The following is a 72,089-nucleotide window of genomic DNA, read 5'->3' on the forward strand; positions in this document are numbered from 1 at the left end:
TAAAAAACAAAAAGTTTAAGGATAGGCGCCAATTTTTAGTTTTTAAACGCTAAATGTACTCCAACCCTAAACACACATTTGTCTCAAAACAGTGATTCATTTCGTTTATAAGATAAACAAATGAAATTCTAATTTTGAATTTAGAATTTTCGCTTATTACTGTAATGGCCAAACTGCCAGCTATACATTTATGTATTTTTTTTCATCGTATGAATTCTTTTTTGTGTTAAATTCGGACAGAAACAATGAAAACGGAAGTGTTTCGATTTTTTTGATGAGAAGTGTATATATAAATAAATATAACACATGACTTGGCTGTATGGGCTATGATCCCTTTGCCTGTCCTACGGACAAAATAATCAAAAAAAAAAAGTAACTCATATAAAAAAAATCTAATAAGTTCGGAGTAGTGTTGCCGAAAAATCGATAGTTTTACTATCGATAGTAAACAGCCAAAATCATCTACCCAATCGATAGGCCTATCGATAGTATCGATAGCTCTTTTTTGGCGATACTATTGATAAGCACCGATAGTATCGATACTATCTATGCTTTTGACTGAAATGTACCTACTTAACTTCTAATGTTCTGGGTGATAAAAAACCCGAATGTACTAAGTAGGTAACATTCTTACATATCTGAATTTATAGAACCATGCCGATCTAGGTTTCAAGCAAGTTCCATTTGTCCACATTTCGGCCATAAAGTCATTAATTATGTTGACTAAACACTGGTGCTAATTTCTGTAAATACCTTTCCTTTTCGACGGATATGAAAATGACGGATATAACTTAAAATAAAATTAGGCGGTGTCTGCAGGAATCAGGGCCACTGAACACTTAAATAAAACTAAACATAAATATAGAAAATTGAAAATTTAATGAAAAATAATGTAGATTCTCAATTGACAAGTCAATGTGTTTATGTAAAATTACACTCTGTATATAAATCAATTTATATGCATATAAATAATATCATGTCATGATTATAATTATAACATACAGCAGTTAGGCAGTTTATGTTTATGTTATGATTATAATTATATTTTTATATAATTATCACTAACAAAGGCAGTATGTTATCTAGATTATCCACTCATTATTCTATTCTAAAGACTAAATATTTTTTAATAAAATTGGACGGAAGGTGACTACTATCTGGATTAGGTGGCTCATACAACTTGATAAAGTGATCATAGATCTTGATCAAGATTTATGTGTATGTTCCACCCAAGTGTCGTAAAAAATCATGAATAATCTAGTAATGTGCAATAGCAGTTATTATTTACACCTAAACATAAGTATTCTTACGATAAGCAAGCAAATGTTAAAGTTCACTAGATAAAATATAAGTACAATATTCTCTACAAAAATAATAGTATACATTAAATCAAATCCAAAAATAATATAAAGAGAAAATTGATACAAGGAAAATAACCCATTATCAAAAAGGTACCTGATATGTAAGGTCCTATTAGATATCTTAAAAATAATCAGAGCATACTTTAGCTCTAAAGGATGGATGGATGTTTGCTTGTGATTTTAATTCTTCACATAAAGTGCCATCAACAACTTTCTGTAGGTATGTTGTATAAGACATGTTTGTTATACCATTCTATTATAAGATTTGTGACTTGTGTTGTTATGCTCTATACACTAAAGATAAGAGTACTGTTGATCCTATTAACAAACTCACTGAAGACTGCACTGTTATGCTGCCACTCTGAAAATAAGAAATTAATGTTTTTAACTATTATAATTATAATATTGCTTATAGGTAATTTTATAAGATATCTATTAATCTAACCAAAAGGCAAATAAATCTACCCTAACACCACACTACAACTCAAATAAAAAGAAATCTAAAAAACACTCAACAAAGATGAATGAATACATTCTTCTTTTTATTGTGTGGGTTGTGAGGTGGAATAGCAGCCTCATCAACCCTGGTGTCAGGGTTATGATTGAGCCTGCAAAAGCCCCTGACATGGCCCATGTAACAATTACTCACTTACATCAGTAAATAGTAACCAGGACCAACAAATAAATACATTAGAAAGCAACCATAATTCAAATATATGCTACAAAAATAATAATACTTCAACTTCATGATTTATGGCAACTGGGGGGCTAAAAAGGAAACATCGAAGCAATTCAGTTAAAAAAGCAATATTGCAATTTGACATTCGCGCATGTAAAAGTAAGTGCGCAATGCAAACAAATGTCAAATAGCAATATTGCTTTCTTAGATGAATTGCTTTGATGCGGCCATTTTAACCCCCCTTCTTCTTATTGTGTTGATGGCAAACTAAATAGCCCAAAACATGGCAACAAGTATAGCGCTATCTGCAGCGCTCATCAGATCCTCTTGCACCATTACTGCCAAAGTCAAGTATAAAAAAGACACTTGTCCATAGAAAAGCAATAATACTTACAATAATATAATAGTTGCAACGGTCTCCTTGGCAACAGTCTGAGCACACCCAGTCCTGATACCAGATGTGGGTGCACAAAGGCATGTTACGCTGTCTCGTTAGTGCACATTCAGTCTTGTTGGAACACCGCTTGGATACATAGTACTGTTTCTGAGCCCCTTGCGACCAGTAGGGCGTGCTACCCCATTTGATTTCAGTCAGACAAACATCTTGATTGTACTCGCAAGTCTTTATGGTCTTCACACATTTTTCATTGTTGTCTTCTTGATTCTCACACACATAGCACTCTAATGCAATTACTGTAACAAATAAACATTATTCATACATAAAAACAAGCACTAAAATAAAATCACTACAGTAAGGAATTATAGTTCTACTACCTTCTGCAAGAGTTAAAAGAAGTATAACTGACACAGTTCCTACAATATAATATTGTTTCATGTTGTTTAATTCAAAACGCTGTGGATAAAGGTATGGTTAATATGTATTTACTACTTTTTGTATGTTATTTACAAGTACAATACCACACCCGCTAGAACAACGCAAGGAATGAATGATTCCGATTTTTTTTATTTGTTTTCCCCGAAGGGTAAGGCAAAGGGAACTGCCCATACAGCCATGTCTGACGTATTTTTTTTCTTGATGATTAATGAAATGATGAAAGGTGATGATGATGAAACCTAAGCCCCCACCCTCGGAGTAGACTCCTACTCCGAACCCCAAACGAATTAACTCAAAAGTCCGCATAAACTTTTGAGTTATGAAGCGGCTTCCCGGCACGAAGCGAAAATAGGCAGATACACTTTGTTCATTGAATATACTCCAATATAATAACACTCGCGAATGTCTTCCGACTAACTTAATGCGATCATTAACCACAAAACACCACTTCGTATTAATTATTTAGATTACTCAATGAAGAAAGCAACTGTCCCGTTCCCGTTTCCCTCTTTACCCTACATCCCCCCGGTAAAACAGTGCTTCAGATGTTTAAGATATGGTCATTTGGGAAAATTCTGTAAAAATTCTGAAAGATGTTAAATTTGTGGTGATCAGCACAATTTTAAATCGTGCACCTCTTCATCAGACAAAGCTATCTGTGTCCACTGTCAGGGAAATCACTTGTCTATTTCGGGACAATGTCCTATAAAGAAACAAAAAATAATTGAAAATAAAAATAAAGTTATGCCGACACCTTTTTCAGATTTATTCAGCAATAAAAATAAACACTTTCCATCACTCAGCAAAACAGAAAATAGTCGGGAATTAATAAATTTAATTCTATCTAATAAAAACGCATTAACTTTGCTCACAGAATCTATAATAAAAGTTATTACATTAAACAAAGTAAACAACACAAGTATTAGCTCTCAAATGATAACAGATACAATAAAAGAAACTATTCAGCATAAAAATAAAAATCCTTCAAATTCTCAGCCCAAACAATAAATATAATGCAGTGGAACGCACAGAGTTTGTTAAGTAATAGACATGAATTTGAAAAATTTGTCTTTGATAATAACATACATATATCTATTATTAGTGAAACTTGGTTTAAATCTTGTACAATTTTTAATATTAAAGGGTACTCCACTGTCCGTAATGATTGCGGCAATGACCACAATGGAGTAGCCATTCTAATACATAAAAGTCTAGTATTTCGTAAATTAGACACTTTATTTGATGACTCACTACAAAACGTTGTAGTTCAGGTTCAAATTGATCAAAAATACATATCTATCGCTAGTTTTTACAGTCCAGGTAATTGTAATCCTACCTTTAATAAAGGTAGATTTGACAATTTGATTCGGAGTATTCCAAAACCGTTGATTATTGCAGGCGATTTCAATGCACATCACACCATTTGGGGGTGTGGTAGTATTGATACACGAGGCAGAAGCGTCTTGGACTCCATGGATGAGAATGAATTGGTTCTCTTGAATGACGGACGTGCAACGACAACAGGTACCCTTAGTTGGCGGCCAAATGGCCTTGATTTAACATTGGTTTCCTCATCACTGGCCTTGTCATGTGAATGGCAGGTCATGTCAGATCCCTTAGGTGGTAGCTATCATCTACCCACTTTGACGAAGTATTATTTTACATCTTCTCCTTCAGTTGCTACAGACTCTTCGGCGAACATCCCGCCTCACGCCAACCTGAAAATGGTAGATTGGGAGCTATATGAGAAACGTGTAAATGAGTTGTTATCCGAATTTCGAATTGATGTTTGTAATTTAATTGAGAGCTGTAACAATTTCTGCAATATCATCATTTCTACTATAAATGAATGTGTAGTATGTTCAAGGTCTGGCAGTACTAGCAAAGTTATTTCACCCTCAACTTCTCATAATAATAAACATAGAACTAAAAATCTAATCCCTCTAATCTGGTGGAACGAAAAATGTACTAAAAGTGTAAATAATTGTAAACATGCATATTTAGAATTTAAATTAAATCCTTGTGTCGATACTTTTATCAACTTCAAGCGAGCGCAAGCCCTTAAAAAACGCACATTAAAGCAGGAACGTAAATCGTCATGGGAAAATTTTTGTATATCTATTTCCAGACTAACACCAATGAAACTAATTTGGTCTAAAACTAGGAAATTTAATAAAACCTTTTCAACACGCAGTGAGTTTTCTAGTCAAGCCTGGGTATTTCAGTTTTTGCGCAAGTATACTCCTGACACAGCTGAAAAATTGTCTGACAATAATCACTTTAATATATTATTAAGTTCCACGAATTCTTTTCTAGCAACAGTCTTTTCTATTGAAGAATTAAAATCAGCCTTAAGATCTCGTAAGGATACAGCATGTGGCCTGGATTGGGTGTCATACAAAATGCCTAAATTACAAAATCCATCCAGTATGTTATTATTCTTGAATTTACTAAATTATCTGTGGCAAAACGGCTTAATCCCTGAACAATGGAAGACAGATTGTATAGTGCCTATTTTAAAACCTGGCAAGGATAGTAGCCATGCTGATTCATATCGTCCTATAACACTAAGTTCTTGTGTTGGTAAAATAGCTGAACAACTGATTAAACAGCGTTTGGAATTCTTCATTGAAAGCAATAGTATCTTACCAGCTAATCAATTTGGCTTTCGTCGAGGACGGTCGGCGCGGGAAAGCCTGAGTCACTTTTGTCTGGATGTCCGTGATGCTCTGTCTCGTGATCAGAGTTTGGGTTGTATTTTCTTCGATGTTGTTGGCGCTTTTAATAATGTTAATTTGGATATTTTAACAACTGTTCTGTCTTCATTGCAGTTGTCTGGAAAAATAATTAATTGGATATTTAATTTCTTGCATGGTCGAAAAATCTTTATTAAACATGATAATCAGTTAATTGGTCCTAGAAATTCCTTCAAAGGAGTATCTCAAGGTGGGATTTTAAGCCCATTGTTGTTCATACTGTATATTCATAAATTAAATTTAGTTTTAGGCAGTGAAACTCAAAATTTACAATTTGCTGATGACTTGGCTGTGTATTGTTCTGGTACTGAGTTGCCTGATATTCTAGGGAAACTTAATGCTGCTCTCTTAAACTTGCAGACTTATTTTGAAAGTCTTGGTTTAGAGATCAGCACTGACAAAAGTAAAGTAGTTATCTTTTCTAAAAAAATGGTTAAAACGTCAAGTGTTAAACTTTATTATAATAATAGATTGCTGCCTGTTGATAATACAGTTAAGTTTTTGGGTGTTTTATTTCAGCATAATTTTAAGTTTGAAAAATATCTCGATTGCTTAACAACTCGTGCATCCAAATCCTGTAATATATTAAAATCTTTAACTGGTACCTATTGGGGTGCAGATCCCAAAATTTTATTGATTCTTTATAAATCTATTGTAAGAAGTCATTTTGAATATGCTTTTTTTTGCTTTTCTAGTGTAAGTAAATTTGTTGAAAAATTAGAAAAGATTCAGATGCATTTATTCTTGGTGCAATGTGCTCCACCCCCATCATATCGATGCAGGTGGAATGTAATGTACCTCCTTTGTTAAGCAGGTTCAAATATCTCATCTTTAAGTTTCTATTGAAAATTTCTTCTATTAAAAATCATCCTTTGCTTCTGAAGTTGCAGTCTTCTTCCTCAAGAATTAGTAGTTCATATTTTGGTTCCCTTGGGCAGCTTCTGCCTGAAATTATAAATTTACAAAAAGATTTTAATTTGTATTCAAGTTCTTTATGGCCTTGCTATGAGAACTCTTTTGATTCTAAATTCTTTCCAATGAAAATTGATATAAATTCATCTTTGAAATGTAAGGAAGATGTATATTCTTTTTCGAATGGTTGGTCTGATCATCATCAGGTTTATACTGACGGTGCCAAAAATAGCAAATCTGTTTCTGCTGCAATTTATGATGCCCATGCTAAGGGGGGACATGGGTATAAACTGCCTTCATTTGTCAGTAGCTATACAGCTGAATGTTTGGCTATTCTAATAGCTTTAGATTATATTGAGTCTCAGGATGGCAACAAGTGGCTAATAGTTTCAGATTGTATGAGTGTTCTTCAAGCTCTTAATAATTCCAACCTTACTAGTCATACCAACTACATAATCTATGACATAAGGGAAAAATATAAAAATCTGTCAATAAACAATAAAAATATAATATTGACTTGGACACCGTCACACATTGGTGTGGTTGGTAATGAGCAGGCAGACTTTTTTGCCAGATCCATAACAAATAGTTCCCAGTCTCACCCCATTTAAAAATGTCTTAGTTCCTGATTCTGACATCGTAGCTATTGTCAGGTCAAAGTTGAAAAATGAATTTAATGAAACATGGCAGGAAATTATTCAAACTAAAGGCAAATGGTATGCCGAAATTAATAATAGTTTATCAACACCATGGTTTACTAAAGGTACTCTGTACCCCGGTAGAAAATTTTATTCAATTATATGTCGTCTTAGACTAGGACATTGCCGTTTTAATGCCCACTTAAATAGAATCAAAATTCTCACATCACCTACTTGTAATTTCTGTAACTCTGCTGATCAGACTTTGCAACATCTTTTCTTTGATTGCAGTAGTTTCACTCTTCCCAGATTGCTTCTCATAGACCGCCTCCTGAACATATATCGTACAGCTGAAGAAATCCCGCTCTCCCTTCAGCAACTTCTCAAAAACAGGGACTGTTATAAGCCCCTCTATGAATTTGTTTTAGCAACTTTTGGAGATATTTGATTGTCTAAACATTCTTTCTTTCTTTTTGATTATTGCTTTGAAATACCTTGAATTTGAATATATTTATGTTCTTTTTTACGTTTTGACTTTCTTTTCTTTTGTGTATCTTTTGTTTTTGTTTCAATTCAATGTTGTGTTGACAGATGTCAACCGACAATACCGACATACGTTTTGTTGTTTTGTTTTAGTGTTTTAGTCTTGGATTTTACCCTTCGCCTTTCTTGATTAGGTACTTGTAGTTGTTATGTTATTGACTTATGGCTTTGTGACTTGGCTTCGGCCTTAATTTTGAAAACAATATAAGACATGGTTTCGGCCTTAATTTTGAAATCAAACTAAGACATGGCTTCGGCCTTAATTTTGAAAACAAACTAAGACTTGGCTTTGGCCTTAATTTTGAAAACAAACTAAGACTTGGCTTCGGCCTTAATTTGGAAAACAATATAAGACATGGCTTCGGCCTTAATTTTGAAAACAAAGTAAGACTTGGCTTCGGCCTTAATTTTGAAAACAAACTAACACCCGTATTCTCAGATGTCACTCAAGATTTCCTCCACTCGACTCAACCTCGGTTGAGGATTTTTGGTATTCATAGTTGACATTTACGTCCTCGACTTATGGTTCTTCCTCACTGGAGGTGAGTAAAAATTGAGGAATGAACTGTCAAATGTAAGGTACCTCGTGATCTACCTTAAGGACTACTCAACGCTTGAAATCCGTGCGAACGCTTGTTGTGACGATACTTTTTATATTACAAACTTCGATTTTTGTTATTAAAATGAGTGATAGTGACTTATATAGTGACTTTGAAGAGTTTATGGATTATGTTTATGATAATCCTTACGATTATCCGGCGCGGAAATATATCAGAGACGCTCAAAACCCTTTGGAATGTTACGACGAAGAACAATTTCAAAAACGCTTTCGATTTAGGAAAGATACTGTTGTTCATATGATATTGCCGCTGATTGGATTGCAATCAAATGTAACCAACAAAGGGTTACCTTTACCACCCATATTGCAACTACTCATAGCGTTAAGATTTTATGCTACAGGAAACTTCCAGGTAAGTTAGCCATTCAAGCATTTATATAATAACTTATCTACAGTTATAAAAAATATTTACAAAACTATTTCTGTTTCAACAGATTGTTTGCGGAGATCTGCATAAGATCAGCCAGCCAGTTGTATCAAAAATCGTGGCTAAGCTATCGAAAATATTAGCAATGAAAGTAGTTGAGTTTATCAAGTTCCCTGGAGCACACGAGAGAGCCAACGTGAAGAGAGCATTTTACCAACGTGCTCAATTCCCAGGGGTAATCGGGTGCATTGACTGCACACGTACCAATTAAAAATCCGAGTCGGGAAAATGGAGAACTTTTCAGAAATAGAAAAGGTGAGTTCTCTATAAATGTACAACTAATATGCGGGCCACAAATGTTGATTTACGACATTGTGGCGAGGTGGCCAGAATCTGCCCATGATTCCCGCATATTCAGCAACAGCCGTCGTAGTATGCGCTTTGAAGAAGGGGATTTAGCAGGAGCTGGTTTTAGGGGACAGTGGATATGCACAGTCGTCTTACACGTATACTCAGGAGCGCTTCAACAGATCCCATATCAGTACTAGAAATATTATAGAAAGGTTGAATGGGATCCTGAAAAGAAGATTTGCTTGTTTAAGCAGAAAGCTTCAGAACAAAATAAAAAATGTCCCTAACATCATCGTGGCATGTGCTGTATTGCACAATATCAGTGTTAACACTAACCAAGAAATGCCAGAACCCTTGAGGGCAAGGATAGACCCACTAACACCTGTTCCAGACAATGAACGAGGTAGTATTATAAGAGCTAGTTTTATCGCAAGACATTTTAGTTAAGTATAATTTTGTAATGTTAGTTATGTTTCCTCAGCAAAAAGAACGCCTTTTGTACCACTTGCTTCTTGTATTTAAATAATAAAGAGTTACTGTATTGTATTATGTACTAGTTTAGTTTCTATCTAGTTGTTAGATATGTATTAAATACCTATAATATTATGTTATAATTCATATAGAAAAAGTTCTTAGAAATATTCTTTAAGATTCCATTACTTGTATCATAGTTAAAATTAGTTATTGCTCCAAATACAAAGGATATGCTCAATAAAAAAAATGTAATAAAAACTATCAATTTATTTCTTTCTTTCTCTAGAAAGATGCAGCTCTGCTAGCTCTCGCTTAGCCCGGCTGCATAGCAGCAACGCCTGCGCACTTTCCTTTTCAAGGCGAGCTTTATGATATGTCTCCTCAGCTGCCTTCACGAGCCACTCCCGCTCTGCTATCCTCAATTTGTGTAGCTCCTCCTCCCTGTCCACTATCACCTGATATCTATCCTTTCGCAAGGTGAACTCCTGGTTAATTACGAGCCCGAATGTTCTTTGAAGCTGAAACGTAACAAGAAGATAATATGTTAAAACGCACGAAAGTTCACAGGCTTAATAAACACAGTTACTTATAATAAAAATATTTTTTAACCGACCCTTTTTACTCCGAAGTGAATACGTTTAACTGGCTAATATAAAAAAAGGTCACCACAAGTGCTGACAGATGGCCATCACATTCACAGATGTGAATGTAAACAAAAGATAAGAAAGCTCTAAAAACTTTTGTGGACGGTGTTGGGTCGCGCAAGATGAGCATGGGGTTTCTAGGAATTTGTTACCAATAATACATTAGAAATTATTTTAGTTACTTATAAAGCAGATTTTGTTCAACAATATTGCTATAATAAGAATACCTTGAGTTTGGGAAGGTGCTCCATAGTCATGTTCTCTCAATCCAGTTGATGGTCGACGAGGTAGCTCTACTTGTGGCTCAGGAACAGGCTCTACAAATAAACAATTCCAAATATGTTACTTAAATAAGGTTACATAAGTGTTCATTAAACACACCTCTTTCTTAAAATCTTTAAAATCTTCACACTGGTTTAAATTACTTGTAATAATAATCAAGCCTATAGTTTTGTTTAAATGTACTAGATAATCAACTTAAGAAAATATGTAAGAAAATACCTTGAATTAGAGAAGGTGGTTCATAATCGGAGAGACGAGACCCGACTGATGGACGATATGGAATATCCATTATTTCAATATCAACTTCCACAGGAATAGCTCCTGCAAAAAAGGCAAAACATAATGTATTCTGCAAAAAATATGTTGTTTATTGTGTTAGAAATAGCAAAAAATATAGCTTAGCTATTATACTTTGTATTTGGGATGGTCCTTCGCCAGGTGAGGTATTAGCGGGTGCTGCAGGGGCTGGATCTGCAGGGGCTGCAGGTGCAAATAAACAAAGCCGGTACCGCGAAATCAACTGTCAAAGTCGATTTGACAATTTGTTTGACGTTTAAATGTTCCCATAAACTACAAACGTGACCACAGCCAACAGAATTCTATCATGCTGCCAACAAAATAATACGAAAACAATGACGTCATACCTCCACTCTTCCTCACTGGAGGAAACCTCAGCTAAGGTTGAGGTGCCAACTAAGAATACCGATTTCAAGGAGATTTCGAGAATCCCTTAAGGTGGCCTTGGCTGAGGACCGAGTGAAGGCAGTTTTGAGTAAACATCTTAGAATACGGGTGTAAGACTTGGCTTCGGCCTTAATTTTGTAAACAATATAAGACTTGGCTTCGGCCTTAATTTGAAAATAATATAAGACTTGGCTTCGGCCTTAATTTTGAAAACAAACTAAGACATGGTTTCGGCCCTAATTCTGAAATCAAACAAAGAATTGGCTTATGCCTTAATTGTGTAAAAATACGCCAGACTTGATTTAGGCCTTCTATGAATTTTATAACTAAAAAAAATACTCTTCTCATCAAAAAAATCGAAACACCTTGCAAGTTTACGTTTTGTCAGGATTATCAGAAAAATGTGTACATTTAGGAATAAATGTTAAATGTCGTTTAATAGTGAGTAATATGAGCTTATCAAATCTTAATGTTAATGTTCTAAATTTAAATGAATTTTTCATAGGTTTCGTATTTTGTTAAATGAGTCATTTTTATTCCGTATGGAGTATAAAGGAAATGGATAAAACAACACAAGTAAATGAAAAAAAAAGCTAAAAAACGTTTATTTAATAACTTGTATTCCCTCCCCGAGCTCTAATTACTGCTTCCATACGGTTCTTCATCGATCGGATGAGAGTCACGATCACATGCTGTGGTATATTGTCCCATTCCTCTTGGATTGCATCTTGCAGCTGGCTAAGTGTTTCTGGGGCAGGATCTCTTGCTCGAATTCGTCTCTTTAATTCATCCCACAGATGTTCAATGGGATTCATGTCCGGGCTTCTTGCTGGCCATTCCATAATAGAGATATCGACTTCGTTAAAATAATCTCGTACGACGCCCGCGGTGTGAGCCCTAGCATTGTCGTGCATAAATATGAAGCCGTTGCCAATAAAATGTGCATAGGGCATCACATGAGGCTCGAGACACTCTTCGACGTACCGATGACAGTTTAGTGCAGGCAGACGTGGCCCAGACACGAAAGCAAGCTCTGTCTTACCGTCGGCGCTGATTCCTCCCCAAACCGTCCACGAACCGCCACCATAGCTGACCTTTTCTTCAATGCAGCATTGTGCATAGCGTTCTCCGTCTCTTCTGTAGACCTTGTTCCTTCCGTCGTTACCATACAGCATAATTTTACACTCATCAGAAAAGAGAACTTTGCTCCACTGTAGATATGACCAATTTAGGTGCTCACGTGCAAAGTTAAGGCGCGCTCTTCGATGGTCTGCAGTTAATTTCGGCCCATTTGCTGGCTTATGCGGTACCAGTCCACGATCCTTCAACCTTCTTCTAATTGTAGAGTCACTTACAGCCACCCTTCGTACAACACGAAGCCGCTGCTGCAGTTGAAAAGCGTTAAGGCGTCGATTTCTTAAAGAAGTTGTTACAATAAATCGATCATCTCGCTCAGAAGTGACCCGATTCCTGCCAGATCCTGAACGGCGCGTGAACAAACCAGTCTCCCGATAACGTTTATAGACTCTATGAACAGATGACAGGCTTAGATGCAGTCTTGCAGCCACAACACGCTGACTAAGGCCAGAATCCAGCAATGCCACAACTTGGGCGGCTTCTGTGGGCGAAGTATCCATACGTTTTAGAAAAAAAAACCTTTTTTCAGACGTCCCAAAGTCACAGTATTGAAATAAAAAACAAAAAGTTTAAGGATAGGCGCCAATTTTTAGTTTTTAAACGCTAAATGTACTCCAACCCTAAACACACATTTGTCTCAAAACAGTGATTCATTTCGTTTATAAGATAAACAAATGAAATTCTAATTTTGAATTTAGAATTTTCGCTTATTACTGTAATGGCCAAACTGCCAGCTATACATTTATGTATTTTTTTTCATCGTATGAATTCTTTTTTGTGTTAAATTCGGACAGAAACAATGAAAACGGAAGTGTTTCGATTTTTTTGATGAGAAGTGTATATATAAATAAATATAACACATGACTTGGCTGTATGGGCTATGATCCCTTTGCCTGTCCTACGGACAAAATAATCAAAAAAAAAAAAGTAACTCATATAAAAAAAATCTAATAAGTTCGGAGTAGTGTTGCCGAAAAATCGATAGTTTTACTATCGATAGTAAACAGCCAAAATCATCTACCCAATCGATAGGCCTATCGATAGTATCGATAGCTCTTTTTTGGCGATACTATTGATAAGCACCGATAGTATCGATACTATCTATGCTTTTGACTGAAATGTACCTACTTAACTTCTAATGTTCTGGGTGATAAAAAACCCGAATGTACTAAGTAGGTAACATTCTTACATATCTGAATTTATAGAACCATGCCGATCTAGGTTTCAAGCAAGTTCCATTTGTCCACATTTCGGCCATAAAGTCATTAATTATGTTGACTAAACACTGGTGCTAATTTCTGTAAATACCTTTCCTTTTCGACGGATATGAAAATGACGGATATAACTTAAAATAAAATTAGGCGGTGTCTGCAGGAATCAGGGCCACTGAACACTTAAATAAAACTAAACATAAATATAGAAAATTGAAAATTTAATGAAAAATAATGTAGATTCTCAATTGACAAGTCAATGTGTTTATGTAAAATTACACTCTGTATATAAATCAATTTATATGCATATAAATAATATCATGTCATGATTATAATTATAACATACAGCAGTTAGGCAGTTTATGTTTATGTTATGATTATAATTATATTTTTATATAATTATCACTAACAAAGGCAGTATGTTATCTAGATTATCCACTCATTATTCTATTCTAAAGACTAAATATTTTTTAATAAAATTGGACGGAAGGTGACTACTATCTGGATTAGGTGGCTCATACAACTTGATAAAGTGATCATAGATCTTGATCAAGATTTATGTGTATGTTCCACCCAAGTGTCGTAAAAAATCATGAATAATCTAGTAATGTGCAATAGCAGTTATTATTTACACCTAAACATAAGTATTCTTACGATAAGCAAGCAAATGTTAAAGTTCACTAGATAAAATATAAGTACAATATTCTCTACAAAAATAATAGTATACATTAAATCAAATCCAAAAATAATATAAAGAGAAAATTGATACAAGGAAAATAACCCATTATCAAAAAGGTACCTGATATGTAAGGTCCTATTAGATATCTTAAAAATAATCAGAGCATACTTTAGCTCTAAAGGATGGATGGATGTTTGCTTGTGATTTTAATTCTTCACATAAAGTGCCATCAACAACTTTCTGTAGGTATGTTGTATAAGACATGTTTGTTATACCATTCTATTATAAGATTTGTGACTTGTGTTGTTATGCTCTATACACTAAAGATAAGAGTAATGTTGATCCTATTAACAAACTCACTGAAGACTGCACTGTTATGCTGCCACTCTGAAAATAAGAAATTAATGTTTTTAACTATTATAATTATAATATTGCTTATAGGTAATTTTATAAGATATCTATTAATCTAACCAAAAGGCAAATAAATCTACCCTAACACCACACTACAACTCAAATAAAAAGAAATCTAAAAAACACTCAACAAAGATGAATGAATACATTCTTCTTTTTATTGTGTGGGTTGTGAGGTGGAATAGCAGCCTCATCAACCCTGGTGTCAGGGTTATGATTGAGCCTGCAAAAGCCCCTGACATGGCCCATGTAACAATTACTCACTTACATCAGTAAATAGTAACCAGGACCAACAAATAAATACATTAGAAAGCAACCATAATTCAAATATATGCTACAAAAATAATAATACTTCAACTTCATGATTTATGGCAACTGGGGGGCTAAAAAGGAAACATCGAAGCAATTCAGTTAAAAAAGCAATATTGCAATTTGACATTCGCGCATGTAAAAGTAAGTGCGCAATGCAAACAAATGTCAAATAGCAATATTGCTTTCTTAGATGAATTGCTTTGATGCGGCCATTTTAACCCCCCTTCTTCTTATTGTGTTGATGGCAAACTAAATAGCCCAAAACATGGCAACAAGTATAGCGCTATCTGCAGCGCTCATCAGATCCTCTTGCACCATTACTGCCAAAGTCAAGTATAAAAAAGACACTTGTCCATAGAAAAGCAATAATACTTACAATAATATAATAGTTGCAACGGTCTCCTTGGCAACAGTCTGAGCACACCCAGTCCTGATACCAGATGTGGGTGCACAAAGGCATGTTACGCTGTCTCGTTAGTGCACATTCAGTCTTGTTGGAACACCGCTTGGATACATAGTACTGTTTCTGAGCCCCTTGCGACCAGTAGGGCGTGCTACCCCATTTGATTTCAGTCAGACAAACATCTTGATTGTACTCGCAAGTCTTTATGGTCTTCACACATTTTTCATTGTTGTCTTCTTGATTCTCACACACATAGCACTCTAATGCAATTACTGTAACAAATAAACATTATTCATACATAAAAACAAGCACTAAAATAAAATCACTACAGTAAGGAATTATAGTTCTACTACCTTCTGCAAGAGTTAAAAGAAGTATAACTGACACAGTTCCTACAATATAATATTGTTTCATGTTGTTTAATTCAAAACGCTGTGGATAAAGGTATGGTTAATATGTATTTACTACTTTTTGTATGTTATTTACAAGTACAATACCACACCCGCTAGAACAACGCAAGGAATGAATGATTCCGATTTTTTTTATTTGTTTTCCCCGAAGGGTAAGGCAAAGGGAACTGCCCATACAGCCATGTCTGACGTATTTTTTTTCTTGATGATTAATGAAATGATGAAAGGTGATGATGATGAAACCTAAGCCCCCACCCTCGGAGTAGACTCCTACTCCGAACCCCAAACGAATTAACTCAAAAGTCCGCATAAACTTTTGAGTTATGAAGCGGCTTCCCGGCACGAAGCGAAAATAGGCAGATACACTTTGTTCATTGAATATACTCCAATATAATAACACTCGCGAATGTCTTCCGACTAACTTAATGCGATCATTAACCACAAAACACCACTTCGTATTAATTATTTAGATTACTCAATGAAGAAAGCAACTGTCCCGTTCCCGTTTCCCTCTTTACCCTACATCCCCCCGGTAAAACAGTGCTTCAGATGTTTAAGATATGGTCATTTGGGAAAATTCTGTAAAAATTCTGAAAGATGTTAAATTTGTGGTGATCAGCACAATTTTAAATCGTGCACCTCTTCATCAGACAAAGCTATCTGTGTCCACTGTCAGGGAAATCACTTGTCTATTTCGGGACAATGTCCTATAAAGAAACAAAAAATAATTGAAAATAAAAATAAAGTTATGCCGACACCTTTTTCAGATTTATTCAGCAATAAAAATAAACACTTTCCATCACTCAGCAAAACAGAAAATAGTCGGGAATTAATAAATTTAATTCTATCTAATAAAAACGCATTAACTTTGCTCACAGAATCTATAATAAAAGTTATTACATTAAACAAAGTAAACAACACAAGTATTAGCTCTCAAATGATAACAGATACAATAAAAGAAACTATTCAGCATAAAAATAAAAATCCTTCAAATTCTCAGCCCAAACAATAAATATAATGCAGTGGAACGCACAGAGTTTGTTAAGTAATAGACATGAATTTGAAAAATTTGTCTTTGATAATAACATACATATATCTATTATTAGTGAAACTTGGTTTAAATCTTGTACAATTTTTAATATTAAAGGGTACTCCACTGTCCGTAATGATTGCGGCAATGACCACAATGGAGTAGCCATTCTAATACATAAAAGTCTAGTATTTCGTAAATTAGACACTTTATTTGATGACTCACTACAAAACGTTGTAGTTCAGGTTCAAATTGATCAAAAATACATATCTATCGCTAGTTTTTACAGTCCAGGTAATTGTAATCCTACCTTTAATAAAGGTAGATTTGACAATTTGATTCGGAGTATTCCAAAACCGTTGATTATTGCAGGCGATTTCAATGCACATCACACCATTTGGGGGTGTGGTAGTATTGATACACGAGGCAGAAGCGTCTTGGACTCCATGGATGAGAATGAATTGGTTCTCTTGAATGACGGACGTGCAACGACAACAGGTACCCTTAGTTGGCGGCCAAATGGCCTTGATTTAACATTGGTTTCCTCATCACTGGCCTTGTCATGTGAATGGCAGGTCATGTCAGATCCCTTAGGTGGTAGCTATCATCTACCCACTTTGACGAAGTATTATTTTACATCTTCTCCTTCAGTTGCTACAGACTCTTCGGCGAACATCCCGCCTCACGCCAACCTGAAAATGGTAGATTGGGAGCTATATGAGAAACGTGTAAATGAGTTGTTATCCGAATTTCGAATTGATGTTTGTAATTTAATTGAGAGCTGTAACAATTTCTGCAATATCATCATTTCTACTATAAATGAATGTGTAGTATGTTCAAGGTCTGGCAGTACTAGCAAAGTTATTTCACCCTCAACTTCTCATAATAATAAACATAGAACTAAAAATCTAATCCCTCTAATCTGGTGGAACGAAAAATGTACTAAAAGTGTAAATAATTGTAAACATGCATATTTAGAATTTAAATTAAATCCTTGTGTCGATACTTTTATCAACTTCAAGCGAGCGCAAGCCCTTAAAAAACGCACATTAAAGCAGGAACGTAAATCGTCATGGGAAAATTTTTGTATATCTATTTCCAGACTAACACCAATGAAACTAATTTGGTCTAAAACTAGGAAATTTAATAAAACCTTTTCAACACGCAGTGAGTTTTCTAGTCAAGCCTGGGTATTTCAGTTTTTGCGCAAGTATACTCCTGACACAGCTGAAAAATTGTCTGACAATAATCACTTTAATATATTATTAAGTTCCACGAATTCTTTTCTAGCAACAGTCTTTTCTATTGAAGAATTAAAATCAGCCTTAAGATCTCGTAAGGATACAGCATGTGGCCTGGATTGGGTGTCATACAAAATGCCTAAATTACAAAATCCATCCAGTATGTTATTATTCTTGAATTTACTAAATTATCTGTGGCAAAACGGCTTAATCCCTGAACAATGGAAGACAGATTGTATAGTGCCTATTTTAAAACCTGGCAAGGATAGTAGCCATGCTGATTCATATCGTCCTATAACACTAAGTTCTTGTGTTGGTAAAATAGCTGAACAACTGATTAAACAGCGTTTGGAATTCTTCATTGAAAGCAATAGTATCTTACCAGCTAATCAATTTGGCTTTCGTCGAGGACGGTCGGCGCGGGAAAGCCTGAGTCACTTTTGTCTGGATGTCCGTGATGCTCTGTCTCGTGATCAGAGTTTGGGTTGTATTTTCTTCGATGTTGTTGGCGCTTTTAATAATGTTAATTTGGATATTTTAACAACTGTTCTGTCTTCATTGCAGTTGTCTGGAAAAATAATTAATTGGATATTTAATTTCTTGCATGGTCGAAAAATCTTTATTAAACATGATAATCAGTTAATTGGTCCTAGAAATTCCTTCAAAGGAGTATCTCAAGGTGGGATTTTAAGCCCATTGTTGTTCATACTGTATATTCATAAATTAAATTTAGTTTTAGGCAGTGAAACTCAAAATTTACAATTTGCTGATGACTTGGCTGTGTATTGTTCTGGTACTGAGTTGCCTGATATTCTAGGGAAACTTAATGCTGCTCTCTTAAACTTGCAGACTTATTTTGAAAGTCTTGGTTTAGAGATCAGCACTGACAAAAGTAAAGTAGTTATCTTTTCTAAAAAAATGGTTAAAACGTCAAGTGTTAAACTTTATTATAATAATAGATTGCTGCCTGTTGATAATACAGTTAAGTTTTTGGGTGTTTTATTTCAGCATAATTTTAAGTTTGAAAAATATCTCGATTGCTTAACAACTCGTGCATCCAAATCCTGTAATATATTAAAATCTTTAACTGGTACCTATTGGGGTGCAGATCCCAAAATTTTATTGATTCTTTATAAATCTATTGTAAGAAGTCATTTTGAATATGCTTTTTTTTGCTTTTCTAGTGTAAGTAAATTTGTTGAAAAATTAGAAAAGATTCAGATGCATTTATTCTTGGTGCAATGTGCTCCACCCCCATCATATCGATGCAGGTGGAATGTAATGTACCTCCTTTGTTAAGCAGGTTCAAATATCTCATCTTTAAGTTTCTATTGAAAATTTCTTCTATTAAAAATCATCCTTTGCTTCTGAAGTTGCAGTCTTCTTCCTCAAGAATTAGTAGTTCATATTTTGGTTCCCTTGGGCAGCTTCTGCCTGAAATTATAAATTTACAAAAAGATTTTAATTTGTATTCAAGTTCTTTATGGCCTTGCTATGAGAACTCTTTTGATTCTAAATTCTTTCCAATGAAAATTGATATAAATTCATCTTTGAAATGTAAGGAAGATGTATATTCTTTTTCGAATGGTTGGTCTGATCATCATCAGGTTTATACTGACGGTGCCAAAAATAGCAAATCTGTTTCTGCTGCAATTTATGATGCCCATGCTAAGGGGGGACATGGGTATAAACTGCCTTCATTTGTCAGTAGCTATACAGCTGAATGTTTGGCTATTCTAATAGCTTTAGATTATATTGAGTCTCAGGATGGCAACAAGTGGCTAATAGTTTCAGATTGTATGAGTGTTCTTCAAGCTCTTAATAATTCCAACCTTACTAGTCATACCAACTACATAATCTATGACATAAGGGAAAAATATAAAAATCTGTCAATAAACAATAAAAATATAATATTGACTTGGACACCGTCACACATTGGTGTGGTTGGTAATGAGCAGGCAGACTTTTTTGCCAGATCCATAACAAATAGTTCCCAGTCTCACCCCATTTAAAAATGTCTTAGTTCCTGATTCTGACATCGTAGCTATTGTCAGGTCAAAGTTGAAAAATGAATTTAATGAAACATGGCAGGAAATTATTCAAACTAAAGGCAAATGGTATGCCGAAATTAATAATAGTTTATCAACACCATGGTTTACTAAAGGTACTCTGTACCCCGGTAGAAAATTTTATTCAATTATATGTCGTCTTAGACTAGGACATTGCCGTTTTAATGCCCACTTAAATAGAATCAAAATTCTCACATCACCTACTTGTAATTTCTGTAACTCTGCTGATCAGACTTTGCAACATCTTTTCTTTGATTGCAGTAGTTTCACTCTTCCCAGATTGCTTCTCATAGACCGCCTCCTGAACATATATCGTACAGCTGAAGAAATCCCGCTCTCCCTTCAGCAACTTCTCAAAAACAGGGACTGTTATAAGCCCCTCTATGAATTTGTTTTAGCAACTTTTGGAGATATTTGATTGTCTAAACATTCTTTCTTTCTTTTTGATTATTGCTTTGAAATACCTTGAATTTGAATATATTTATGTTCTTTTTTACGTTTTGACTTTCTTTTCTTTTGTGTATCTTTTGTTTTTGTTTCAATTCAATGTTGTGTTGACAGATGTCAACCGACAATACCGACATACGTTTTGTTGTTTTGTTTTAGTGTTTTAGTCTTGGATTTTACCCTTCGCCTTTCTTGATTAGGTACTTGTAGTTGTTATGTTATTGACTTATGGCTTTGTGACTTGGCTTCGGCCTTAATTTTGAAAACAATATAAGACATGGTTTCGGCCTTAATTTTGAAATCAAACTAAGACATGGCTTCGGCCTTAATTTTGAAAACAAACTAAGACTTGGCTTTGGCCTTAATTTTGAAAACAAACTAAGACTTGGCTTCGGCCTTAATTTGGAAAACAATATAAGACATGGCTTCGGCCTTAATTTTGAAAACAAAGTAAGACTTGGCTTCGGCCTTAATTTTGAAAACAAACTAAGACTTGGCTTCGGCCTTAATTTTGTAAACAATATAAGACTTGGCTTCGGCCTTAATTTGAAAATAATATAAGACTTGGCTTCGGCCTTAATTTTGAAAACAAACTAAGACATGGTTTCGGCCCTAATTCTGAAATCAAACAAAGAATTGGCTTATGCCTTAATTGTGTAAAAATACGCCAGACTTGATTTAGGCCTTCTATGAATTTTATAACTAAAAAAAATACTCTTCTCATCAAAAAAATCGAAACACCTTGCAAGTTTACGTTTTGTCAGGATTATCAGAAAAATGTGTACATTTAGGAATAAATGTTAAATGCCGTTTAATAGTGAGTAATATGAGCTTATCAAATCTTAATGTTAATGTTCTAAATTTAAATGAATTTTTCATAGGTTTCGTATTTTGTTAAATGAGTCATTTTTATTCCGTATGGAGTATAAAGGAAATGGATAAAACAACACAAGTAAATGAAAAAAAAAGCTAAAAAACGTTTATTTAATAACTTGTATTCCCTCCCCGAGCTCTAATTACTGCTTCCATACGGTTCTTCATCGATCGGATGAGAGTCACGATCACATGCTGTGGTATATTGTCCCATTCCTCTTGGATTGCATCTTGCAGCTGGCTAAGTGTTTCTGGGGCAGGATCTCTTGCTCGAATTCGTCTCTTTAATTCATCCCACAGATGTTCAATGGGATTCATGTCCGGGCTTCTTGCTGGCCATTCCATAATAGAGATATCGACTTCGTTAAAATAATCTCGTACGACGCCCGCGGTGTGAGCCCTAGCATTGTCGTGCATAAATATGAAGCCGTTGCCAATAAAATGTGCATAGGGCATCACATGAGGCTCGAGACACTCTTCGACGTACCGATGACAGTTTAGTGCAGGCAGACGTGGCCCAGACACGAAAGCAAGCTCTGTCTTACCGTCGGCGCTGATTCCTCCCCAAACCGTCCACGAACCGCCACCATAGCTGACCTTTTCTTCAATGCAGCATTGTGCATAGCGTTCTCCGTCTCTTCTGTAGACCTTGTTCCTTCCGTCGTTACCATACAGCATAATTTTACACTCATCAGAAAAGAGAACTTTGCTCCACTGTAGATATGACCAATTTAGGTGCTCACGTGCAAAGTTAAGGCGCGCTCTTCGATGGTCTGCAGTTAATTTCGGCCCATTTGCTGGCTTATGCGGTACCAGTCCACGATCCTTCAACCTTCTTCTAATTGTAGAGTCACTTACAGCCACCCTTCGTACAACACGAAGCCGCTGCTGCAGTTGAAAAGCGTTAAGGCGTCGATTTCTTAAAGAAGTTGTTACAATAAATCGATCATCTCGCTCAGAAGTGACCCGATTCCTGCCAGATCCTGAACGGCGCGTGAACAAACCAGTCTCCCGATAACGTTTATAGACTCTATGAACAGATGACAGGCTTAGATGCAGTCTTGCAGCCACAACACGCTGACTAAGGCCAGAATCCAGCAATGCCACAACTTGGGCGGCTTCTGTGGGCGAAGTATCCATACGTTTTAGAAAAAAAAACCTTTTTTCAGACGTCCCAAAGTCACAGTATTGAAATAAAAAACAAAAAGTTTAAGGATAGGCGCCAATTTTTAGTTTTTAAACGCTAAATGTACTCCAACCCTAAACACACATTTGTCTCAAAACAGTGATTCATTTCGTTTATAAGATAAACAAATGAAATTCTAATTTTGAATTTAGAATTTTCGCTTATTACTGTAATGGCCAAACTGCCAGCTATACATTTATGTATTTTTTTTCATCGTATGAATTCTTTTTTGTGTTAAATTCGGACAGAAACAATGAAAACGGAAGTGTTTCGATTTTTTTGATGAGAAGTGTATATATAAATAAATATAACACATGACTTGGCTGTATGGGCTATGATCCCTTTGCCTGTCCTACGGACAAAATAATCAAAAAAAAAAAAGTAACTCATATAAAAAAAATCTAATAAGTTCGGAGTAGTGTTGCCGAAAAATCGATAGTTTTACTATCGATAGTAAACAGCCAAAATCATCTACCCAATCGATAGGCCTATCGATAGTATCGATAGCTCTTTTTTGGCGATACTATTGATAAGCACCGATAGTATCGATACTATCTATGCTTTTGACTGAAATGTACCTACTTAACTTCTAATGTTCTGGGTGATAAAAAACCCGAATGTACTAAGTAGGTAACATTCTTACATATCTGAATTTATAGAACCATGCCGATCTAGGTTTCAAGCAAGTTCCATTTGTCCACATTTCGGCCATAAAGTCATTAATTATGTTGACTAAACACTGGTGCTAATTTCTGTAAATACCTTTCCTTTTCGACGGATATGAAAATGACGGATATAACTTAAAATAAAATTAGGCGGTGTCTGCAGGAATCAGGGCCACTGAACACTTAAATAAAACTAAACATAAATATAGAAAATTGAAAATTTAATGAAAAATAATGTAGATTCTCAATTGACAAGTCAATGTGTTTATGTAAAATTACACTCTGTATATAAATCAATTTATATGCATATAAATAATATCATGTCATGATTATAATTATAACATACAGCAGTTAGGCAGTTTATGTTTATGTTATGATTATAATTATATTTTTATATAATTATCACTAACAAAGGCAGTATGTTATCTAGATTATCCACTCATTATTCTATTCTAAAGACTAAATATTTTTTAATAAAATTGGACGGAAGGTGACTACTATCTGGATTAGGTGGCTCATACAACTTGATAAAGTGATCATAGATCTTGATCAAGATTTATGTGTATGTTCCACCCAAGTGTCGTAAAAAATCATGAATAATCTAGTAATGTGCAATAGCAGTTATTATTTACACCTAAACATAAGTATTCTTACGATAAGCAAGCAAATGTTAAAGTTCACTAGATAAAATATAAGTACAATATTCTCTACAAAAATAATAGTATACATTAAATCAAATCCAAAAATAATATAAAGAGAAAATTGATACAAGGAAAATAACCCATTATCAAAAAGGTACCTGATATGTAAGGTCCTATTAGATATCTTAAAAATAATCAGAGCATACTTTAGCTCTAAAGGATGGATGGATGTTTGCTTGTGATTTTAATTCTTCACATAAAGTGCCATCAACAACTTTCTGTAGGTATGTTGTATAAGACATGTTTGTTATACCATTCTATTATAAGATTTGTGACTTGTGTTGTTATGCTCTATACACTAAAGATAAGAGTAATGTTGATCCTATTAACAAACTCACTGAAGACTGCACTGTTATGCTGCCACTCTGAAAATAAGAAATTAATGTTTTTAACTATTATAATTATAATATTGCTTATAGGTAATTTTATAAGATATCTATTAATCTAACCAAAAGGCAAATAAATCTACCCTAACACCACACTACAACTCAAATAAAAAGAAATCTAAAAAACACTCAACAAAGATGAATGAATACATTCTTCTTTTTATTGTGTGGGTTGTGAGGTGGAATAGCAGCCTCATCAACCCTGGTGTCAGGGTTATGATTGAGCCTGCAAAAGCCCCTGACATGGCCCATGTAACAATTACTCACTTACATCAGTAAATAGTAACCAGGACCAACAAATAAATACATTAGAAAGCAACCATAATTCAAATATATGCTACAAAAATAATAATACTTCAACTTCATGATTTATGGCAACTGGGGGGCTAAAAAGGAAACATCGAAGCAATTCAGTTAAAAAAGCAATATTGCAATTTGACATTCGCGCATGTAAAAGTAAGTGCGCAATGCAAACAAATGTCAAATAGCAATATTGCTTTCTTAGATGAATTGCTTTGATGCGGCCATTTTAACCCCCCTTCTTCTTATTGTGTTGATGGCAAACTAAATAGCCCAAAACATGGCAACAAGTATAGCGCTATCTGCAGCGCTCATCAGATCCTCTTGCACCATTACTGCCAAAGTCAAGTATAAAAAAGACACTTGTCCATAGAAAAGCAATAATACTTACAATAATATAATAGTTGCAACGGTCTCCTTGGCAACAGTCTGAGCACACCCAGTCCTGATACCAGATGTGGGTGCACAAAGGCATGTTACGCTGTCTCGTTAGTGCACATTCAGTCTTGTTGGAACACCGCTTGGATACATAGTACTGTTTCTGAGCCCCTTGCGACCAGTAGGGCGTGCTACCCCATTTGATTTCAGTCAGACAAACATCTTGATTGTACTCGCAAGTCTTTATGGTCTTCACACATTTTTCATTGTTGTCTTCTTGATTCTCACACACATAGCACTCTAATGCAATTACTGTAACAAATAAACATTATTCATACATAAAAACAAGCACTAAAATAAAATCACTACAGTAAGGAATTATAGTTCTACTACCTTCTGCAAGAGTTAAAAGAAGTATAACTGACACAGTTCCTACAATATAATATTGTTTCATGTTGTTTAATTCAAAACGCTGTGGATAAAGGTATGGTTAATATGTATTTACTACTTTTTGTATGTTATTTACAAGTACAATACCACACCCGCTAGAACAACGCAAGGAATGAATGATTCCGATTTTTTTTATTTGTTTTCCCCGAAGGGTAAGGCAAAGGGAACTGCCCATACAGCCATGTCTGACGTATTTTTTTTCTTGATGATTAATGAAATGATGAAAGGTGATGATGATGAAACCTAAGCCCCCACCCTCGGAGTAGACTCCTACTCCGAACCCCAAACGAATTAACTCAAAAGTCCGCATAAACTTTTGAGTTATGAAGCGGCTTCCCGGCACGAAGCGAAAATAGGCAGATACACTTTGTTCATTGAATATACTCCAATATAATAACACTCGCGAATGTCTTCCGACTAACTTAATGCGATCATTAACCACAAAACACCACTTCGTATTAATTATTTAGATTACTCAATGAAGAAAGCAACTGTCCCGTTCCCGTTTCCCTCTTTACCCTACATCCCCCCGGTAAAACAGTGCTTCAGATGTTTAAGATATGGTCATTTGGGAAAATTCTGTAAAAATTCTGAAAGATGTTAAATTTGTGGTGATCAGCACAATTTTAAATCGTGCACCTCTTCATCAGACAAAGCTATCTGTGTCCACTGTCAGGGAAATCACTTGTCTATTTCGGGACAATGTCCTATAAAGAAACAAAAAATAATTGAAAATAAAAATAAAGTTATGCCGACACCTTTTTCAGATTTATTCAGCAATAAAAATAAACACTTTCCATCACTCAGCAAAACAGAAAATAGTCGGGAATTAATAAATTTAATTCTATCTAATAAAAACGCATTAACTTTGCTCACAGAATCTATAATAAAAGTTATTACATTAAACAAAGTAAACAACACAAGTATTAGCTCTCAAATGATAACAGATACAATAAAAGAAACTATTCAGCATAAAAATAAAAATCCTTCAAATTCTCAGCCCAAACAATAAATATAATGCAGTGGAACGCACAGAGTTTGTTAAGTAATAGACATGAATTTGAAAAATTTGTCTTTGATAATAACATACATATATCTATTATTAGTGAAACTTGGTTTAAATCTTGTACAATTTTTAATATTAAAGGGTACTCCACTGTCCGTAATGATTGCGGCAATGACCACAATGGAGTAGCCATTCTAATACATAAAAGTCTAGTATTTCGTAAATTAGACACTTTATTTGATGACTCACTACAAAACGTTGTAGTTCAGGTTCAAATTGATCAAAAATACATATCTATCGCTAGTTTTTACAGTCCAGGTAATTGTAATCCTACCTTTAATAAAGGTAGATTTGACAATTTGATTCGGAGTATTCCAAAACCGTTGATTATTGCAGGCGATTTCAATGCACATCACACCATTTGGGGGTGTGGTAGTATTGATACACGAGGCAGAAGCGTCTTGGACTCCATGGATGAGAATGAATTGGTTCTCTTGAATGACGGACGTGCAACGACAACAGGTACCCTTAGTTGGCGGCCAAATGGCCTTGATTTAACATTGGTTTCCTCATCACTGGCCTTGTCATGTGAATGGCAGGTCATGTCAGATCCCTTAGGTGGTAGCTATCATCTACCCACTTTGACGAAGTATTATTTTACATCTTCTCCTTCAGTTGCTACAGACTCTTCGGCGAACATCCCGCCTCACGCCAACCTGAAAATGGTAGATTGGGAGCTATATGAGAAACGTGTAAATGAGTTGTTATCCGAATTTCGAATTGATGTTTGTAATTTAATTGAGAGCTGTAACAATTTCTGCAATATCATCATTTCTACTATAAATGAATGTGTAGTATGTTCAAGGTCTGGCAGTACTAGCAAAGTTATTTCACCCTCAACTTCTCATAATAATAAACATAGAACTAAAAATCTAATCCCTCTAATCTGGTGGAACGAAAAATGTACTAAAAGTGTAAATAATTGTAAACATGCATATTTAGAATTTAAATTAAATCCTTGTGTCGATACTTTTATCAACTTCAAGCGAGCGCAAGCCCTTAAAAAACGCACATTAAAGCAGGAACGTAAATCGTCATGGGAAAATTTTTGTATATCTATTTCCAGACTAACACCAATGAAACTAATTTGGTCTAAAACTAGGAAATTTAATAAAACCTTTTCAACACGCAGTGAGTTTTCTAGTCAAGCCTGGGTATTTCAGTTTTTGCGCAAGTATACTCCTGACACAGCTGAAAAATTGTCTGACAATAATCACTTTAATACACTTCTCATCAAAAAAATCGAAACACCTTGCAAGTTTACGTTTTGTCAGGATTATCAGAAAAATGTGTACATTTAGGAATAAATGTTAAATGTCGTTTAATAGTGAGTAATATGAGCTTATCAAATCTTAATGTTAATGTTCTAAATTTAAATGAATTTTTCATAGGTTTCGTATTTTGTTAAATGAGTCATTTTTATTCCGTATGGAGTATAAAGGAAATGGATAAAACAACACACGTAAATGAAAAAAAAAGCTAAAAAACGTTTATTTAATAACTTGTATTCCCTCCCCGAGCTCTAATTACTGCTTCCATACGGTTCTTCATCGATCGGATGAGAGTCACGATCACATGCTGTGGTATATTGTCCCATTCCTCTTGGATTGCATCTTGCAGCTGGCTAAGTGTTTCTGGGGCGGGATCTCTTGCTCGAATTCATCTCTTTAATTCATCCCACAGATGTTCAATGGGATTCATGTCCGGGCTTCTTGCTGGCCATTCCATAATAGAGATATCGACTTCATTAAGATAATCTCGTACGACGCCCGCGGTGTGAGCCCTAGCATTGTCGTGCATGAATATGAAGCCGTTGCCAATAAAATGTGCATAGGGCATCACATGAGGCTCGAGACACTCTTCGACGTACCGATGACAGTTTAGTGCAGGCAGACGTGGCCCAGACACGAAAGCAAGCTCTGTCTTACCGTCGGCGCTGATTCCTCCCCAAACCGTCCACGTACCGCCACCATAGCTGACCTTTTCTTCAATGCAGCATTGTGCATAGCGTTCTCCGTCTCTTCTGTAGACCTTGTTCCTTCCGTCGTTACCATACAGCATAATTTTACACTCATCAGAAAAGAGAACTTTGCTCCACTGTAGGTATGACCAATTTAGGTGCTCACGTGCAAAGTTAAGGCGCGCTCTTCGATGGTCTGCAGTTAATTTCGGCCCATTTGCTGGCTTATGCGGTACCAGTCCACGATCCTTCAACCTTCTTCTAATTGTAGAGTCACTTACAGCCACCCTTCGTACAACACGAAGCCGCTGCTGCAGTTGAAAAGCGTTAAGGCGTCGATTTCTTAAAGAAGTTGTTACAATAAATCGATCATCTCGCTCAGAAGTGACCCGATTCCTGCCAGATCCTGAACGGCGCGTGAACAAACCAGTCTCCCGATAACGTTTATAGACTCTATGAACAGATGACAGGCTTAGATGCAGTCTTGCAGCCACAACACGCTGACTAAGGCCAGAATCCAGCAATGCCACAACTTGGGCGGCTTCTGTGGGCGAAGTATCCATACGTTTTAGAAAAAAAACCTTTTTTCAGACGTCCCAAAGTCACAGTATTGAAATAAAAAACAAAAAGTTTAAGGATAGGCGCCAATTTTTAGTTTTTAAACGCTAAATGTACTCCAACCCTAAACACACATTTGTCTCAAAACAGTGATTCATTTCGTTTATAAGATAAACAAATGAAATTCTAATTTTGAATTTAGAATTTTCGCTTATTACTGTAATGGCCAAACTGCCAGCTATACATTTATGTATTTTTTTTCATCGTATGAATTCTTTTTTGTGTTAAATTCGGACAGAAACAATGAAAACGGAAGTGTTTCGATTTTTTTGATGAGAAGTGTATATTATTAAGTTCCACGAATTCTTTTCTAGCAACAGTCTTTTCTATTGAAGAATTAAAATCAGCCTTAAGATCTCGTAAGGATACAGCATGTGGCCTGGATTGGGTGTCATACAAAATGCCTAAATTACAAAATCCATCCAGTATGTTATTATTCTTGAATTTACTAAATTATCTGTGGCAAAACGGCTTAATCCCTGAACAATGGAAGACAGATTGTATAGTGCCTATTTTAAAACCTGGCAAGGATAGTAGCCATGCTGATTCATATCGTCCTATAACACTAAGTTCTTGTGTTGGTAAAATAGCTGAACAACTGATTAAACAGCGTTTGGAATTCTTCATTGAAAGCAATAGTATCTTACCAGCTAATCAATTTGGCTTTCGTCGAGGACGGTCGGCGCGGGAAAGCCTGAGTCACTTTTGTCTGGATGTCCGTGATGCTCTGTCTCGTGATCAGATTTTGGGTTGTATTTTCTTCGATGTTGTTGGCGCTTTTAATAATGTTAATTTGGATATTTTAACAACTGTTCTGTCTTCATTGCAGTTGTCTGGAAAAATAATTAATTGGATATTTAATTTCTTGCATGGTCGAAAAATCTTTATTAAACATGATAATCAGTTAATTGGTCCTAGAAATTCCTTCAAAGGAGTATCTCAAGGTGGGATTTTAAGCCCATTGTTGTTCATACTGTATATTCATAAATTAAATTTAGTTTTAGGCAGTGAAACTCAAAATTTACAATTTGCTGATGACTTGGCTGTGTATTGTTCTGGTACTGAGTTGCCTGATATTCTAGGGAAACTTAATGCTGCTCTCTTAAACTTGCAGACTTATTTTGAAAGTCTTGGTTTAGAGATCAGCACTGACAAAAGTAAAGTAGTTATCTTTTCTAAAAAAATGGTTAAAACGTCAAGTGTTAAACTTTATTATAATAATAGATTGCTGCCTGTTGATAATACAGTTAAGTTTTTGGGTGTTTTATTTCAGCATAATTTTAAGTTTGAAAAATATCTCGATTGCTTAACAACTCGTGCATCCAAATCCTGTAATATATTAAAATCTTTAACTGGTACCTATTGGGGTGCAGATCCCAAAATTTTATTGATTCTTTATAAATCTATTGTAAGAAGTCATTTTGAATATGCTTTTTTTTGCTTTTCTAGTGTAAGTAAATTTGTTGAAAAATTAGAAAAGATTCAGATGCATTTATTCTTGGTGCAATGTGCTCCACCCCCATCATATCGATGCAGGTGGAATGTAATGTACCTCCTTTGTTAAGCAGGTTCAAATATCTCATCTTTAAGTTTCTATTGAAAATTTCTTCTATTAAAAATCATCCTTTGCTTCTGAAGTTGCAGTCTTCTTCCTCAAGAATTAGTAGTTCATATTTTGGTTCCCTTGGGCAGCTTCTGCCTGAAATTATAAATTTACAAAAAGATTTTAATTTGTATTCAAGTTCTTTATGGCCTTGCTATGAGAACTCTTTTGATTCTAAATTCTTTCCAATGAAAATTGATATAAATTCATCTTTGAAATGTAAGGAAGATGTATATTCTTTTTCGAATGGTTGGTCTGATCATCATCAGGTTTATACTGACGGTGCCAAAAATAGCAAATCTGTTTCTGCTGCAATTTATGATGCCCATGCTAAGGGGGGACATGGGTATAAACTGCCTTCATTTGTCAGTAGCTATACAGCTGAATGTTTGGCTATTCTAATAGCTTTAGATTATATTGAGTCTCAGGATGGCAACAAGTGGCTAATAGTTTCAGATTGTATGAGTGTTCTTCAAGCTCTTAATAATTCCAACCTTACTAGTCATACCAACTACATAATCTATGACATAAGGGAAAAATATAAAAATCTGTCAATAAACAATAAAAATATAATATTGACTTGGACACCGTCACACATTGGTGTGGTTGGTAATGAGCAGGCAGACTTTTTTGCCAGATCCATAACAAATAGTTCCCAGTCTCACCCCATTTAAAAATGTCTTAGTTCCTGATTCTGACATCGTAGCTATTGTCAGGTCAAAGTTGAAAAATGAATTTAATGAAACATGGCAGGAAATTATTCAAACTAAAGGCAAATGGTATGCCGAAATTAATAATAGTTTATCAACACCATGGTTTACTAAAGGTACTCTGTACCCCGGTAGAAAATTTTATTCAATTATATGTCGTCTTAGACTAGGACATTGCCGTTTTAATGCCCACTTAAATAGAATCAAAATTCTCACATCACCTACTTGTAATTTCTGTAACTCTGCTGATCAGACTTTGCAACATCTTTTCTTTGATTGCAGTAGTTTCACTCTTCCCAGATTGCTTCTCATAGACCGCCTCCTGAACATATATCGTACAGCTGAAGAAATCCCGCTCTCCCTTCAGCAACTTCTCAAAAACAGGGACTGTTATAAGCCCCTCTATGAATTTGTTTTAGCAACTTTTGGAGATATTTGATTGTCTAAACATTCTTTCTTTCTTTTTGATTATTGCTTTGAAATACCTTGAATTTGAATATATTTATGTTCTTTTTTACGTTTTGACTTTCTTTTCTTTTGTGTATCTTTTGTTTTTGTTTCAATTCAATGTTGTGTTGACAGATGTCAACCGACAATACCGACATACGTTTTGTTGTTTTGTTTTAGTGTTTTAGTCTTGGATTTTACCCTTCGCCTTTCTTGATTAGGTACTTGTAGTTGTTATGTTATTGACTTATGGCTTTGTGACTTGGCTTCGGCCTTAATTTTGAAAACAATATAAGACATGGTTTCGGCCTTAATTTTGAAATCAAACTAAGACATGGCTTCGGCCTTAATTTTGAAAACAAACTAAGACTTGGCTTTGGCCTTAATTTTGAAAACAAACTAAGACTTGGCTTCGGCCTTAATTTGGAAAACAATATAAGACATGGCTTCGGCCTTAATTTTGAAAACAAAGTAAGACTTGGCTTCGGCCTTAATTTTGAAAACAAACTAAGACTTGGCTTCGGCCTTAATTTTGTAAACAATATAAGACTTGGCTTCGGCCTTAATTTGAAAATAATATAAGACTTGGCTTCGGCCTTAATTTTGAAAACAAACTAAGACATGGTTTCGGCCCTAATTCTGAAATCAAACAAAGAATTGGCTTATGCCTTAATTGTGTAAAAATACGCCAGACTTGATTTAGGCCTTCTATGAATTTTATAACTAAAAAAAATACTCTTCTCATCAAAAAAATCGAAACACCTTGCAAGTTTACGTTTTGTCAGGATTATCAGAAAAATGTGTACATTTAGGAATAAATGTTAAATGTCGTTTAATAGTGAGTAATATGAGCTTATCAAATCTTAATGTTAATGTTCTAAATTTAAATGAATTTTTCATAGGTTTCGTATTTTGTTAAATGAGTCATTTTTATTCCGTATGGAGTATAAAGGAAATGGATAAAACAACACAAGTAAATGAAAAAAAAAGCTAAAAAACGTTTATTTAATAACTTGTATTCCCTCCCCGAGCTCTAATTACTGCTTCCATACGGTTCTTCATCGATCGGATGAGAGTCACGATCACATGCTGTGGTATATTGTCCCATTCCTCTTGGATTGCATCTTGCAGCTGGCTAAGTGTTTCTGGGGCAGGATCTCTTGCTCGAATTCGTCTCTTTAATTCATCCCACAGATGTTCAATGGGATTCATGTCCGGGCTTCTTGCTGGCCATTCCATAATAGAGATATCGACTTCGTTAAAATAATCTCGTACGACGCCCGCGGTGTGAGCCCTAGCATTGTCGTGCATAAATATGAAGCCGTTGCCAATAAAATGTGCATAGGGCATCACATGAGGCTCGAGACACTCTTCGACGTACCGATGACAGTTTAGTGCAGGCAGACGTGGCCCAGACACGAAAGCAAGCTCTGTCTTACCGTCGGCGCTGATTCCTCCCCAAACCGTCCACGAACCGCCACCATAGCTGACCTTTTCTTCAATGCAGCATTGTGCATAGCGTTCTCCGTCTCTTCTGTAGACCTTGTTCCTTCCGTCGTTACCATACAGCATAATTTTACACTCATCAGAAAAGAGAACTTTGCTCCACTGTAGATATGACCAATTTAGGTGCTCACGTGCAAAGTTAAGGCGCGCTCTTCGATGGTCTGCAGTTAATTTCGGCCCATTTGCTGGCTTATGCGGTACCAGTCCACGATCCTTCAACCTTCTTCTAATTGTAGAGTCACTTACAGCCACCCTTCGTACAACACGAAGCCGCTGCTGCAGTTGAAAAGCGTTAAGGCGTCGATTTCTTAAAGAAGTTGTTACAATAAATCGATCATCTCGCTCAGAAGTGACCCGATTCCTGCCAGATCCTGAACGGCGCGTGAACAAACCAGTCTCCCGATAACGTTTATAGACTCTATGAACAGATGACAGGCTTAGATGCAGTCTTGCAGCCACAACACGCTGACTAAGGCCAGAATCCAGCAATGCCACAACTTGGGCGGCTTCTGTGGGCGAAGTATCCATACGTTTTAGAAAAAAAAACCTTTTTTCAGACGTCCCAAAGTCACAGTATTGAAATAAAAAACAAAAAGTTTAAGGATAGGCGCCAATTTTTAGTTTTTAAACGCTAAATGTACTCCAACCCTAAACACACATTTGTCTCAAAACAGTGATTCATTTCGTTTATAAGATAAACAAATGAAATTCTAATTTTGAATTTAGAATTTTCGCTTATTACTGTAATGGCCAAACTGCCAGCTATACATTTATGTATTTTTTTTCATCGTATGAATTCTTTTTTGTGTTAAATTCGGACAGAAACAATGAAAACGGAAGTGTTTCGATTTTTTTGATGAGAAGTGTATATATAAATAAATATAACACATGACTTGGCTGTATGGGCTATGATCCCTTTGCCTGTCCTACGGACAAAATAATCAAAAAAAAAAAGTAACTCATATAAAAAAAATCTAATAAGTTCGGAGTAGTGTTGCCGAAAAATCGATAGTTTTACTATCGATAGTAAACAGCCAAAATCATCTACCCAATCGATAGGCCTATCGATAGTATCGATAGCTCTTTTTTGGCGATACTATTGATAAGCACCGATAGTATCGATACTATCTATGCTTTTGACTGAAATGTACCTACTTAACTTCTAATGTTCTGGGTGATAAAAAACCCGAATGTACTAAGTAGGTAACATTCTTACATATCTGAATTTATAGAACCATGCCGATCTAGGTTTCAAGCAAGTTCCATTTGTCCACATTTCGGCCATAAAGTCATTAATTATGTTGACTAAACACTGGTGCTAATTTCTGTAAATACCTTTCCTTTTCGACGGATATGAAAATGACGGATATAACTTAAAATAAAATTAGGCGGTGTCTGCAGGAATCAGGGCCACTGAACACTTAAATAAAACTAAACATAAATATAGAAAATTGAAAATTTAATGAAAAATAATGTAGATTCTCAATTGACAAGTCAATGTGTTTATGTAAAATTACACTCTGTATATAAATCAATTTATATGCATATAAATAATATCATGTCATGATTATAATTATAACATACAGCAGTTAGGCAGTTTATGTTTATGTTATGATTATAATTATATTTTTATATAATTATCACTAACAAAGGCAGTATGTTATCTAGATTATCCACTCATTATTCTATTCTAAAGACTAAATATTTTTTAATAAAATTGGACGGAAGGTGACTACTATCTGGATTAGGTGGCTCATACAACTTGATAAAGTGATCATAGATCTTGATCAAGATTTATGTGTATGTTCCACCCAAGTGTCGTAAAAAATCATGAATAATCTAGTAATGTGCAATAGCAGTTATTATTTACACCTAAACATAAGTATTCTTACGATAAGCAAGCAAATGTTAAAGTTCACTAGATAAAATATAAGTACAATATTCTCTACAAAAATAATAGTATACATTAAATCAAATCCAAAAATAATATAAAGAGAAAATTGATACAAGGAAAATAACCCATTATCAAAAAGGTACCTGATATGTAAGGTCCTATTAGATATCTTAAAAATAATCAGAGCATACTTTAGCTCTAAAGGATGGATGGATGTTTGCTTGTGATTTTAATTCTTCACATAAAGTGCCATCAACAACTTTCTGTAGGTATGTTGTATAAGACATGTTTGTTATACCATTCTATTATAAGATTTGTGACTTGTGTTGTTATGCTCTATACACTAAAGATAAGAGTAATGTTGATCCTATTAACAAACTCACTGAAGACTGCACTGTTATGCTGCCACTCTGAAAATAAGAAATTAATGTTTTTAACTATTATAATTATAATATTGCTTATAGGTAATTTTATAAGATATCTATTAATCTAACCAAAAGGCAAATAAATCTACCCTAACACCACACTACAACTCAAATAAAAAGAAATCTAAAAAACACTCAACAAAGATGAATGAATACATTCTTCTTTTTATTGTGTGGGTTGTGAGGTGGAATAGCAGCCTCATCAACCCTGGTGTCAGGGTTATGATTGAGCCTGCAAAAGCCCCTGACATGGCCCATGTAACAATTACTCACTTACATCAGTAAATAGTAACCAGGACCAACAAATAAATACATTAGAAAGCAACCATAATTCAAATATATGCTACAAAAATAATAATACTTCAACTTCATGATTTATGGCAACTGGGGGGCTAAAAAGGAAACATCGAAGCAATTCAGTTAAAAAAGCAATATTGCAATTTGACATTCGCGCATGTAAAAGTAAGTGCGCAATGCAAACAAATGTCAAATAGCAATATTGCTTTCTTAGATGAATTGCTTTGATGCGGCCATTTTAACCCCCCTTCTTCTTATTGTGTTGATGGCAAACTAAATAGCCCAAAACATGGCAACAAGTATAGCGCTATCTGCAGCGCTCATCAGATCCTCTTGCACCATTACTGCCAAAGTCAAGTATAAAAAAGACACTTGTCCATAGAAAAGCAATAATACTTACAATAATATAATAGTTGCAACGGTCTCCTTGGCAACAGTCTGAGCACACCCAGTCCTGATACCAGATGTGGGTGCACAAAGGCATGTTACGCTGTCTCGTTAGTGCACATTCAGTCTTGTTGGAACACCGCTTGGATACATAGTACTGTTTCTGAGCCCCTTGCGACCAGTAGGGCGTGCTACCCCATTTGATTTCAGTCAGACAAACATCTTGATTGTACTCGCAAGTCTTTATGGTCTTCACACATTTTTCATCTTCTCCTTCAGTTGCTACAGACTCTTCGGCGAACATCCCGCCTCACGCCAACCTGAAAATGGTAGATTGGGAGCTATATGAGAAACGTGTAAATGAGTTGTTATCCGAATTTCGAATTGATGTTTGAGAGCTGTAACAATTTCTGCAATATCATCATTTCTACTATAAATGAATGTGTAGTATGTTCAAGGTCTGGCAGTACTAGCAAAGTTATTTCACCCTCAACTTCTCATAATAATAAACATAGAACTAAAAATCGAATCCCTCTAATCTGGTGGAACGAAAAATGTACTAAAAGTGTAAATAATTGTAAACATGCATATTTAGAATTTAAATTAAATCCTTGTGTCGATACTTTTATCAACTTCAAGCGAGCGCAAGCCCTTAAAAAACGCACATTAAAGCAGGAACGTAAATCGTCATGGGAAAATTTTTGTATATCTATTTCCAGACTAACACCAATGAAACTAATTTGGTCTAAAACTAGCAAATTTAATAAAACCTTTTCAACACGCAGTGAGTTTTCTAGTCAAGCCTGGGTATTTCAGTTTTTGCGCAATTATGCCTCGCTGCTCAATTCTCGCGATTAAGGTGATTCGTTTTCCATACAAAAGTTGATGCAGTGCTACAGGAAAACGGATAGAGGAATATTGTTATAAAACCGATAAATAGTAATATTTTGGTGTATTATTTTCGCTAACTAACAAAAATTTAGGGTCCGAATACGAGAAGTACCATATTTCAGACCCTCAATTTTGATCAATTCTACATTTGTAGTGGTGCAGATTACAGTGTATTTGCTGAGCGTGTAGAGGTGTCAATGTTAGTTTGTGTGCGTGATAGTTTTTTTTTCTCTAAAGGCTTTGACTACATGACAAGTGTAATAGAATGTCAGTGACAATTTATAAAGAGATTTTGTATGAAGAGAATAAATATAAATAAAAAACTAAAAATACTACAATCTGAGAAAAGGAATATTGGAAAAATATTTTTGTTTTAACGCATATTATTTAAACATTTTTAAATAATGGGTATGTACCGTGTTTTAAAAGAGGACATATATTATAGTAAAAAATCAATACATAAAATGAAATGGCTGTATGGGCATAGTTCCCTTTGCCTTACCCTTCGGGGAAAACCAAATAAAAAAAAAAGTTGTTGCATTTGCCGGCCTAAATAGTAGTCATTTATAATTAATTGTTTTTCCATCCAACATACAGATTTATTTATATTCTCTTTGCCGCGGACTTTTTGGTGGGACCGGGAACGGGAAGGTTGCTTTCTTCATTGAATAATCTAAATAATCAATACGAAGTGGTGTTTTGTGGTTAATGATCACATTAAGTTAGTCGGAAAACATTCCCGATAGTATTATTAAATCGGAATATTGAATAAACAAAGTGTACCTATCTATTTTCGCTTTGCGCCAACAAGCCGCTTACTTCGTTTGGGGTTCGGAGTAGGAGTCTGCTCCGAGGGTGGGGGCTTAGGTTTCATCATTTCATTAATCATCATCAAGAAAAAAAGCACAAGACATGGCTGTATGGGCATAGTTCCCTTTGCCTTGCCCTTTGGGAAAAAAAAATAAGATAAATTTTGAAATTCTTATGTATAATAAACAAACATCACAGACATCATGACAGATCTAAAACTAACGAAAATCTTTTTTCTTTTTTCTATTTGACTTATTTATGAATTTTAATCAAGAAAACGTGATAATAAGTTCGACAGCAACCAGTTCAGGTCCCCGAAACAGCCCATTTCAGGCCGCATATATATGGAAATACTACTTCAATACGTCCCAGCCTCGTCTTTTTTTAACGAGGACGTTAAAAAAAGACGTCCTAACCTGAACTAACTAACCTAACAATAAACACCACGCGTAAATATAAGTCCAGAAATGCGCTGCAAGTCGTCTGGACTGGGCGCGAAAACAACATAGAATTCGATTAGCTGCTAAGTGTCCCGCATGCTATCACCAGCTGTCACTGACATACGTATGAAGTCCCGTGGATTTTATTGGAACTAAATGACAAGTCATAATAATTATATGCGGATACTGCGACATCAGCGCCGTGCTTGCGGGACGTCCTGAAGCGCTATTACATCTTTCAAACGCGATGCGACAAAGTTTGAACCGACGCAATTTAGGAAAATCTACCTTATTATTACTGTACTGTGATCGTTATTTGTAAAGTCATACAATAGATATACACAATTCTACAATATAATTATCATGACATATTGTGGATTTTTCGGTAGACCTACAAAAGAGGAACAATTCAACCATACGTTGTTTTGTTATATCTCAATGGGCTCAGGCAGCATTTTCGCCGAAAGCTCCAAGTCGGCTATATTTGTAACGATAATTATGTTTGACATTCATCATCATTTTTGAACCATTTTATACAAAAAAAAAATACTTGTATAAATTATATACCCTAAAGCACGCCCATGAATCACTCTACTCATTAGTGAAAACCGTATGAAAATCCGTTCAGTAGTTTTTTAGTTAGCCGCATGTTCACTGATGCGATTAATGCCTGTTAGAATTTTACAAAATAAAAAATACGGAAATTACGGAAGGTACTTTAGTGCAAAGTACATTATTGTATAATTATAATATTATTGGTAAAAGTGATACTTTTTGAAAATTCCGTAACAAATAGACGGGTTCGCCAAATTCAATTGTAAAAAAAAATACAAAAGTAAAAACAATTAAAACATGCACTTGGGTTTGGACCGTGAAACTTAAGAATGGCGGCGACTGCTTTACCAAATGCGCCATTTAGAAGTTAGAAGTAGACTTCAAATTATGCATCTCTTTTAATAGCTAACCTAGTTCGCATGTGTGTGTGACAGCTTCGTGTTTGTACACAAATTGAAATGACACCAACTTTTGATGCTATGTTTCAATATGATATCTGCAGTAAATACTTCAAAATTGTAGCTTAACTTAAAGATAATGTATGTAAGATTTCGCCACCTAACATTTCACTGGGTCAGAACTCAACACTAAACGAATAAATGGAAAAAAAAATACGAAAACTGCAGAAGTAACGCCATCTGCTGACGCAGCGTTACCTAGCTGACTGAAACGCATCACCTTAATATTTAACTTGTAGTACTGTTTCGTTTTCACGGCTTTTTACACGAAATTTTAGAGACTAAAAATAGTAATATTCTAAAACAAATATTAAAAAAGAATTTATCTTGACTTCCTGTCAACACTCCTACAGAGGGCGCCAGCGGCCGCCATGTTACGTCATTATCTGTTTTCGTGTTCACACGCTAGCTACACTGAAAGTAAATAAACGCATTTTTTTTGTGAAAAATCCGTTAAATCTTCCCTAAAAGTGTCTCTGAAATGGGGAAAAAACGGAAACATAGTGACAGATTTATACTTAACCTAAAAAACCTTAATAAGTTTATTAAGCCCCCACACTTTAAAATGGAGGATCTACGGACAGCTATTAAGCTGGTCACTCCACAATGTTTTCTAGCATCTGTGGACTTAAAGGATGCATATTTTTTGATCCCCATACATCCAGAATATAAAAAATATTTAAGGTTTGAATTTCAACAAACTTGTTACGAATTTAACTGTTTACCATTTGGTTTGAATACTGCGCCGTTAGTTTTTACCAAAGTTATGAAACCTGTAGTAGAACACCTCCGCCTACATGGCTTCCTATCTACAAATTATTTAGATGATACCTTATTAATAGCAAAGTCGTATTCTGAATGTCAACTTAATGTTAACTCCACAATAATGTTATTGAACAATTTAGGGTTTATTATTAATTATGAAAAAAGTGCTATTTTACCTAAAACTCATTGCAAATTTTTAGGCTTTATAATAGATACAAAAGAATTTTGCATAAAACTTCCATCTGAGAAAAGAAATAGAATTAAACAAGAAATTGATAATATTAGGGATTTGTGTACATGTAAAGTAAGATATTTTGCTAAATTTATAGGGTTGTTAATATCTATTTGCCCGGCTATTGAATATGGCTATTGTTATACAAAAATATTTGAAAGACAAAAATTTTTAAATTTGGATAGTAGCCAAAACTATGAAAATATTATGACATTAGACAAGAATATACTGAGTGACGACTTAGTTTGGTGGAATGATCACATTAATACTTCAGTATGTCCTATTCGTAATACATCCTACATCATAGAAATATTCTCTGATGCATCTACAACGGGATGGGGGGCTGTTTGTGGCCAACAACATACTAACGGTTTTTGGACGGATGAAGAAAAATCATTCCATATTAACATATTGGAGTTATTAGCTGCTCTATTTGCATTAAAAGTTTTTGCTAAGGATTTATATGACGCCCAAATTCTTATGCGTATAGATAATACGACGGCTATTGCTTGTATAAACCGTATGGGCAGTATTCAATTTCCGCATTTAAATAAAGTAACTCGTGAGATATGGAAGTTTTGTGAACAAAATAAATTATTTATCTTTGCCTCTTACATAAAGTCATCTGAGAATAATATTGCAGATTATGAGTCAAGAAAAATGCAAACCGATACTGAGTGGGAACTGGCACCATACGCTTTTGCTAGAATTTTAGATAAATTTGGATCACCTGACATAGATCTGTTCGCGACTAGAGCAAATTCTAAATGTGATAGATATATATCTTGGAGAGCAGACCCATATGCATTTTGTGTTGATGCTTTTACCACAAACTGGTCTGATTTTTTCTTCTATGCCTTCCCGCCGTTTGCAATCATCCTTAGAACATTGAATAAAATTATTACAGATCAAGCTATAGGAATTGTTGTAGTCCCATGTTGGCCCACTCAACCATGGTTCCCATTGTTTAAAAAATTAATCATATCTGAAGTAATTTATTTTGAACCACATCAAGACCTATTGATTTCCAATGATTCCAGATCGCATCACAAGCTTCAAAAAAGCCTTACCCTGGTTGCCGCAGTCTTATCAGGGAAGCTCTATTAAGAAGATGCGTGCCTCCTTCTTCGTTAGATATAATGATTGATTCCTTATCTCCTAATACTTTAAAACAATATGATTGTTATCTTAAAGAATGGTATAAGTTTTGTGAAAATCAAAATGTTGATTACTTAGATGCTTCAATTCCTAATATACTTTTCTTTTTTACAAAATTGTACAACTCTGGTTACAATTATGGTAGCTTAAACTGTTGTAAATCAGCATTATCTACTATTTTAGGTAAAAATATCTCATCAGACGATCGAATTGCAAGATTTATGAAAGGTGTATTTAGGTGTCGTCCACCTAAACCAAAATATCAGTTTACTTGGGATATAGATATTGTTTTAGATTATTTAGCACATATGTATCCTAATGATGATTTGTCTCTTGAATTACTATCTAAAAAATTGGTTACATTGTTGGCACTTATTACTGCACAAAGGGCTCAGACATTATCAAAAATACAAGTAAATAATATTTTATATAATTCTAATTGTATAACTATAAAAATTTCTGAAGCCACTAAAACTTCTAGACCAAATTCTTATAATCCATTGTTAAAATTACCATATTTTAATGAGAAACCTGCAATTTGTCCGGCTCGTGCTTTATGTTGTTATAAAAATAAGACTGAATCAATTAGAAAGACTGATTGTAATTATTTTTTCATTAGTTATAGAAAACCTCACTCAAGAGTGACTAATCAAACCCTGAGTCACTGGATAAAAGACATGCTCCACCGGAGCGGTATCGATACCACTATCTTCGGCTCACATAGCACTCGCCATGCATCTACTTCTAAAGCGAAATTAGCTGGAGTAAGTTTGGATGTGATTCGCAGAACTGCTGGGTGGAGCGTGTCTTCGTCAGTATTTGCGAGGTTTTACAATAAGGATATTGTTGCTTATCAAGATAGTTTTGCTCATTCAATACTCGATTCTTAATAGCAAATTTAAGTTATATAATTTGGAATGTATATTGACAGTATATTGTGTATGATATACTTTTCAAAATATATGTGTGTTTCTAAATGCATCTTTATCTTTATATCAATGTGCCTAATCACCCTATTTAAGTTCTTGTCTTGTCACATATTTTCTGGTTGTCTTTAAACATCTACAAGTTAAATATTAATCGCGAGAATTGAGCAGCGAGGCATAATTAATGATAAAACGAACTTACCTGTATGTGAAGTTCTATCATAATTATGCGAGCTGCTCAATTCGAAGCGATTAATTATAATAACCCGCCCTGGGTCCCTCCCAATAATATATCCAGAGAAAATCTGTGACAAGCCATCATCCTAACATGATTTTCAGGAAAGCTCTGAACTAAATGACGTAACATGGCGGCCGCTGGCGCCCTCTGTAGGAGTGTTGACAGGAAGTCAAGATAAATTCTTTTTTAATATTTGTTTTAGAATATTACTATTTTTAGTCTCTAAAATTTCGTGTAAAAAGCCGTGAAAACGAAACAGTACTACAAGTTAAATATTAATCGCTTCGAATTGAGCAGCTCGCATAATTATGATAGAACTTCACATACAGGTAAGTTCGTTTTATCATTAAGTATACTCCTGACACAGCTGAAAAATTGTCTGACAATGGTGCTAATTCCTGTAAACACCATCTAATTTTATTTTAGGTTATATCTGTCATTTTCTTATCCGCCGAAAAGGAAAGGGACGGGTAATCGACAAGCATAAAATTTATGGAACACACATCAATTTTAAGCACAAATCTAAAACAACCGTCTAAAAATTCGCCCGGGTTATTCATTTATTTACTCATTCTTCCTAAAATTAAGAGCTGTCAATCATCCGTCCCTTTCCTTTTCGGCGGATAAGAAAATGACAGGTATAACTTAAAGTAAAATTAAGAGATGTCTGCAGGAATCGGGGCCAATAATCACTTTAATATACACTTCTCATCAAAAAAATCGAAACACTTCCGTTTTCATTGTTTCTGCCCGAATTTAACACAAAAAAGAATTCATACGATGAAAAAAAATACATAAATGTATAGCTGGCAGTTTGGCCATTACAGTAATAAGCGAAAATTCAAAATTCAAAATTAGAATTTCATTTGTTTATCTTATAAACGAAATGAATCACTGTTTTGAGACAAATGTGTGTTCAGGGTTGGAGTACATTTAGCGTTTAAAAACTAAAAATTGGCGCCTATCCTTAAACTTTTTGTTTTTTATTTCAATACTGTGACTTTGGGACGTCTGAAAAAAGGTTTTTTTTTCTAAAACGTATGGATACTTCGCCCACAGAAGACGCCCAAGTTGTGGCATTGCTGGATTCTGGCCTTAGTCAGCGTGTTGTGGCTGCAAGACTGCATCTAAGCCTGTCATCTGTTCATAGAGTCTATAAACGTTATCGGAAGACTGGTTTGTTCACGCGCCGTTCAGGATCTGGCAGGAATCGGGTCACTTCTGAGCGAGATGATCGATTTATTGTAACAACTTCTTTAAGAAATCGACGCCTTAACGCTTTTCAACTGCAGCAGCGGCTTCGTGTTGTACGAAGGGTGGCTGTAAGTGACTCTACAATTAGAAGAAGGTTGAAGGATCGTGGACTGGTACCGCATAAGCCAGCAAATGGGCCGAAATTAACTGCAGACCATCGAAGAGCGCGCCTTAACTTTGCACGTGAGCACCTAAATTGGTCATACCTACAGTGGAGCAAAGTTCTCTTTTCTGATGAGTGTAAAATTATGCTGTATGGTAACGACGGAAGGAACAAGGTCTACAGAAGAGACGGAGAACGCTATGCACAATGCTGCATTGAAGAAAAGGTCAGCTATGGTGGCGGTTCGTGGACGGTTTGGGGAGGAATCAGCGCCGACGGTAAGACAGAGCTTGCTTTCGTGTCTGGGCCACGTCTGCCTGCACTAAACTGTCATCGGTACGTCGAAGAGTGTCTCGAGCCTCATGTGATGCCCTATGCACATTTTATTGGCAACGGCTTCATATTCATGCACGACAATGCTAGGGCTCACACCGCGGGCGTCGTACGAGATTATCTTAACGAAGTCGATATCTCTATTATGGAATGGCCAGCAAGAAGCCCGGACATGAATCCCATTGAACATCTGTGGGATGAATTAAAGAGACGAATTCGAGCAAGAGATCCTGCCCCAGAAACACTTAGCCAGCTGCAAGATGCTATCCAAGAGGAATGGGACAATATGCCACAGCATGTGATCGTGACTCTCATCCGATCGATGAAGAACCGTATGGAAGCAGTAGTTAGAGCTCGGGGAGGGAATACAAGTTATTAAATAAACGTTTTGTAGCTTTTCTTTTCATTTACGTGTGTTGTTTTATCCATTTCCTTTATACTCCATACGGAATAAAAATGACTCATTTAACAAAATACGAAACCTATGAAAAATTCATTTAAATTTAGAACATTAACATTAAGATTTGATAAGCTCATATTACTCACTATTAAACGACATTTAACATTTATTCCTAAATGTACACATTTTTCTGATAATCCTGACAAAACGTAAACTTGCAAGGTGTTTCGATTTTTTTGATGAGAAGTGTATTATTAAGTTCCACGAATTCTTTTCTAGCAACAGTCTTTTCTATTGAAGAATTAAAATCAGCCTTAAGATCTCGTAAGGATACAGCATGTGGCCTGGATCCCTTCGTCCACGTTCGTAACCAAAGTTTCATAACTAGTTATGAAAACATAATTTTCTTCGCTGTTTGATAACCAGTTATCAAAGAAGACTCTTTTTCCATTTTCGTAATTAATTATTATTTTAACCAGTTACGAAAAAGGATTTTTTTGTAACCGTCTAAAGTAGCTTTTACACCGACGAGGTGAGGCGAGAAGGCGATTGAAATCGCGCCAAAAAACATTAATATAATATATCACCTTTTTTCTGATATTACTATAGCATAGGAACTATTTGCTCAATAAGTTGGCCATATATAGGCAAAAAAGAAAAAAATATATTCAATTGTTTTTTATTGTTGCATTGTCTAATCAATTAAACAAATATATCAATATTATATGCGTTTCAAGTGCAATTCTATGTTCCTTATTTGGTGATATGCAATAAGTTGATAATAAATGTTTCCTGTTATTACAATTATTAATACCTACTGCAAACTGATTTTTATATTGAAACGTTAACGATGGAATTCTTGCCGACTAAACGTGGAGGCACAAAATTAATTTTTGAAGGCCGTGAATACCATTTGCGAAAAAAATACGTTAACGGTAATACATTTTGGCAATGCAATAATAACAAGAAGTGCAAAGGAAGTTTAACAGTAAGTTGTAAAAACATTAAAATAAAGGGCAATCCTCACAGCCCAGACTGTGTAGCGAATACGACAAAATATACAATTTTAGAGAAGATGGTACAGTTAAAGAAAAAGATTTGCGAGAATTATGAGCCTGTTCAAAAACAATTTGAAGCAGTAATATGTGAACTAAAGGATAATGGTGTGGATATGATTGCGGATCTGCCTAAATTTGAAAATGTTAAAAGTGGCTTATACAATGCAAGAAATAAACAATTGAAAGTTCCTAAACTACACTACGAACTGCCAAAAGACGTGGTAGTACCTGAGAAGTTCGAAAAATACCTATTAGCCGATTATAACGACCGGATCAGAATTCTCATCTTCTGTTCCCCTGACACTGAAGGCATTTTGCAAAACTTTGACATTTATTTACTCGATGGCACTTTCAAAGCAAGTCCGCCACCTTTCCAACAATTATATAGTATTCACGGTTACAATGCTGTCACGAAAAAAGTAGTTCCATTATTTTTTGCCTTACTCCAAGGTAAATGTCAAAAAACTTATGAAATATTGTTTGATATAATCAAGACACGATTTCCAAAATGGAGTCCATCAAAGATGTTGCTTGATTATGAGAAAGCAGCAATAAATGCTATTCGTAAAATGTTTCCAGAGACGATAGTAAAGGGGTGTTTTTACCATTTATGTCGCAGCCTTTTTAAAAAAGCCAAACAGTTGGGAATAAAATCAAGAGTGCAGAGGCGGCATCTCGCCTCACCTCGTCGGTGTAAAAGCTACTTTAGGCGGTTACAAAAAATGTCCTTTTTCGTAACTGGTTAGAAATGATAATTAATTACGAAAATAGAAAAAAAAGTCTTCTTTGATAACTGGTTATCAAACAGCGAAGAAAATTCTTTTTTCGTAACTAGTTATGAAACTTTGGTTACGAACGTGGACGAAGGGGCCTGGATTGGGTGTCATACAAAATGCCTAAATTACTAAATCCATCCAGTACGTTATTATTCTTGAATTTACTAAATTATCTGTGGCAAAACGGCTTAATCCCTGAACAATGGAAGACAGATTGTATAGTGCCTATTTTAAAACCTGGCAAGGATAGTAGCCATGCTGATTCATATCGTCCTATAACACTAAGTTCTTGTGTTGGTAAAATAGCTGAACAACTGATTAAACAGCGTTTGGAATTCTTCATTGAAAGCAATAGTATCTTACCAGCAAATCAATTTGGCTTTCGTCGAGGACGGTCGGCGCGGGAAAGCCTGAGTCACTTTTGTCTGGATGTCCGTGATGCTCTGTCTCGTGATCAGATTTTGGGTTGTATTTTCTTCGATGTTTTTGTCGCTTTTAATAATGTTAATTTGGATATTTTAACAACTGTTCTGTCTTCATTGCAGTTGTCTGGAAAAATAATTAATTGGATATTTAATTTCTTGCATGGTCGAAAAATCTTTATTAAATATGATAATCAGTTAATTGGTCCTAGAAATTCCTTCAAAGGAGTATCTCAAGGTGGGATTTTAAGCCCATTGTTGTTCATACTGTATATTCATAAATTAAATTTAGTTTTAGGCAGTGAAACTCAAAATTTACAATTTGCTGATGACTTGGCTGTGTATTGTTCTGGTACTGAGTTGCCTGATATTCTAGGGAAACTTAATGCTGCTCTCTTAAACTTGCAGACTTATTTTGAAAGTCTTGGTTTAGAGATCAGCACTGACAAAAGTAAAGTAGTTATCTTTTCTAAAAAAATGGTTAAAACGTCAAGTGTTAAACTTTATTATAATAATAGATTGCTGCCTGTTGATAATACAGTTAAGTTTTTGGGTGTTTTATTTCAGCATAATTTTAAGTTTGAAAAATATCTCGATTGCTTAACAACTCGTGCATCCAAATCCTGTAATATATTAAAATCTTTAACTGGTACCTATTGGGGTGCAGATCCCAAAATTTTATTGATTCTTTATAAATCTATTGTAAGGAGTCATTTTGAATATGCTTTTTTTTGCTTTTCTAGTGTAAGTAAATTTGTTGAAAAATTAGAAAAGATTCAGATGCATTTATTCTTGGTGCAATGTGCTCCACCCCCATCATATCGATGCAGGTGGAATGTAATGTACCTCCTTTGTTAAGCAGGTTCAAATATCTCATCTTTAAGTTTCTATTGAAAATTTCTTCTATTAAAAATCATCCTTTGCTTCTGAAGTTGCAGTCTTCTTCCTCAAGAATTAGTAGTTCATATTTTGGTTCCCTTGGGCAGCTTCTGCCTGAAATTATAAATTTACAAAAAGATTTTAATTTGTATTCAAGTTCTTTATGGCCTTGCTATGAGAACTCTTTTGATTCTAAATTCTTTCCAATGAAAATTGATATAAATTCATCTTTGAAATGTAAGGAAGATGTATATTCTTTTTCGAATGGTTGGTCTGATCATCATCAGGTTTATACTGACGGTGCCAAAAATAGCAAATCTGTTTCTGCTGCAATTTATGATGCCCATGCTAAGGGGGGACATGGGTATAAACTGCCTTCATTTGTCAGTAGCTATACAGCTGAATGTTTGGCTATTCTAATAGCTTTAGATTATATTGAGTCTCAGGATGGCAACAAGTGGCTAATAGTTTCAGATTGTATGAGTGTTCTTCAAGCTCTTAATAATCCCAACCTTACTAGTCATACCAACTACATAATCTATGACATAAGGGAAAAATATAAAAATCTGTCAATAAACAATAAAAATATAATATTGACTTGGACACCGTCACACATTGGTGTGGTTGGTAATGAGCAGGCAGACTTTCTTGCCAGATCCATAACAAATAGTTCCCAGTCTCACCCCATTAAAAATGTCTTAGTTCCTGATTCTGACATCGTAGCTATTGTCAGGTCAAAGTTGAAAAATGAATTTAATGAAACATGGCAGGAAATTATTCAAACTAAAGGCAAATGGTATGCCGAAATTAATAATAGTTTATCAACACCATGGTTTACAAAAGGTACTCTGTACCCCGGTAGAAAATTTTATTCAATTATATGTCGTCTTAGACTAGGACATTGCCGTTTTAATGCCCACTTAAATAGAATCAAAATTCTCACATCACCTACTTGTAATTTCTGTAACTCTGCTGATCAGACTTTGCAACATCTTTTCTTTGATTGCAGTAGTTTCACTCTTCCCAGATTGCTTCTCATAGACCGCCTCCTGAACCGACCTGAAGAAATCCCGCTCTCCCTTCAGCAACTTCTCAAAAACAGGGACTGTTATAAGCCCCTCTATGAATTTGTTTTAGCAACTTTTGGAGATATTTGATTGTCTAAACATTCTTTCTTTCTTTTTGATTATTGCTTTGAAATACCTTGAATTTGAATATATTTGTGTTCTTTTTTACGTTTTGACTTTCTTTTCTTTTGTGTATCTTTTGTTTTTGTTTCAATCAATGTTGTGTTGACAGATGTCAACCGACAATACCGACATACGTTTTGTTGTTTTGTTTTAGTGTTTTAGTCTTGGATTTTACCCTTCGCCTTTCTTGATTAGGTACTTGTAGTTGTTATTGACTTATGGCTTTGTGACTTGGCTTCGGCCTTAATTTTGAAAACAATATTGTTAGCAAACTCTACAATAAAACGTAAATATTAGTAACATAGGTACCCAGTTTTAATCAGTAAATGTTAAGTACCACAAATATCACTCTTATTACGGAAACCAAATATTATTAAGTACTACAAATTATAATAAGAAATATTATACAAAAGAATACAGCAACTCGTCTTTCAGTTTTTGCTTCTCTCCACAATAATCGTCTTCACTTGTTTTTTCTTCTTCGTCGTCCCAGCCGGAACACCCGCCAAAACGTTTTTCTCTTAAAAAGTGACGTGACGTTCCTTTTTTGAAATTGCCAACACGGCCATTCTGCAAAGCGCATGCCCTCAGGCGCTGCTCAAATAACTGTAACATAAAATCATTCAAAGATTAATTAATTGCGTTCCGTTGCATTCCGTTCGGCCAATCGTGACATAATTTAATTTTCCGATCATATTTAAGATTCTATCTGATCTACGTCCCTTTAGTCTTAAGCGTCTTTACATTTCCTTCACTCCTTTCTGTTCCTTTTGGCATAGGTAACATTGGTTTAAGCAATTTACCTTTAGACTTAGGTAAACCCGCACTATTTATGTTGGTTTGGTAACCATGTGTGAAGTGTTGGTGTTTGTGTGAGTGGATATTACAATTCTCTACTCATGTATTACCAAATCAGTCTTGTTCCTTTATACTTAGGCAACATTCTGACTGATTGGTTTAGGCAATTTACCTTTAGACTTAGGTAAACCCGTACCAATTATTTTTTTTGGTAACCATGAGTGGAGTGTTGGTGTTTGTGTGAGTGTGATATTTCAATTCTCCACTCATGCGCTACCAAATCAGTCTTGTTCCTTTAGACTTAGGCAACATTCTGATTGATTGGTTTAGGCAATTTACCTTTAGGCTTAGGTAAACCCGTACCAATTTTTTGTTTGGTAACCATGAGTGGAGTGTTGGTGTTTGTGTGAGTGTAATAATACAATTCTCTACTCATGCGCTACCAAATCAGTCTTGTTCCTTTAGACTTAGGCAACATTCTGATTGATTGGTTTAGGCAATTTACCTTTAGGCTTAGGTAAACCCGTACCAATTTTTTTGTTTGGTAACCACGAGTGGAGTGTTGGTGTTTGTGTGAGTGTGATATTTACAATTCTATACTCATGCAATATCAAAACAGTCTTGTTCCTTTAGACTTAGGCAACATTCTGATTGATTGGTTTAGGCAATTTACCTTTAGACTTAGGTAAACCTGTACCAATCTCGAGTTTGGTAAACATGAGTTTAGATTGCAACATGTGTATGTCTGTGTGTGTGTGTGTATTTGTGTATGCATACGTGTGCGTGTGTTTGTGTGTGTGAGATAGAGAGAGAGAGAGAGTGAGAGAGAGAGAGAGAGGTGCGTGTGCGTGCGTGAAGGTACATATAAATATATAGATGAACAATATTATTAGTAAACAATCACCCAAAATTGCCAACATGAGCTTACAATTGACTCCAGTTGTCTAACCGAAACCACGGCGTCATGTTTTCCACGACAACTGTTCCTGTGTAGCGTTTGTCAGGACGTTCACAAGTATGTGTCATGGCCCAGGACTTGTATACCCTTATAAGGCCCCTTATATGTAGGCAACAAGTTTAACTCCGGCCGTCATTTGGTCGGTTTACGATTATTACATGTACCAAATCACCGTCTTGGTATTGTGTGGCATTTATACGAGTACTGTCAAACCTGTTTTTCTGTGGCTCCGCATTCACTTTAATGTTCTCGTCAACCCAATAGCGTAATTTTTTAACGCCTGTAGTAATCGCGTTATTAGGCTCTGAAGTTAACTTATCACTATCCGTACGGAGTCTATAGTCAAACAGCACCTCCTTGGGTTTGGCTTTAATTGTTTTGTTACAGCGTATCTTCGGACTTGCGGTCCGTTATAATTTTAAATTTAGTTCCTAACAAGTACAATTATTATTTTTTTAACTTTTTGTAAAACTACTATTGCCAAAAGTTCGAGTTTAAACGGATGATGAATATTTATCTTTGTAATCACTTTGGCTGTAATAATGCATTACCTGCATCAATTTGAATATCTAAGTCGGAAATAAGCTTGCAAAATTGCACAAATTCTGATACGTAATCGACCTTTAATTTGTTACCAATATGAGAGTGCATTATTATCAGATATTTTGGTAACGCCTACAACTATTTCGGTTCGGTAACTATCAGCATTTCACCTCCAAGTAGTTCATCCTACACATACCTAAAACTCACTATTTTGGACAGTTACACAATCGATTGTTACATTTATTTTGACTTGTAATGTAACCGTTCTTGCATTATCTTTTGAAAAACCTTGTACCGCATGTTGAAAATATTTTTAAATCAAATTTCTCTACCAAAGTAAAGTAAAAGATATCGATATGAAAAAAAAAAACGCTACTACCAGTGTCTATAAATGCATCATGCTTAAAAAAAATATCATCATCATCAATTTAAGAGCCACGCTCTTGTCGGTGTAGCATTAATGCTACTATTTTAGGGAAAAATAGGGCAGTGGTTTCCCTCTTGCCTTCCGCCCCGCAGTACTCTGTCTGACGCAAGTGGGATGGCGCCCAGAGTAGTCTATTACAAAGCCACTACTAGGACTCCTGTCCTCCGCCTTTGAATAGCACTGACAGTTACTGCTGCCCTCTGTCAGGTTCCAGGTTACAGTCCCTGTGACTTGCCCCTTCCGTCCTGCATTGCCGTACCGATGGCTCCCATCTTCGCCTCTGCAACCGTTGAGGTCTTCACCCGTATCCCTGGGCAAGGGTTCTACGTTATACCCCGTAGGTCTGGGTCCCTATTCGAACTCAGCCACCATCTCACTCCGGCCTACTGAAGTAAGAGGCGCCCACCACCGCGGCAAGGGCGCGCCAAAAAAAAAAAAAAAATATATATATATATATATATTTAGAATTTGAGGGTGTAATTAATTAACATTTAGTATCTTGTGCCTTCTTTATGCCTTTCAGGTTCTGACCTTTTTTTATTGTAACAGACAGCTTCCGTGTGACCCCTCTTCCCGCAATTCTCGCATTTTATCTCGCACTGAATTCTTTTATGATTGCCACCGCAGGTGAAACACTCAATAGGTCTACGATTCTGTGTCCGCTCCGTAGCTTGTACCCCAGAAGTAGAGGGAATTGACGGGACCGTTACCTGATTTTGAATTAACGATTTCACGTCCCTTCCAATTTCAGGAGTAGAAGCTACGCCGGAAATACTCGTCAATTTCTTGACATTTTTCTATTTATATACGCGCTTGTGCAGAAAACTAGCCAAACTGCCACATGACATAAAATTACTTGCTTCTACAGAAGCGGTTATATTACTATCAGCAATGTTACCCAGAATAATAGATATAATATCGTCTTCAGAAAAATTTAAGCGAAAATTATCAATTTTAGCTTTTGTTGAAAAAAAAATTCATACAAAGATTGACCGTCCACCGGTTTTTTATCAATAATTTCTTTTAAAAGATCAAACATATTTCGTTTAACTCGAAACGTAACCAAAATAGTCTTTTTCCAATCCTTCCACGACCACGTGGTCCAAAATTGATTATTTCTTAGTAGAGCATCGTACCACAATTTAGCCGACCCCTTTAACTTATTGAGAGCCTGATACCGGATCATACTGTCCGACCAAGAAAAAGTTGACGCATAAGATTCGATCACATTTATCCAAGATAAGACATTATCGGCGAGCGGGTCGAATTCAGGTATCAAATTATGTAAAATGACAGTACTCGTAGACGTACTCACGGGTTCACGTTTCGATTTTCGGCTGCTCTTCGACTCCCTCTTCTTAACACGTTCATACCTAGCAGATGAATGGGTGGAGGTACTCGAAGTTGAACCTGAGTATGAGCTCGAACATGAGGTGGAGGTAGATGGATTACGGGCACGCTTTCGTTTCGATCGTGATCTGCGATCGATGGTAGATATATCATCATCATCCCCGGTCCTCCTCGCTGCCGGCGATTTCCTCCGCGGCAAGGGTAACGGCGTCCTTGACCTGCTCAGCCCCCTAGAGCGTGAGCGAGAACGCCTCCGCTTCATTCTGGACTTTCGCTCGTCCATTACGGCGATGGATCCCAAACACTTCTGATGTTAGCAAACTCTACAATAAAACGTAAATATTAGTAACATAGGTACCCAGTTTTAATCAGTAAATGTTAAGTACCACAAATATCACTCTTATTACGGAAACCAAATATTATTAAGTACTACAAATTATAATAAGAAATATTATACAAAAGAATACAGCAACTCGTCTTTCAGTTTTTGCTTCTCTCCACAATAATCGTCTTCACTTGTTTTTTCTTCTTCGTCGTCCCAGCCGGAACACCCGCCAAAACGTTTTTCTCTTAAAAAGTGACGTGACGTTCCTTTTTTGAAATTGCCAACAATATTTTAAGACATGGTTTCGGCCTTAATTTTGAAATCAAACTAAGACATGGCTTCGGCCTTAATTTTGAAAACAAACTAAGACTTGGCTTCGGCCTTAATTTTGAAAACAAACTAAGACTTGGCTTCGGCCTTAATTTTGAAAACAATATAAGACTTGGCTTCGGCCTTCATTTGGAAAACAATATAAGACATGGCTTCGGCCTTAATTTTGAAAACAAAGTAAGACTTGGCTTCGGCCTTAATTTTGAAAACAAACTAAGACTTGGCTTCGGCCTTAATTTTGTAAACAATATAAGACTTGGCTTCGGCCTTAATTTGAAAATAATATAAGACTTGGCTTCGGCCTTAATTTTGAAAACAAACTAAGACATGGTTTCGGCCTTAATTCTGTAATCAAACAAAGAATTGGCTTCGGCCTTAATTTTGTAAAAATACGCCAGACTTGATTTAGGCCTTCTATGAATTTTATAACTAAAAAAAAATATATAAATAAATATAACACATGACTTGGCTGTATGGGCTATGATCCCTTTGCCTGTCCTACGGACAAAATAATCAAAAAAAAAAAAAAAATGTCAGTTTGACTATTTTGTTTGTGACATTATTTTGTGATCGTCAATTTGGCTGAAAAGTAATAAAAATTTTGGTTGCGAAAATCTTGTAAATTCATAATATTGTAATTCATGGAAGGTGTTTTGTGGAAATGGACAAATTACTGGAACGGTAAATATTTACAGGCGTAATGTAAAATTTATCCATATTGGGAACTTATGTAAAATCCTGTTTGTGTAACTTCCAGGTTGGCAAACCAGATGGTTCGTACTAGAAAATGGTATTTTGTCGTATTACAAGTCCCAGGAAGAAGTAAATCAAGGTTGTAAAGGGTCGGTGAAAGTAGCCGTATGTCAGATAAACGGTATGTACTACATTCGTTACATTGTACCTAATTTATTAAAAAAAAACATTATATATAATTTGACCGCGTCCAGTATTAACATTGTTGTAGACTTGTTATTTAAAGAAATTAATCATATTTTCCAGTGAATACTATTGATTCAACCCGTATGGACTTGGTGATACCTGGCCAACAGCACATGTATTTGAGAGCACCGTCTCCACAAGACAGGCAGAAGTGGCTGGTAGCTTTAGGAAGTGCTAAAGCTTGTGTTGATTCTAAAGGAGACTTAGGTAAGTAGTAATAAATCCAACATTGATGATAGACCATTATTTCTATTTGAATATTGTTTTATGTTACAATTCCCTATAATTTAATTTAGTCTAGTAGAACTTTTTTTTTTTTCGGCTGTCAACTGTCATAACGTAAACATCACGTAACTCACGTCTCCCGCTTTTAAACGTAGAAACAGTGCAAAAGTGGTTAATCAGTGAAGAAAAGTCGTTAATAATACCTAAAAATAAACGCGGGTCACTTCAAAATAAGCAAAACAGTGCAAGAAAAGATAACAAGTGGCATAAACCAGTGTCGAAAATACAAAGATCCATTTTGAGGTTATAAAAATCCAAAGACACTACAGCTGTCAGAATTTCAAGGTTTGGACACTTGGTGTTGCCAGTCAAAGCAAAAATACACTCATTTGGTAGAAAAATCAAACCAACCGAACCAACAGTAAAATGGATGAGCAAATGAAGTTACTATGGTCCAATATTAAGGAAGAGATGGAAAAACAAAACCAAAAGCAAACTCAAGCCATAGCTGAAACAATTAGTAAAACTTTAGAGGAACATCTAGCACCAATTAGACAGGAAAACGAAGTTCTGAGAAGAGAAGTGGACACCCTGCGGTCTAGAATCAGATCTCTCGAAATGGAATCAAGAAAAAACAATATTATCTTGCATGGTGTGGAGGAAACAGAAGCCGGTAAGGAAGACCTCATAAATAAAGTGCTGGAACTGCTCAACAAAACAAGCGAGCCACGAAGCGAAAACCACAGCTGGGACAAGTGGGAAATAAATCAACTACACAGAATTGGGAAAAAGAGCGATAACAAAACTAGACCTATCAAAATTAGTTGTACCCTCTCATGGCGAAGGAACGAAATCATGAAAAATAAAAAGAGACTCCCAGAAGGAATATACATAACGGAAGATTTGTCAAAAGAAGAGGTGGAAATAAGGAAGGCACTGATACCTAAACTGAAAGAAGCCAGAGAGTCTGGAAAATACGCAATCATAAAAAATGGCAAACTTGTAATCCGAGAGAAAACTGATGCCGAAAAGAGGAAAAGGGCTACATCCTCACCTCCTAGTACTCCCCCTAACTATTTCAGCAAACCTCAAGAAAATATAAATCCGTCGCAGCCGGCGAAGATATCCAAAATAAACCCGTTTGAAGCAATAAGAAATAGATCAACTGCAAATGAGACGCAAAAAAACTAAAAAAAGGCGGCAACCGAAAGATAAGTATCAAAGTAACAAAGGAAATCAGCGGAACATACCCAACATTCCCCAATCCGGCCGGTCCCCGTGGGGAATTAGACCAATCCCCCCCAACCAAACAACAACAAGAAGGAATTAAAGGAAACAAACAAATCTGCATAGCTACACTTAACACACGCACACTAAGAACGGAAGAAAACTTACTTGAACTAACAATGGCATTAGAAAAAATTAATTGGGATATTTTGGGAATCAGCGAAGTTAGACGCATGGGAGACCAAATAGATGATTACGGCAAGTTTATTTTATACTACAAAGGAGAAACACCAGGTCAATATGGCGTCGGTTTCATCGTAAATAACAAGCTGAAAAACAACTTAATCGAAATCTATGGAGTCTCTGAACGGATAGCTATACTCAGAATTCTCTTACCACCTCATAAAGACGAGTGGACAATAATACAGGTTTACTCACCAACAGAGCAATCTTCAGATGAAGAGATTGAGGCCTTTTACAATAAACTGAATGAGGAGATAATTAAACTTAACGCTAAGAATCTAATACTAATGGGGGACTTCAACGCTCAAATAGGGCGGAGAAATGATGGTGAGGAGAATATCCTTGGTCTGTATTGTCAAGGAAAGAGAACCAGGAACGGCAAAAAATTAGTTAACTTAGCCTTAGAACATCAACTGACCATCCTAAATACAAAATACAGAAAACCACAGAGTAAGCGTTGGACCTGGATATCACCAGATGGCAAATATAAAAATGAAATTGACTACATTTTAACCAACAAAACCAAGCTATTTGACGATTGTGACACAGTAAAGAGTTTTAATTTCAACACAAACCACAGAATGGTTAGAGCTAAACTAAAATCAACTCCACCAAAATCACACAGAAGAAGAGCCCAATACCAGATAATAAAACTCAATAAAGAAATACTAAGCGTCAAAGACCTAGAAAAAGAAATTAAATACATCAGAGAAAATCTCACAGGAAGTAATATAAAAGATACCTACGAAAAGATAATTGAAATATTAAAAAAGTGCAACAACGAAAAGTCGATAACTAAAAAAGGGAAAGAGCTATTAAGTGAAAGAACTAAACTTCTACTAGAGACTAGAGCAACATTGATTCAGAAGACACCGAAAACTACCGATACCAGAAAAGAAATAACACGATTGAGCAAATTAGTAAGAACAAGCATGAGAAAAGATATAAAAAACCACAGAGAAAAAACGATTCATACCCTAATAGAAAGAACAGGAGGAACAAAAAAGGCAATGAAGATCCTACAGGAAAAGAAAGAGTGGATTCCCAAACTACAGGATAAACACGGCCTCCAAAAAACAAAGAGACCAGAAATAATTGAGATAGCCACCGAATTCTTCAAAGAACTATACTCCAAACAGGGACCGGAAGAAAGAATTACACTGTCTGAAGATACTACCATACCACACATACTTCAGCGAGAAGTCGAGAAGGCATTGTCAACACAAAGAAGAGACAGAGCTCCGGGTCCAGATAACATCCCAAATGAAACACTGATCGAAACTAAAGAGTATATATTAACAGCATTAACAGACTTATTTAACATCATAATAGAAACTGAAGAAATACCAGAACAATGGAAGAGATCCACTATCACGCTAATACATAAAAAGGGCAACAAAAATGATATAAGCAACTATAGACCAATAAGCTTATTGCCAAATCTGTATAAAATTTTCTCAAAGATCATCTTAAGCCGCATTACCATTGCTCTGGACGAAAACCAACCAAAAGAACAGGCAGGATTTAGAAGAAATTACTCAACTATCGATCACATCCATGTAGTGAAACAAATAATAGAAAAAAGTAAAGAGTACAACAGAACCTTCTTTTGCTGTTTTGTGGATTACTGTAAGGCGTTCGATTCTCTGGACCACACAAAAATCTGGGAAGCATTACGAAACCAAGGCATAGAGCACAAATACATTAGGATAATCAAAAACATCTACACTGGTGCCACGGCTAAAGTTAAACTCGATAAAGAGGGAGAGACCATAAAAATACTAAGAGGAGTAAGACAAGGCGATCCCCTGTCACCAAAATTATTCTCAGCAGTTCTTGAAGAGGTATTCCGGAAGCTAGAGTGGGACCAACTCGGCATCAACATCAATGGCGAAACACTATCACACCTCAGATTCGCTGATGACATAGTGATATGGGCCACTTCAGCAGCTGATCTCCAAAAAATGCTAGTAGACCTCGACAAGGCTAGTAGAGACGTAGGTCTTACTATGAACACTACAAAAACAAAGGCAATGACAAATGTTAAGCCTGACTCAATAATTAAAATAGGCGATAACATAATCGAATATGTACAGGAATACCAATATCTGGGACAGCTCATCTCTACCCAAGAATTAACATCAAAGGAGATAGATAGGAGAATAGGGAATGCATGGAAAACATATTGGTCGTACAGAGAAATCATGAAAGACAAAAAAGCAAACATCAAGATTAAAAGCAAACTATTCAACGTATGTATTCTACCAGTTTTGTGCTATGGTTGCCAGACATGGGCACTTACAAAAGAACACAGTAAAAAACTCGAAATCTGCCAAAGAGCCATGGAGAGAAGCATGACTGGGAAAAGAAGAATAGAAAAAACACGAAATGAAGACTTACGGAAGAAAACTAGGATAACTGATGTAACACTCAAAACAAGACATTTAAAATGGAAATGGGCAGGCCAGATAATGCAGGGTCCAGACAAATGGAGCAAATGCGTCACCACATGGTACCCAAGAGAAGGCAAAAGAAACCGAGGTAGACCATTCCGACGATGGGAGGACGAAATCGTCAGAGTGGCCGGAAGAACCTGGACTAGAACGGCTAAATGCAAAGAGGAGTGGAATAGATTGGGGGAGGCCTTTGCCAATGGGCACACAGATACAGACCTAAACGTTACCGCCGAATAATGGAATGTGTATAAAAAAATAAAAGATATTGTATCTGAATTTATGGCTAATAAAAAAAAAAAAAAAAAAAGTAGAACTTACCAATGTGCAAAGACCTCTCTTTGACAATAATTATATATTTTTAATTCCCTCTTGTTATTTAGTTCCAGTATTAGAAGACACAAATACACTGAGCCACAAGAAGTCAGAATTGCGTCTGTATTGCGATCTGATGATGCAACAAGTACATGCTGTCAAGAGTGCTGCCACTGCAGAAGAGGGTCCGGAGGTACAGGTAACATTCATGATATTATTGTCTTTATATTTTATTATATTGCAATTTGTAGTGTGGCAGTGTACGATAGGAGTTCTATGGTTCTATCTAATAAAAAGGAAGACTAATTTTCCGAATTACTCCTGACTACAGGACATATATTAATACATATATTACAACATTATCTACACAATAAATATACACATGATAAGTGTTTTATTAAATCACAGTGTGTATAAATAGATAATTTATGGTAAAAATATGTCAATATGTTATCAATTGGGTCACATATTAGGTTCAATATTAATTATGAAATTCTGATTAGGTTCTATATAAAGACAAATGTAAAACTAACGAAAAAAAATATTTTTTCGATTTAACTTATTAATGAATTTTAATGAAAAATAATAAGTCCAATATTTTATCACATTTTTATATGACATGTGCTTTGTCAAACAAATTTCAAAGTAATTTTGTATTTTAACATTTAGTAAAAAGTAACTTATTTAACTCAATAGGAACTAGCCTATTATCAAAATGTTGAATCTCAGAGTGTTGGATCATCTATGCGTATTTGTTGGATCATCTATTTGAGGATAGTCGAAGACTGGTGCACTAGGCACAACCTATCGGTAAATCCGTCCAAGACGGAACTTATACTTTTCACAAATAAACGGAAATTGGATAACTTAAAATTACCCAAACTTTTCGGCACAAATCTCAAATTAAGTAGCGAAGTCAAATACCTGGGCGTTATTCTAGACAATAAGCTGCTATGGAACAAACACCTAGAAAATAAACTGGAGAGAGCCTGTATAGCGTTCTGGCAATGCAAACGGCTCATGGGGAAAACATGGGGACTCTCACCTAAGATCACGCTTTGGCTATACAATACCGTGATAAAACCATTACTAGCATATGGAGCAGTCGTTTGGTGGCCCAGGACCGAGCTCAGCACAACCATTACAAAGCTACAGCAGTTCCAGAGATTGGCCTGCTCTGCTATTACCGGCTGCATGAGAACTGCACCTACTGCAGCACTAGAAGTAATTCTGAGCTTGCCACCCCTGGACCTGATTGTTAAACAGGAAGCCACGATGGCAGCGATGAGACTTCGCAACACCGGGATATGGGATACAAATGGCATAGGCCCACATACCAAAATTCTAGACAGGGCAATACAACATCAGAAACTTTTACTCGCCCCATGCGACAGAATCCCACAAACACAGATTACAGAAAGAAATTATGTGATAAGTCTGCAGGAAACAGAGCGAGATCAATCCGGCATCAGGGAACTCCGCATCTACACAGATGGTTCCAAAATGTCCTCAGGGACGGGTGCCGGAGTCTTCTCTCTCGACTTAAACATTCAAAAATCAGTGGCTTTAGGAAAATACAGCTCCATTTTTCAATGCGAATGTGTAGCCATAATTCAGGCCGCCAGCACAGTGAGGAAGAGAAATGTCAAGGGTTATGACATCAGAATCCTCTCAGACAGCGCAGCTGTCTTACAAGCCCTAAATAGTGACAACATAACCTCGGGGCTAATATACGAGTGCCACAGAGAACTGCAGAAGATGGCCTTAACTAACAAGGTTACCCTGCAGTGGATTAAAGGGCACAGTGGATCGCTGGGTAATGATGCCGCCGACGAACTGGCAAGGAGAGGATCAGACACAAGGATATATGGACCCGAACCAATCCTACCGATACCTTTCAGTCAGTTACGCTCGTGGGTACGGGACCATACCCTGCAACTACACAACGACAGATGGGCACAGCTGCCCACATGCAGACAGTCGAAGGATATCATGCCTATGATATCCAAGAGCTTCACTCGTCGACTGCTTCGCTTAAACCGCAATGACCTTCGAATAGTAGTGGGCAGTATTACGGGTCACTGCCCACTCAACAAGCACCTATTTAACTTAGGGATAACGGACAGCCCACTTTGCAGAGGCTGTCTAGACGCAGAAGAAACTGCCCCCCATGTAATCCTGGAATGCACGGGAGTGTCAGCACAACGGGTAAAAATCCTCAAAGAAATGGGGTCGCTCCGCGAAGCCTGTGAAAACCCCAGGAGGCTTCTGAGCTTCTGGAAGGAGATAGGTTGGCTTACGTAGTCAACAATCACACGCATAATGGGCCATCTTAGAGTCTAAATGCGGAAAACAGAGCCCACTAACATAACATCTATGCGTATGACTTAAAAATATAATTTCTTTAACAGCCTCCGTGGTCTAGTGGTAAGAGCGTTAGGCTCACGATCTGGAGGTCCAGGTTCGATTCCCGATGGGGACATTGTCGAAATCACTTTGTGAGACTGTCCTTTGTTTGGTAAGGACTTTTCAGGCTTGAATCACCTGATTGTCCGAAAAAGTAAGATGATTCCGTGCTTCGGAGGACACGTTAAGCCGTTGGTCCCGGCTATTAGCCGTAAAAATAACACCTCCACCAACCCGTGGTGGAGCATAGTGGTGGAGTATGCTCCATACCCCCTCCGGTTGATTGAGGGGAGGCCTGTGCCCAGCAGTGGGACGTATGTAGGCAGTTTATGTATGTAAATGTTTTAAAATAAATTAATATTTTAAATAGTTTTTCTGTGTACCTAATAATACTGATTAAGGTACACCCATTAAACTGTACTTTTTATATTTATTATATGAGTAGAGTATATTTCATAGTAATATAAGTCAACCCCATTTTGTTGTAGTCTCTTTATTAACTGTATCTTTGCAATGCTTTTTACAGAAAATCGATGATGCATCAAGTCTACTGACGTCAACATGCGACACCTTCATTAGAACCCTGGAAGACATAATGAAACTCACTAGCCATGTTGGGGGCAATGGCGTCCCATTTGATATGCCTCTTCCAAATTTGACCAAGAACAACTGCTCTAATAAGTCTCAACCCTCAAACAAGACCCCACGACAGAGTCTGAACCGGTCTTTATCTCAAGAGAATAGGTGAAATTATGGGAACCCCATATAGTATTTGTATAAGATAAAAATGTAAATTGAGTTTAAGGCTTGTACATAAATATAAATTTGTAAAGTTTGTAGATGTTTGTGTTGTTGTTAAAATGTTCACTGAACTGTAACTATTCATTGTATAGTTTTGCTCCTCTACAAACTTATTTAGTTTTCAATGCACTATGTATAGTAATGCATGAAAATACATAATATAACTTTTATATCCTAGTGTTAGATAAGTCATCGTCTTGTGATCTATAATGTCAACTGTTCCATGTTAGAGCAGACAATTGTTATTGTATGCAAATTGCCAAAAAATTTGGTTATATTATGTTCATGGCTGCATATCAGGAAAGTAGAATTTATAAAAAATTGTTTGTCTTAGAAATGGCAATGTGATCTAATATATAATATAGAGGCTTTATTTATATTTATTACTGTTTTCGTATTATTTCTGTGATATGTGGAAGGCAACTGAATGTAATTTTTTATGTAATGTACTTAATACTCTATTATGTCATAGAATGAACCTTATTCTTACTGAAATTATTAACATTCCTATTTAAATTTGGCTGTATATGTAAAATTATTTTGTATTCATTTATTATGTAACATTCCTTACAAAAATAATATTTTGTGTATCTACAAGGAAATATGTAATGAAAGTCAAGTTTTTGTTGTTTCTTTCTATTGTAGCATAATAATAACAAAATTATACCATAATAAAAATTAATAAACGAACTCACACAAGAAACTTAATTTTTAAATTTTACTTATAATTACCTCCAAGGATTATCACCAAATTGGCTCTCCAAAACGTAATACATTCTTTTCCTGAGTGTCTAGTTCCATACCCATTTTTTTACGCATATAAAAAATAGTACAATCTCTATTAGTGCAAAGCACCTCTTCATGCAAGCTTCCTTGGCATCTTTGACATTCAGTCCAAAGTCTAGAAAACTTTTCTTGAAGTTGTCTGAGTTTGAATACTTCAGTTATGTATAACTGACCTTCTTTTTCCATGCAATGATTACATAAAGCTTTCTTTACATTATCAGGCAAGATGGATTTACATCCAATGCACTTCTCTTTCTTTTTAGTGAAAGCAGCTAAGGCACCAACTTTTGATGTTACCATAGCTTTTGTCCTAGTGTGTTCCCCTTTAAGAAGAAGAGATTCTGCTTTCTCACCAAGAATGGGTTCAAATATTCTCAGAAGTGGTTTGGATAATTGGTTTTCTAAATAGTAATTAAAATCAATAGGAATGCTGTTTTCCAATACATATATGGGATCTTCTGCTTTCATGTAAGCAGGTGTATTTTTAGTGGCACAACATAGAACATAAGGAACTCTGTCACCAAGCTTTGGTGCTGTTCCTGGATCCCTTTTTTTCATTTTATTGGCTAATTCCACATGAGCTTGTTTAGCTGCATAATCATTTTTAGTAAGCTCTTTTGTTATGACAAGCTGAGAGATATCAATTCGGTTGCAAAGTAGGTCAGCTATAATTTGTTTGGCATAGTTTACTGCACCATCTGGGTCTCTGTCTATCAGTAACTTTTGAAGACATGTGCTCATCATGTTTGATACAAGTGGACAGTTATCACGTCTGACAGTTTCAATACCTTTGCAGTCCATTTTGTCGTATTTATCGGGTCTGGTAAAGTAAAGACCAGCATACCTCTTTTTGTTTATAAGGAGATAGGGATAGTATACTTTTTCAAACTCAAGTTTAATAGGTTTAACAAATTTAGAAGTGACGAAATCCGCAGCTTCTTTACCTAGCTCCATGCTTTCTTCAAGTGTTTTAACTCCAAATTTAACCATTACAGAATCAGTGTCTCCATAGATAACAACAGCATCTTCCTTATACCCATTTCCTTTTGTATATTTTTTCTCAACTTCTGATTTAGTAAATTCTATCATAGTCCTTCCATAGGCTGTTACACTTCCTGATATTTCAAGGCAAGGCAGTTTTCCCACCTGTGCTCCAGTAAAACCATAAACTGAATTAGCACTGATTTTTAAAGCCAACTGTCGTCCATCAAGAACTGATCGCTTAAATGGATCCTTTTCCTCTTTTAAGTCTGCTTTCGCTTTTTTCCTTGCAGCTAGCAATGACTCCAAAATTTCTGGCAGTAATCCTTTCCGAATGTTAGCTTTTACAAACATATTTTTTGTTGGAGTTGTGGTTATGTCATCAGAATTTAAATTCAGTTCTCTTTGCATGTTTGCTGGTAAAAGTGTTGTGTAACACAAATTGTGAGCCATCATGATACTGGGATACAAAGACGCAAAATCTAAAGTTGATATGGGATCAGCATAATATCCTTTTTTTGGTTCAATGACTGTGGCACCTTCGAATTGATCATCTGAACCTTGTCCTTGGTAAGCTGGCATTAAATATCCAGCTTCTTTAGCTTTTCTCAATAGCTGACTGACCACTTTGATTTGTTGACCTCTTGTAAGTAAACACAATAATGGAACTCCTGTGACTCTGGCCATTTCCATGTAGTTTACTATGCTCATTAATTTGTTCAGTAATTTAAGGGGCAAATAGGCATCTTTTAAGCAGTACATTGCTAACCTTCTTCTGGTTTGCTCACTTTCATTTTGTAAATCTGTAATAATGCTGTGATGAACATCTTCTTTTTGCTCTTGAAGGAAATGGTAGCTAACAGCATTCAAAGTATATGACCTTAGTTTATAGTCCCTTACGAGAACAAGCAACAAGTCAAATGGAACTCTGCCTTCAAAATTTATAGACTTATTCTCCCGTCTTCCCATTTGTTTTGATTGTAAAACAGAATCTTTAATAACAGATCTCACATTTTTTATGCGACCCAAGAAATCAAAATTGTCTACTTTCAAATGCTTTGCTCTGTTTATTAAATAAGGCCAGTCAAAATTGCTTATGTTGTAACCAGTTATTATATCAGGGTCTAATTCACGAAAGAAGTCAGACCATTTAGCAAGCATTTCAGCTTCACTTTGAAAACTTAATACTTGACTGCCCACTATTGGTGCACATGTATTTAGTGTAAAGACATTTCTTAAATATGGTTCTGTTTCCCCTTGTTTAATCACCATAGATGCAATCTGTATTACAGGATCATGGTTGGGCTCTGGAAATACACCTTTTCTGCCAGCACATTCAATATCAAAACTAAGTACTCTGAATGGTGCCACTTTTGACCATTCACCTTCAGGTTGATGAGCAATGAAAACATTCCATGCCACATCCACTTCAATTTGACAACGAGTCTCAGGTTTTATTTTTGTATCTTTTGATCTAATAGTCCACTTTCCAGTAGGCAATTCAATCCAACTGCAGCCCACCACATTGGTATCAACCATAAACCTAATATCAAAATCAATATTTGATTCATAAAATGATGGGTCCATTACACCATACGATGTTGGTTGTTTATCAATGAGTCTCTTAGCAGCAGCAATCAGTTTAGGCAATGCTACTGAAATACGTGCAAATGTGATCTCAGAGTCTCCTTTGAAGTACATAAGAGATCTAGCTTTCACCAAACGAACCTCTAACACCGCTTCGCGAATATCATCCTTATTGGAACGAAGATCTTCTAAAATAGCTTTATTAAGATTTGTCTTCATTTCATTGCATGAAGATTCATTGAAATTCAGTGGAACAGTCACGTAAAAGTAGGGTGTGAATCCATGAACATGACAGCACACAGAATTTCCATCCATAGTTACTCCATACATTCTCATGATAGGAACAGGCGCAAGCTGTGATCCAGGCATACCTTGCATGGGTTTTCCATTGTAGTGATCTATATCAATCTGTTGGAAGACCAAATTATCTTTTTTAGGATCCATTTTAGGTGGCTCTGGTCGGGACCATTTGACATTTGTCGATTGATTATCAGGTCCGACACCAATAACTTCAGGCGATTCAAAATCGCTACATTCCATTCCCGCCAGTTGCTCTTCAAAACTACAAGGCATTTCATTTTCTTCGTCATCGTCTTGAGATTTAAACCTTTTTGGAGGAGGTCCTTTGAACTGCTTTCTTTTATCCATTTCGGGTCGTTTTATAAGTATTCTAACATCAAAATAAGTACACTAAAATCTCTTTCCCGCCAAATATCTGTAAGAAGATGTCTTTCAATTAGTTTTGTACTCAATTATTGTAAGATTTTAACATAAAGTATCGAATAACATGTAACTTACAGTGTCATAAGGAAGTGAGTAGTAAAGTAACCGTATAATTGGGTCACAATTTTAACAAAATGGCATAAAAATAAAACAAAGAATTTTTCGCCGGTTACAGACTTACAGACCGCAATTTATAAGAGGCTGAAATTCCCTTGTCATTTTTGACAGTTGCTTTTTTATTTCTGGGCAAGACAAAGAATTTGAGCTCAAACATCCTTATGTAAGGTTACTAGATTATTAAGTAATTATATTTTAATTCTAAACTATATTTTAATTCTAAACAAATTATATGTTAACTTTTTTAATTTTAAATTCTGCTAAGATATTTTTATATCAATCTGGACAACGAAATGTGTGTTATGAGTATTTTATTAGATTTATTTTTAAGTATGTGGATGACCCCATCCGGCTAGTTGAGGGGAGGTCTGTACCCAACAGTGGGACGTATATAGGCTGTTATGTTTATGTGGATGACATAGACACAATGTATTAATACAAAATTACTATTCAATCCATCGGATCAGGAACCCTGCCATAAATTCCCCATGTTTTTGTTACTTATTTTCTACCTATTTTTATCTATTTTGATATTTTGTAATACAGATTTTAATGTCTTATACATAATTAGCCCTTTTATCATTAAATAAAAAAAAATATTAAAAATGGTTTATGAAACAGCCTCCGAGGTCTAGTGGTTAGATTGTGGAATCAAAATCTGGAGGTCCGAATTCGATTCGGGGACATTGTCGAAATCACTTTGTGAGACAGTCCTTTAGTATCGACATTGTAGGCTTGGATCATCTAATTGTGCGAAGAAGAAAAGACGATTTCGGTCTTCGAAGGGCACGTTAAGCAGTGGGTCCCGACTATTAACCGTAAAAGCACCGCCACCAACCCGAAGTGGAGCAGCGCGGTGGAGTATGCTCCACACCCCCTCTGGTTGATTGAGAGGAGGCGTGTGCCCAGCAGTGGGACGTATATATATAGGCTGCGTTATATTATGTTATGTTAGTAGTGACCGGTGGATACTTGTATGGATAAAATATTCCAATTAGGTTTCCTTTAGATAACTCTGCTTGAAAATAGGTACCTAAATAGGTACCTAAGTATCTAAATGGCTGGTTACTCAATACCTATATTAGGTACGTATGTATGTAAATATTCGAGTGTTACGGTCGCCAGTTGCTGTTTTAGTGAATGGCGGGTGGCGCCGGAGTGGCTTTGTGTGTGATTCACCACCGGCTTGTAATTAGTGGAGATATAATCCATGTACTAACTAAAAATATTTAAATATATTTTCACATTTTAAATACCTAATACTATGGATGTTATAAGTAGACACGATAAGTAATTGAATTAGACTTATTTTGATTGATTTGCCGTAACTACTTGGCCGGACAATTGGGGAGAGTGGTTACAGTTATCGTGGATCCGGACGTCAGGATCTTATGATATGATCTTATAATATGACGAAATATTATTATTACGTCCGATATTTTTCAGTACCGTACCGTCCCTAAGCGGGATATATTCGGAAGCAAAAGTATTAAAGCACATAATAACGGGTTCTTACCGCGTTTAAATAGGGATATGAGACTCCCGATATGGATCTACCTACTCCACTCCAATCTCATCAGTCATCCCGTGATCATGGCACTTGCAACAGTGTCGAAATATCGGGAGTCTCATATCCCTATTTAAACGCGGTAAGAACCCGTTATTATGTGCTTTAATTATGATAATAACCGAGCAAAAGTATTTACCAAAACTTTGGCTATTGTTTACAAAATAGAGTGACTACTGTACTTTGTATCACTAAGTAACTCAATAACGGTCAACTCAACTGTTTTGTAACATTTTATCAACGTTGATTACTTATTTGTTAACTAAACAGTAACCAAAATTCTGCAAAATATTTTTTTCAGAGTTCCCGACCATGTCCAAGAGAAGGCGTAAGGACACGACTGTCTTTTATAAAATGATGAACCATTAGGAGTAGGTATTCTGATCCATGGACTGGTCACCGGCAACCATATCGTTTTAATCATCTCACTTCGGCTCTGCCTCTCCCTGTAGGGATTTGTTCTTTGGTAAGTATGTTCATTTAATTGACATACGAGAACCAAAAACGGGTTCGTACGAAAAAGTTTCACTTTAGGTATGACTCACGTCGAGCAGGCTCTTGTTGTACCCCGTCGTTGTTTTCAGCAAAGTTTTCTCTTCTATCAACAATAGCTATTTATGCATTATTCTGTGTCCTTTCCAATGTTCTGTATACGCATTATTGTTTATAGAAAAGTAAGCTGTCCTTGAGTGACTTAAAATAAAAAGTACCACAGCACAAAGTATGAGTCAGGGCAATGCGCAGAAGCGCCTTTGTTTCAGAGTTGTTTTTGCTTCACGTACAATACCTACTCTATGGCTTTCAATGTTCCGTCTGCTAGTGCGTCAAAGTTCTGGGAAGCACGATATGTCTGGCGCCCATTCTCAATGAGTTTCCATTACCGTGATGACTCTAGGACTAATAATACGCAGCAGACGTGACAAATATGTTATCGCGCCGATTCATTCACAGTCCAGCCGAAACTGTGAACTGTAAAGGTATATCCATGACCAAGCCGTAGAAATGCTTTGATAAATTGTTAATTATACCTAATTAGCGACATTGTTTACTTTTACTAAGTAACTCGTGACTACATAATCATGTATACAAGCTCATTAGGTATGTAAAGGCTTCTAAAGCATTTTCCAAATATCCGTAAACCCATAAGCAGTTACAACTACATATACCTTAAGTAACATGATAAACGTGGAAAATAAAGCTCACAAGCAAGCAAGCAAGCAAGCTTACTTATACTTAAAGAATATTTTATATACTTAGAGAAAAGATCGGAAAATTCTGACTCAGACAGGATTTAAACCCGCAGTTTAATGTCAAGTCGAAACGTTACACCCGTCCTGATTGTGTTTGTGAGTTTTCCTTTAGCGCGATAGAAAAGTTTAAGTTGATAATAATACAATTTTGCAAAACAAGCAAAAGCTTTAAATAAGTAGCTATAAAGCTTTATTTTCAAGCTCTATTTATTCTCTCTACTACGCTACGAAAGCTCATTCAAGTACTTTCGGGGAATGAACCTCGATAGATGCGGAGCCAAAACAAATAAATTACTTATACGGCTCATACCTAAGTAAAACGACAATAGCTCATAATGGTGCAAATATCCTAGTCATTTCTGTTACTCTCCAATAAAGTATACCATCTAACTGTCACATTTATGTTATGGCCCTAAGAGTTAGTCGTGGGAAACACAGCCGTTAAACCAAAGATATTCGATAGTAAAATAGAATCAAATCAAGAAAAACCCATAAATGTTTCATTTTACTCAGTTTTACTGTTGACTCGCCAGATTTATGTGTGGAGATACGTGGGCAGTCCACATAACTTGCAATTATGCATACTATTCTCTTTGCAGATGTATATGCGACTTTCGTCTTTGTAAACAAGCGGACAAAGACCCTTGCTGGCTAAACTGCGTAGGCATGTATAAGTACTGTTTACGATTTGTCAAGCCAAGGCGTGTATAAGGAGGGGAAATTTAATTTCAGCTGGGAAACTTTCAAAGTGAGATAGGTACTAAACATGCGAATCTACATGCATGCATGTCAGTGGGAGGCAATAACGTAGAAATGTGAAATTACATTCGTACAATGCTATCGTATTATTGTAGCTTCTCTTGGAGATGTATGCACCTCTTTTCCTACTATACATATGTTGTCTGGATCAGGGGTTCCCAAACTTTAAAGAAAACGGTACACCTACCAAAGTCCCTCCATTTTATGGAACCTCATATGATTACAAATCAAATAGACTGTAATTTAATTAAGGACCAAACCTTTATTAAAAATACCTATGTATACATTATACATTCTTCACTTTAACTTACTTTAGTCTTCACTTTAACTTTCAATGCAAACAATGAAATTTCGTGGAACTTTAGTGACTTTCCTACGGAACCCCTATAGGTTCTCCGGAACCAACTCCGGGAATTGCTGGTCTGAATCTTCAAAAAAAACTGGGCTGAATGGGTTTCGCCTTAGCCGGTAGGGGTAGGGTCCTGAAGGAGATATAGCTGTTTGGAAGATCGATTATTATGTGATTACTCGTCATGGTAGCATTGGATCAAAGCCTATTTGTCTGGCCAAGTAGTTATTGCCATTTGAGCAAACCTACAATAAGTGACGTCAAAAAACAAATAGTTTATAATTGAGTTTGAGGTTTCTTTGATTTTCGAATGGCTTTTCTTGGCTTTCTATTTATTGTCCTAAATGTTCTAAGCGTCAAGACATCGAATGAACAAAGTTGCCTATCTCAGCAATAAACTCAGAATATAAAGAGGTAGAAGTCATTAGAAGACATTTGCAGCCGTTTCGTATATGTATTGGTATGCAATCGGAAATATGTGAAAAACTGTATAGGTAATAATAGGCTGTGTCAGGTTATTAGCCTGTGTGTCTATAATAAATAGGTACCTACATATCGCTGGTCTAAGAGACGCTGCAAAACATACCTAAGGACTTGATTGTTACCATAGTGTATCAGAGCAAATGACGTAAATGATTTTATTTTAGACCTCGCTTTACTTATACTATGATAAATATTAAGGATATATATTTAGTGAATTTTGTTTTAAAACATTACTTCGGTGCAGAGTAAGACAAGGCTCAAATATCGCGGTTCAGTTTCAGTGAAACACTATTAACGAAGTTTCACACGTCTATTTCGCGTCTGGCGATTCGTCAGGCCTATACGGGGGACCGTAACGACATGTGGAGCGACTGACTCGGAACCGAACTACCATTTTAAATTAACAACCTTTGCTTTTCTTTTCTAACATTACGTATGTCTTTACTAACTGACACATACCAGTATTCTTACCGTAGAGTCATCTGCAAATAAAATCTTCATACAAACCCTAATACTAATTACAAGTAATCCCCAGACAATAAGAAAAAGGTCTAAAGTGATAGATATCATGAGTCATAATGGTGGCAGGTTATCAGCCCATCGCCCATAAACTTAGTGGACCATCATGTTGAAAATGACACAATCCCTTCGTCGGTTTTTACGATATGCTTGGGAAGATACAGCTCTGAACTTGCTCTCAATCCAGTATACGTACCTGTAAGTAAGCAAATAAAGATGTTAATTAAGGTTAGTTATTTCTTAAGTAGGTAAGTATCCATTTCAATTCTTATTCTTATGCCGCGGATGCATCGCGCAGCAGGATCGCGCGTATTATTCAGCATTAGTAAGTATCAGTCGCCTGAAGCTTTAACGTTGATTTTAATTTTTTTATACTTACCCAATACAGCTTTT

General features: G+C 35.8%; 5 protein-coding genes and 2 long non-coding RNA genes across 10 annotated transcripts; 2 read left to right on the forward strand and 5 right to left on the reverse strand.

Annotated features, from left to right (window-relative positions):
• Positions 1–860: 860 nt before the first annotated feature.
• On the reverse strand, positions 861–2,998 carry LOC126367280 (uncharacterized). Its single transcript, XM_050010713.1, has 3 exons — positions 2,815–2,998; positions 2,435–2,733; positions 861–1,722 (listed from the first exon to the last, which is right to left on the reverse strand). The coding sequence occupies exons 1-3, from the start codon at positions 2,873–2,875 to the stop codon at positions 1,642–1,644; spliced, it is 441 nt and encodes a 146-aa protein (XP_049866670.1). The 5' UTR covers positions 2,876–2,998; the 3' UTR covers positions 861–1,641.
• A 619-nt stretch (positions 2,999–3,617) lies between these two features.
• On the reverse strand, positions 3,618–7,767 carry LOC126367286 (uncharacterized). Its single transcript, XR_007566464.1, has 4 exons — positions 7,416–7,767; positions 6,430–6,576; positions 5,525–5,710; positions 3,618–4,593 (listed from the first exon to the last, which is right to left on the reverse strand). It is a non-coding gene; the product is annotated as an uncharacterized LOC126367286 (long non-coding RNA).
• Positions 7,768–13,697: 5,930 nt separating this feature from the next.
• On the reverse strand, positions 13,698–25,560 carry LOC126367278 (uncharacterized). 3 transcript variants are annotated; one of them, XM_050010711.1, is made up of 3 exons: positions 25,378–25,560; positions 15,272–15,570; positions 13,698–14,559 (listed from the first exon to the last, which is right to left on the reverse strand). In XM_050010711.1, the coding sequence occupies exons 1-3, from the start codon at positions 25,436–25,438 to the stop codon at positions 14,479–14,481; spliced, it is 441 nt and encodes a 146-aa protein (XP_049866668.1). In that variant the 5' UTR covers positions 25,439–25,560; the 3' UTR covers positions 13,698–14,478. The 3 variants fall into 3 exon arrangements, with proteins under 3 accessions (XP_049866668.1, XP_049866666.1, XP_049866667.1); XM_050010709.1 differs by lacking the exon at positions 25,378–25,560 and adding an exon at positions 15,652–15,834; XM_050010710.1 differs by lacking the exons at positions 13,698–14,559; positions 15,272–15,570 and adding exons at positions 23,424–24,285; positions 24,998–25,296 and having other exon boundaries at positions 25,378–25,559.
• Positions 25,561–26,655: 1,095 nt separating this feature from the next.
• Positions 26,656–31,964, reverse strand: LOC126367285 (uncharacterized). The gene is made up of 4 exons (XR_007566463.1): positions 31,617–31,964; positions 30,631–30,777; positions 29,726–29,911; positions 26,656–27,156 (listed from the first exon to the last, which is right to left on the reverse strand). It is a non-coding gene; the product is annotated as an uncharacterized LOC126367285 (long non-coding RNA).
• Positions 31,965–39,866: 7,902 nt separating this feature from the next.
• On the forward strand, positions 39,867–42,654 carry LOC126367268 (uncharacterized). The gene is made up of 2 exons (XM_050010698.1): positions 39,867–39,921; positions 41,539–42,654. The coding sequence occupies exon 2, from the start codon at positions 41,638–41,640 to the stop codon at positions 42,544–42,546; it is 909 nt and encodes a 302-aa protein (XP_049866655.1). The 5' UTR covers positions 39,867–39,921; positions 41,539–41,637; the 3' UTR covers positions 42,547–42,654.
• Positions 42,655–54,496: 11,842 nt separating this feature from the next.
• On the forward strand, positions 54,497–63,278 carry LOC126367274 (pleckstrin homology domain-containing family A member 3-like). 2 transcript variants are annotated; one of them, XM_050010703.1, is made up of 5 exons: positions 54,497–54,647; positions 54,724–54,840; positions 54,966–55,112; positions 59,437–59,567; positions 62,301–63,278. In XM_050010703.1, the coding sequence occupies exons 1-5, from the start codon at positions 54,608–54,610 to the stop codon at positions 62,520–62,522; spliced, it is 657 nt and encodes a 218-aa protein (XP_049866660.1). In that variant the 5' UTR covers positions 54,497–54,607; the 3' UTR covers positions 62,523–63,278. The 2 variants fall into 2 exon arrangements, with proteins under 2 accessions (XP_049866660.1, XP_049866661.1); XM_050010704.1 differs by having other exon boundaries at positions 59,437–59,561.
• On the reverse strand, positions 63,269–66,856 carry LOC126367251 (DNA polymerase delta catalytic subunit). Its single transcript, XM_050010665.1, has 2 exons — positions 66,728–66,856; positions 63,269–66,644 (listed from the first exon to the last, which is right to left on the reverse strand). The coding sequence occupies exon 2, from the start codon at positions 66,575–66,577 to the stop codon at positions 63,320–63,322; it is 3,258 nt and encodes a 1,085-aa protein (XP_049866622.1). The 5' UTR covers positions 66,578–66,644; positions 66,728–66,856; the 3' UTR covers positions 63,269–63,319.
• Between the last annotated feature and the right edge of the window lie 5,233 nt (positions 66,857–72,089).

Source organism: Pectinophora gossypiella, chromosome 6, assembly GCF_024362695.1.
Source record: "Pectinophora gossypiella chromosome 6, ilPecGoss1.1, whole genome shotgun sequence".
In the NCBI taxonomy this organism is placed as follows: domain Eukaryota; kingdom Metazoa; phylum Arthropoda; class Insecta; order Lepidoptera; family Gelechiidae; genus Pectinophora; species Pectinophora gossypiella.

What these genes read in the sequence shown, in the direction of transcription:
- LOC126367280 (XM_050010713.1), bottom strand. Translation starts at nt 2,875, where the DNA reads ATGAAACAATATTATATTGTAGGAACTGTGTCAGTTATACTTCTTTTA. An exon ending in TCTTTTAACTCTTGCAGAAG is followed by an intron (nt 2,734 to 2,814) that starts GTAGTAGAACTA and finishes TATTTGTTACAG; the next exon opens with TAATTGCATTAGAGTGCTAT. An exon ending in GTTGCAACTATTATATTATT is followed by an intron (nt 1,723 to 2,434) that starts GTAAGTATTATT and finishes TCTTATTTTCAG; the next exon opens with AGTGGCAGCATAACAGTGCA.
- LOC126367278 (XM_050010711.1), bottom strand. Translation starts at nt 25,438, where the DNA reads ATGAAACAATATTATATTGTAGGAACTGTGTCAGTTATACTTCTTTTA. An exon ending in TCTTTTAACTCTTGCAGAAG is followed by an intron (nt 15,571 to 25,377) that starts GTAGTAGAACTA and finishes TATTTGTTACAG; the next exon opens with TAATTGCATTAGAGTGCTAT. An exon ending in GTTGCAACTATTATATTATT is followed by an intron (nt 14,560 to 15,271) that starts GTAAGTATTATT and finishes TCTTATTTTCAG; the next exon opens with AGTGGCAGCATAACAGTGCA.
- LOC126367268 (XM_050010698.1), top strand. Translation starts at nt 41,638, where the DNA reads ATGATTGATTCCTTATCTCCTAATACTTTAAAACAATATGATTGTTAT.
- LOC126367274 (XM_050010703.1), top strand. Translation starts at nt 54,608, where the DNA reads ATGGAAGGTGTTTTGTGGAAATGGACAAATTACTGGAACG. An exon ending in AGCCGTATGTCAGATAAACG is followed by an intron (nt 54,841 to 54,965) that starts GTATGTACTACA and finishes CATATTTTCCAG; the next exon opens with TGAATACTATTGATTCAACC. An exon ending in TGATTCTAAAGGAGACTTAG is followed by an intron (nt 55,113 to 59,436) that starts GTAAGTAGTAAT and finishes CTTGTTATTTAG; the next exon opens with TTCCAGTATTAGAAGACACA.
- LOC126367251 (XM_050010665.1), bottom strand. Translation starts at nt 66,577, where the DNA reads ATGGATAAAAGAAAGCAGTTCAAAGGACCTCCTCCAAAAAGGTTTAAA.